The following is a 72089-nucleotide window of genomic DNA, read 5'->3' as shown; positions in this document are numbered from 1 at the left end:
CCATTCCGCTCTTAATACCTTCTTTAATCCTTTCTCCGAGTTTGATGATGTCAAAGAACTTATGATTCTCAATAACCATTAGTCTTTCATAATACTGTGGGTCCTGTGCCCGGACAAAGAACTTGTTTATCTGTTCTTCGTCTAATGCTGGTCTAACCTTGGTTGCTTCCGACCTCCACCAAGTGGCATACTCATGAAAAGTCTCAGTTGGCTTTTTCTTTAGGTTCTGGATATAGAAGACATCCAGTGCATTCTTTGTATTAAACCTGAACCGATAAATAAATTCTGATGCCATGCTCACCCAATTGGCCCATTTCTTAGGATTCTGGCTTATGTACCAGGACAGGGCATTTCAGTAAGACTTCTCATGAAGAGTTTCATTCGAATCCTTTCATCTTTTCCGACCCCTACGAGCTTGTCACAATAAGTTCTTAAATGAACCTTGGGATCACCAGCTCTGTCAAACATTTCTAAATTGGGAGGTTTGTAACCCTCTGGTAGTTCTACATCTGGTTGTATGCATAAATCTACGTAGTTCAGGCCTTCTATCCCTTTACCTCCCTCAACACCCTAAACTCGACTTGTCAATTTCTTGAGTTCTTCAACCATGTTCTTGATGAGCAGGTCCTTCTCAGTGGATTCTGGTATATAGGAGATTGGTTGAGTGGAGTGAGGTACAGTTTCCACGTATATGGGGTTGTTTTGGTGGGTGCCAGGGATTTGGGTGTAGTGGTGATCGTTGGTCGAGTTTTGAGGATCGGGAATAGGTTGTGGTATGTTCTAAGGAGTGTGATAGGTAGTGGTTTATGGGTACTGGGTTGGTTGATGATGGTGTTGTGATGGAGTTAGTACCGGTAGAGGGTTGGGATTTTGAGGTGGTGTGGCGTATTGATGGGGTGCGGGAGATTTTGTGGATGTTGGTTTGGTGTATTTTGAGGAGGTGCAGAGTTTTGAACATTTTATTGGTTAACGTTTGGGACATTTAGGGTGAGGGAGAGGTTTGCCAAGTTGCGGACCTGCTCAACTTCTCCTTGTAACTCCAATATTTTCCGCTCTAATCGCAGGACCAAATCATTCTGGGCCGGAGTACTCCGACCGTATGAAGTTTCGACGTTCTCAGAGTTTTCTTTTCGGATACCACTCAAGTCATCCATCTTAGCTTTTCCTCTGCTTTTCGTATTACTTGGAGGAGGAGGAGGTGGAGGGCCTCTAGATCTGGTGTGATATGCTGATGATGCCAGTATGTGCGAACCAACCTTAGAGGATAGGAATAATAAAAAAAAAGGTAAACAAGTCAGTAAGGATTCTAAAAATATTTGTAGTATTTAAACACATATTGGGGGAATGTAAATTCGCGTCCTAATCTGGGAGCCTCGTTGTGCCCGAGGTAGGCCTAGCGACATGTTGATTTGGAGAATTTCAGTGCCAATAATTGCCTCATTTCATTAATGTAGAAATAGATGAACCCAAAACGACACTAAATAAGATGAGTCACTAATGGCACTTGGCCTTATTACATTTGAAAAGGCAAATAAATCTAATCTACTTGGTCCTAGAAGGACCTTCTCCAGGCTGGATGCTCTTATCAATCAAATTCCCTGGTTCCCGCAGGTTCTACAGTATGTATGTCCTTGCTAAATGTCTTCCTTCTCTTCTTTTTGTGTTCTAACAATCGGTGACTCTCTTACTCATTTTTCTTTCCAATTCCATCAGACTGTACTCCAAATGTCCAACCTTTCGCTAGATTTAATAGCCCTCTCTCTCCATTCATTGATTAGTTCCATATCGGTCTTGTGTCGCTCCAAGTGCTTGGCTCAGACTCGTGAACTCTTTTGCATAGTTTGTTTTACTTCACTTTTGCCACAACAACTTCATCTATGACTCTATTTCCTGGACCAACCCTTGGCTCGAATATTCCTGATATGTTATCTTCCAACCATGATGGGTAAAAGTACACATGACCAGCATGATATCGATCTGGCTCGATGGTATCCTTTTCCACAATAATTTTCAAATGCTACATGTGCTGAGCTTCACATTTGTATGGGACGTTGTCATCCTGAAAATCTGCCCTATAGTGACTCATTTTAGCAACTCGCGGTATGACCTGCTTCCTACCTGCCTGTCTCATAACTCTGATGGGAGCATAAGGGTATATGCCCCTTAACCCGATCAATACCAAGTGTGGAACATCCCCGGATGTCACGATGAATTCATCGGTATGGAACTATTCGAGCATCCATTGAACCTGATCCTCGGTCAAATTGCTGAAAAACTGCACCCATCCTACAACATTCTCAGGTTAAAAAAACCTATCTTGGATATAAGTCATCCTCTTAGGATGATGGAAAGCAATGTGGTCATTCCACGACCTTCGTGGAAGCTCTTGACCATATTGACCCTTTTGGAGATGCTCTAACAACCAAACTTGTAACAACAGATTACAACCTTCGAAGTATTTGTACTCTTTCAGATAGTGCTCTAAGGCCCGGTGTCTGCTATCATCATAGGGACAATGATATATGTTTTCCCCTCGATCCCATCCATCAAGGTTTTGGCTACCATGGCAAGTCTGGTGTGGATTTTATCCCCTTGGATCGGGAACACTAACATAGCCGAGAAATAGACGATGAACATAAAAACCCTACAGTGAATCCATCCCAAGGAAGTGATGGAGAATTCGTCGTAAAAAATACGATAAGATTTGCTGTGACCGTATCGTTCATAGAGGAAGTCGAAGGGTATGTAGGAATTTTTCAGGCACTCCAGGTTATCATTCTTCTTTAATCCTATCATCTTTAGAAACCCCCTAGTATAGCGATTTTTCGGCACCAATAAACTAGGACTATCCCAAGGTAGCCCAGCAAATCCCCCTATTTCTTCCAAGATAGGGGTCATTTCCAAAGTGAAACACGGCTCTTTCTTTGTATTGGAACATTGTGGCAGCTTTGATCAACATGTTGTTCGATTGGAGGCCCAATAGAGAAGGTAAATTTCCCAAGACTCTTTTCACATGATTCTTATCACTTGGTGGAAGATCCTCCCACCAATCTAGCAACAATGGTGGTATGTTATGGGCCATGCCGAACTTGGGGACTTCGTGCCTCATTTTCTGCAAAACAAATATGGTTAGGCCCTTTCCCCCTCCAGATCCGACTATTTAAACAACAATTATTAGCATATTGGCACTTATTTCTCCAAAATTAATGTACATAATCGTGGTTGCGTCCGTTGGGATTATAGAAAACCTGATGGACTTTTGGACGAGGCTTATCTTAAAGGGTTATTATGTGGACAACACATTAACCCAGCTAGGTTTGACCATGATGCATGTACAAATATTCAGAGTAAGGTTTCTAGAGAGGTCTAGACTGGTACCCTCAAGTGGACAACTTGAGGGGGAAAGTCATGGAACCGTCGACTACACCACTGATCGATTAGTTTTACCGCAAATACACCTTTCCGAATTTAAAGGGTGATATATAGGAAGGGCACAAACACTCATCAAGCGTTGTTATAGGATTGATTATGCACGAGTGGAATATGATGTTGAGCATGATTTATGCAACAATAAATAGCATGCTGTCACATATTTGCACGTTAAAAAGAATGATAAATGTGGTATTTAATAATTAAAAGACGTTTAAGAAAGAAAACAAGGAGACAAGTCAGTTTCTGTAATAAAGGAAATCATAAATGCTTGAAAAATAGGCAATTAAATCCAAATAAGGGGGGAAGGGGAAAGGGTGCACATATATTAATAGAATAAAGCATGCTTAAGACCAATTCACAAAAACAAGTTTATTATGGTAAGAGCCTAAAAATATTCCAGCAGAGTCGCCATGTTGTCGCGCCCCTTTTTCCTCACGGAGTCCAGGTTTCAACATTTTAGGGACAAATCCTTTCCTTTTGGGAATTGGGTATGAGATTTGAAGAGTTGCCACCTAACGGATTAAGGTGCGTTAGGGAACCTAGAACAAACAACTCGTGTACTAGTATACATCACCAGAGATTGGGTAAGAGCTCGAAATTACCTTGAGGGAAGGTGTTAGGCACCCCTCAAGGTCCACAACGGTGGGTCCCGGCCAAACTCAATTTAAGTGAATTAGTCATAAAACAACTTAAACAAATAGAGATTATTTTAAAACAAGGAATAAAGGGGGTCCTAGGTTTTTTGGCCTATAGGATCACTTCTGTGCAGTACTTGGTAATCGTCTCCAAATTGGGGTGCTACACATAACATTAACGCACAGGTCATCATTTCCTTTACTACCCGATTACCCTCCCCCCCCCAATCATTGCCTAAGCGTTCTAACAACATCGAATACATATCCTATGCGTGCATTACCCGTCCATTACCTATGGCCCCGGAGGTATTTAGGACCTCTATTTAAAGTGGTTCTTGACTCACCTATGTTGCTTAAAAGGAGAAAATCTAAGAGACAAACAAGAACAAGTAGGACTATCACATAAAGATGCAATTAAGGGGCTCATATTTACCTCCACAAATAGACAAAACAAATGCACGTCATTCAAACAAGCGGTAAGGATATCTAAATGAGTACAAAACAGAATATGTAGCAGCTTTATTAAAAGCGAGGCGGTGAGTACCTATCAATTTGTCTACTAATTTTTATCACTTACTGAATCTGAGCACATTTCAAGCAATAAGGAAATTACAATTTTAAACCCAAGATTTAATTGTCCTACAGGCTTGCCTAAGTGATAACTCGCAGAATCCTATAGACATGGTGTCTAAACATTAATCATACCAATTATAAACTAGTGATTAATTTAACAAGCGGATTTTTTTTATCGTTTAGACCCTACAAGCATGCTTTCTAAATGCTGAAACTGATCACAAGCTTTATTTCATGACACAGAAAATTGATTTTTATACACTTTTTCTATAGACACGATATCTAGTGTTGAAGTTATTTTTACACTTATTTCCTACATGCGTGATGTCTTAGTGTCAAGACTGATTTTTTATATATGTTTCCTATAGGCATGATATCTAAATTATCAAAACTGATTTTAAACATGATTTCCTATGGACATGATATCTAAGTGAGCAGAATGTTATACTTAGTTGATAACTCCAAAAACAAGATCCTATAGGCATGATTTCTAATGCACGTTGAGACTTGAGGATATGCATGAACATGAATTTTGATACAGAAATGAGAAATGCCTTAGAAACGGGATTTCTAGTGATGCAAAGTATGAAAATTCAGGATTTTAAAGAATGAGATAAGTCCTATAGGCATGATTTCTAATGCATATAAGTAAACAATCATCACAACAACCTATAGGCATGATTTCTAATGCATATAGAAAATCACAACAATCCTATAGGCATGATTTCTACTCGATCCCAACAAAAATATAAAAAAATCCCTGCTTTACTAATAACCCATATCTATTTTTTTACAAGAATTATTATTACAGACAAATATAAATGAATTACATAAAAGGAACCTTCATAGGTCCAACATCAGCCTAGAACCAAGCCTTCAAACATAGCACCTCTGAGCATAGTGGTAGCCCATCCATAACACATAAAGCTGGTTCCTGGTGTGTTAAAGATCCTAAGGGCCTCAGGGACCCCGGGCAATGCTTATACCAGAATCAGATGTTCAACAAGGTTCACAAAGGATTGGAAAACCAGCCCCAATGTGTCAGAGTTCAGAGAAGTCTCATGGACCTTCAGCGGTGATCACACTGGGGGTGACAGGACCCTAGACAACTAAGAGTAAGAGTTAGAAAATAGTATACAAGGATAGGGGATAGTTTTAGAAAAACAGTTTATTTTCAGAAGTGAATAAAAATAGGTTGCAAATAGAACAGGACCATGTTTCAACAAATTGATTTAAACTTGGTTACCAGTAGTTAAGCAAAATAGGAACACTGGAATCATAGACAGAACAAAGTCACAAACAAGGTTTCACATTGCTAAAGCTGATTTAGTCTATTAACTACTACCCAAATGGAATCATATAGACATGTATTTAACAGATAGAAACATGCTGAAGTCAAATGGCTAATTAGACAGCCATACAGAAAAGATAATGATAATCTAAAGCATATTATTCTTGAAAGAAGTACACAGAAACCATGAGATGATCAGAAACATGCTAAGGCAGACTATCAGCACATAAAACAGGACAGGAATTGGGGCATGCTAGTTGATAAATGGGTAAATAAGTGTCATAGATCAAACATGAGCATGCTATCATATAGAACAAGACAAGACCTATGTCATGATGGTTAAGAGAAACATAGGGCAGAACAGAAGCATGTTAACCACATAGCCATATGGGTCAAAGAGGTGAAAAGACTAAAGCATACTGATTAAAATAAGCAAGAAACATATAATAAACATGCACAGGTTGAAGTTCAGAGTGAGCTAATCATATAAGTCATAGAGAATAGGAACTGAAGTATAGTAGTTGAGAAAGAGATGGCTAAGAGGCAAGTATCAAAACAGAAGTATACTGAGACACATAACACATAGAAGAGATTATGGTAACAGAAATAGGGGCATACCAGTTAAGAGATAGCCAATAGGAAGGTGAGGGCAAGTTGAATCCAATAGCCTAGCCTTGGTTTTCAGCCGGCTAGACAGTGCAACAAACACAAGTAAAAAAAGAACTACAATAGAAAGTGTGTGTGAATAAGAGTTTGTGTGTGTGTTTCTGTATCTTTTTTCCATGTGTTCGTGTGTTTGAAAGAAGTCAGAATGGGGAATATATAGCACTTAGCAGGGTGAAACAAATAAGGCAAAGAATAATTCAGATTTCACAAATAAGGTATACAAATAAGATCAATCAGTTAATTGGGGCTAAACTAAATCAAATAACTCAACAGAATCCGGGAAAGATCCCTTAAAATAGGGGAAATCAATTAACATCCCAGATTAGAGGTTAAACAAGGCAATAAAATCAATCAAAGACCATCTAGGACTCGGCTAAAGCAATCAAATCTCATAAATCTAGTTAATAAACTAATTAAGGCAAGTAATACCAATTAGGAGTCACAAATAAGGAAAATAGGTAAAAATCACAGAGAAGCATCAATCTTGGCAGGAAAATATAATTTAAACTCTAATAACATCAGTCAATCTCTTCTAATTGACATAGATGAAAAAATAATAGGCAAGTATTGAAATAATCAATGAAATAAGCAGAAACCCTAGGGTTTAGAAGATAGGCATGAGAATCAGTCGAACCAGTAAAGAAGAATTAGATTTAAACACTTAGAAAATTTAAAACCCTTTTGCAGAGAACTTAAAGATGAAACTCTAATTTTAGAAAGACATTAAAATCGGTTAATGATAAGGAAGAAACAGAAGGTTTTGAAAAAAAATACCAGATAATCTTAAATCATTTCAGATCTACAAGGATCTGAACAAACTCAGGTAGAAAGAGATGAGGGTTTTGAAGAAAGGAATGAGGTAAGAAAAATCCGGTTAAGAATCGGAGTTTCAAGCTATAAACATAAAGATAACACTACTCACAGTCACAGCGATGAACACAAGGCAGGTTCATCGAAGAAATAAAGAGTTTAGGTCAACTCTGAGTTGAATCTCTTCGAGATTTCTTCAGATAACAGCAAAATCGAACGACCAGTGATGGTAAGAGGCCGGCTGTTGCCTAAAATCGAAGGGAAACCCCATGAAACGGAGGGTTTTTCGGCAACAACGACTAGGGTTAGGGGAGTGTCTGAGAGAGAAGAAAAGAGGAGGGGATTCAGAGGCGGCGCAAAAGAAAGAATGAGTAGGGTTTTGGGGGGGGGGTTGTGGGTAAATAATATAGGAAGGTGATCCTGCACCGTTGATCTTTTGAGATCAACGGCTAGGATTTGATCTGAGGGGTTGGGCGGGTCAAATAGGAAATTGGGCTAGGGTATTTGGGTTATGATTTTAATTGGACTGAGGTAAAATATGGGCTAGGTCCGAAATTAAAATAAAATTAAAAGAGGCTATTTGTTAAATACCCAATTATTTGATAAAAAATGATTTTTAAAATAGCTAATAAATGATAAAAATGCTATTTATACATGAAAATATTTTAAAATAGTTACTTAATATTATAAAAATACAAAATGTCATTTTCATGTGATAATAAGGTAATTATGCACACATAGGCTATTATTGCAAAGTTATTGCAATTATAACCCTAACATGTGCATATGGCTATTCATGAAATAATCAAAGCTTAGTATAAATAAAAAATAATAAAATTATGCAATAAAATTATCATAAAATTTTTTGTGATGCAATTAGTAATTATTTGGATAATAAAATGCTAGAATAGATTATTTAAAATCCCTTTAAAATTGCAGAAAAAATCATGGGAAAATACTGGTTGATGCTCATGCACTATTTAGAAATTATATATATATTTTGAAATATATGAGGGAAACATTGGGTATCAACACTACTCATACTCATAGTAACAATATCCCAAGTATTTTGCATAGATAAATTACAAAGTAAAGATGAAGGAATGTAGAAATCAATGATTCTTTCTCCCCAACGGGTGTTCTACAAGCTATTCTTGCCTCCGGTCGCAAAACTACTTCAAAAGTGGTGTTTAATGTCTATTTATATATGAAGGAAAAGACATAAACGACATAGACCAAGTCCAAGTCCAACAAGGAGACGAAATAAGCCTTCAAAAATCCGGATCAGGCTCGCTATGGACCGTGCCTCACGAGGTAAAACGCGAGATGAATCTCGCCTCAGACTATGCGGCGCCTGCTTCCACGCGAGCTCACCTCGCCCCACCCCTCGCGTTGCCTACTCCCACTCAAGCTCAAAGGCTCGCCTCGCTAGCTCTAACGCGAGCTTCTGGGCACTCTTCGCCTGGTGCTTCATTTTTCTGTTGCTCACTTCTTTCTTTCTTCTTTCCTAATGTTTTCGAGCACGCTTTATACTTTAAATATTCCTTTTGCTCTAATTTCATCTCCAATGTATCCATACATAAAATAGACTCCATTACACGTAAATAAAGTATAATTTAGCATTAAAGCACCTAAAATATAAGGTAAATAATGTACTAAAATATGAAATTATAGCCAAACATCAATACACTTTTATTCACATAACTATGCCTTCAATATGTCCACCCATATGCTAGCACGAGGAGTTTTTTTTTTCTTATAACGGGTGACGATATGACTCGACCTCAAAACCTTTGCCTGCTTTTATACTATTTTTAATTGTTATTTACTTAATTATGATTTTAACATTATAAGCAGACTATGGTCTATTTGAAAAAAAAGGAGGTACAATGTTTTTGAGGCAAGTAGCAACTCAAATTTATACTTCAGCTCTATAGGCCAAAAAAACAGAGTGCAAATCATACAATGATCTTTTAGGGAAAATGACACTGTATATCCGCTCTCAAAATAATAGCCAGAAAATATAATATATATATATATATATATATATATATATATATATATATATATATATATATATATTATACTTTTTGGCTAACAAATATAAATAATTTCTGGCATGGGTTAAAAATGATAAATAATAATATCCCGATCCCCTTTTATTTTATTGTGTACTTGTAATTAGGGGTGTACAAAAGAAACCGACAAATCGCACCAACCCGATAATCCGAGTCAAATCGAGAAAAAAAATCCGACTATGGTTTGGTTTGATTTGATTTGGTGTTAGAAAAAAAAACCCGACCATAATTGGTTTGGTTTGGTTTTAACTAAAGAAAATAAAACCGAAACCAAACCAACTCGACATTACATATATAGAAATTTTAGATATATTTAATATATAAATATACTTATTGTGATGGAATTTATAAATATTTCTTAAAAAATTTCATAATTTTATCTTTTAAGGTATTATTTCATGGTTGGACTTAGAACTTTTGAATGTTCCAATAAGTTTTATAGCCATTAACATTAGTAAATTAAACGGAAAAGGGCCAAAACTGCCCCTAACGTATTCACTTAAGTTTAAAAATACCCTCCGTCCACCTATTTTGTAAAAATTGCCCTCACCGTTAGAAATCTAGCTCATTCATGCCCTTATTTCAAACGGACATTTGCTGAAACAATAAAATTATTTTATTATATATGACGGCAATTGCAAATTGGTCAAAATTTAAAATCTAATTCTAACCCATATCTTATCCATATATAACCCCAACAATGATCCATCTTAGTCGTTCCAACCCGTTAAACTCTTTTTAGTTCCTCAACCACTCGATTCCATACCCGACTCATGATCCAATCATTATTTACGTTTTATTTGTTAAAATTTCATATTCTTTTTATTAATTTATTATTTGGTCCCTTCCCTGTTCATCTTCCCCAGCTTAATCATCGCCTACAGTTTCCCAACCAAATTAATACCGATGAATTGCGAAGCTAATTTGCTCATATGATTTCAATTAACTCTTAAAAGCTACATGGTGGCACAACAAATATAACGTTGGCAGAAAGATAACTTATTAGACCATAAAATCTTACAATGAAGCATTAATTTAATTTCGAAGTGTACCTGATTTCACTCAGAAAATTGATTTAACAAAAAATGTTAATTTAAAAATTAAACTAAGGCCGAAAAATCTGAGACGGAGAGGGAGATATGTGGGTATTGAAGGGTGAAAATCTGAGACTGAGTAGGCTAATAAGTGGATATGGGGTAAGATTTTAATTAAAGCCAATAGGAAATTAACATATAATAAATAATATTTTTTTTCTTAATTAAAATAGGGGCGTTAGTTTTTAGGGTATGAGTGGGTCGAAAAGTTGACGTTAGGGGCATGAATGGGCCAAATTTTTAACGGTGAGGGCAATTTTTACAAAATAGGTGGACGGAGGGTATTTTTAAACTTAAGCGAATAGTTTAGGGGCAGTTTTGACCCTTTTTCGTAAATTAAATAATTCTAACAAAAGCCCAAACCAAAATCAAATCAATACTAATGCTAACAAAAGACATTCAATTCAATACTATGAACGGAATGTATTGAATATCTATTTTTTGTTTTGCAATAATTTAGATAAAAAATGCATAAACTATTTTTATTTTTTCTTTAGCATTTAATCATGTAATTAATACTCCCTTATTAGTCTACTTATTTTAGCATGACTTAGTACTTTTAGATTATGTTTATTTTTATTATGGCTTTTTAATTAGCAATATTTATATTACATAATTTTATTGTCTTTATTGTTGAATATTTTAAGATAATGCCATGACACATCTCATATTTTTTGTATTATTTTCTTGGAAAATACTTTATATAGTTGTATCTTACTAGGATTAAAGAAATATTTTGAACACAATTTATATGTTTTTTCTATGAAGATTTTACCGGGAAAAAAATCCCGAGAAAATCCGAAATAACCCGAAAATCCGAGAAAATCCAAGAAAAATCGAGAGTGAAAACCCCGAGTTTTATTGGTTCTGTTTTTAGATTTAATAATCCGACACAATTGGTTTGGTTTGGTAATTGTAAAATCCGAACCAACCCGACCTATGTACACCCCTACTTGTAATATGGGGAGAAATTCAAAAATAGCCAGATTTACAACTGGTCGTTCAAAAATAGCCCAATTTCAAAAGTAATCAAAATTTAGTCACTTTTCATGTAAAAATAAATCTGAGCGAAAATACTGTTCAAAATCCGAAAAATACGTTAGTATATTATACTAGAGTTCCAGCGTAAGTATGCTTGAACTCCAGCATATTATACTGGAGTTCCAGGATAAGTATGCTGGAACTCCAGCATAATATGATGGAGTTCCAGCATAAGTACACTAGAACTCCAGCATAATATACTGGAGTTCCAGCAAGTATAATTGTCCAGTATAATATACTGGAGTTTGGAGCACCGGTGCTCCAGTCTCCAGTATATTATACTGGAGTCAGCAAAGTATACCGGTCCAACATAATATGCTGGAGTTCATACACAGGTGCACCGAACTCCGGCATATTATGCTGGACCGGTCTCTATTGCAACAAAATAGTGGTTATTTTTCATTGACTTCGTAAACGCTGGTTATTTTTGAATAACCAGCCCAAAAATTGCCTACACCGTGCTATTTTTAATGTAATACAGGATTCGAGCCCATTTACGTTTAGCTAATTGGGCCATGGACTATAGTATCATTTGGGTTCACAACTTGGGCTACTTTCAATAATCCTAAATGATCAAGAATTGTTCACCAATGCTAACTTTGTAAAAATCTCATAAAAAAGGGCAAATTCAGTGCACAAATCATCCACATTCAAGTAGGGTTCGGGGAAGGACCGTATCAAAGGGGCGTGATGTAGACAACCTACTCTAATGCAAGCATTAATAACTACTTTTAATGGCTCAAACACGTGACCTATTAGTCACACATAAACAACTTTATTGTTGCTCCAAAATTCTCTCTTTTTTTTCTTTTTTCTTTTTTGTAAAAAGATACATTTCTTGATTTATGATACTTCTCTGTCCAAATTATGTATATTCTTTAGATTTTGAGATATTTTAGAATGTTTGTCACTCGTGTTTCTATCAACTTTTACAACTTTCAAGAATTTAAATTCATCTAGATATTCATACTTTAAAAATTATATAATGTTTTCTCTATCAGTGTATAAATTTTTTACACTCTTAAATATTTTCCTTATCAATGTATAGCATTAATCAAACTAACAGTGTAAAAGTTAAACAATGTTAGTTTTCAGACTCTGCTTAATTCTTTCAAAACCACTATTGTGATTGAGATTCAAGAATTCATTTTAGCATGCTTATTACTTAAAAATTGCCCCAAATAATTATGTACCTTAATCAAACACTGTAAAATTCATTAATTGCATCAACTTGATAATATCCTGCAGTATTATGCATCACAACATTGACTTAATATGCTCAAATATCTTTTTTCTTTTTGAGGAATAGAAAGAGTCAGTATGTAATACATAGTAGCTAGTAAAAAAAAGCATCCCGGCGCACTCAGCTCCCGTTATGTACGGGGTCCGGGAAGGGCCAAATCACATGATCTATTATACGCAGCCTTACCCTGCATTTTTTGCAAGAGGTTGTTTCCACGGCTAGAACCTGTGACCAGGAACTTTACCAGCTACGCCAAGACTCACTTCGCATAGTAACTAATGCAATCACTAAATAATAACAAGCAAAAACAATATTTCCAAGAACTTCATTTGAAGAGTCTCACTTTGCTAGATTCAGCTGTTCCAAATTCCTTATTATTTGGAACATTATGTTTACACTTAATATTTTCATAAGGCTCAAATACATATAGGAAAATCTGAACCCCACTTGAAAAATTCAAGAACCAAAATGAAATGTTCTTACATTGTTTGTCTTAGATCTTGAATCCTGCTAGTTGTTGGCAAAGAACACTTTCCATTAGTAGAGAAAGACCTCTTCATATTAATAGGAACTTTTTGTAGTGAACGCCCAAAGGAAGAACTCTTCATTACTTTATACAAACTTGAATTTTTGCTTCCTCTCTTTGACATAATATCTAAATTCCCTTTATTCCTTTCTGCAAGTTGATCATTCGAACTCGAACACCCTTCAATTTTTTCAAGATTCATCTCGAGATGAATCATTTTAGCAGCAGAAGAATCCATTGAGACAGATCTTCGTGCTGGCTGAATATCATCATTCACTTTAACTCTATGCTCAGACAAGTCGCTAAAAACACGAACCCCTTTCTTCCTTTCATCAACAACACGTAGAATTTTCATCGATACGTCCATCGTTCTTCCCTCCTCATTATCAAGATTTTCATGATTTCCTTCTTCACTCGATTCAAGATTCTCGAGTTGATCACTTTGCCTTAAATTCTCAACTTGATCGACTTCATTCGGACCAGAGTCACCACCAATATTCATGATCGATACAACTTCCACAACATTACTCATTTGAGGTACATTATCCATATCAGAAACTATAGGAGCGCGACATAACGGGCAATTCTTGTGTGATCTTAGCCAAGTATCAATACAAGGAATATGAAAAGCATGGCTACATTTTGGCAACAATCTAAGACTCTCATCTTCCTCAAATTCAGTCAAACAAACAGAGCAATCACTTCCTTCAATCAAAGATTCATCTTTTTTGTACTTAAACACTGTAATTGAATCAATTATTTCTTGTGATAGTCCAATTGTACGTATATACCAAATTGGATGATCAACCATTGGTCCAAGATTCTCATCAATAAAATCCTCTCTATTTTCATTCAATTGTTGAAGATTATTTCTCCTTGTCCTAGAATTTGACCTATACCTCTTAAGTGCAAACATATAACAAATAAACACAAAAACAGCCCCAAGAACACAAAGCATTAAAATAAAATAAAAAGGCATGTGATATTTATCATTTGTTACATAAGGTGGAGGAGGAGGGGGAAAATAAGGACCATCACTAGGAACAAATCCATCACATTCATCAGGACAATCATCTGGTGGACAACTCAAACACATAGTATTTTTTTCTGAAAAAAATGGAGGATTTTTTAATGGATTTGGTTTTAATATAGCAACTACTAACATCTTTCTATCAAAAAAAGCCATTAAAAAAAACAGAAACTAAGAAATAGATGAACACAAAAAAAGTACCTTGAAAATAACAAGAAACCAAGAAGATGATGACCCTTTTTCTAGGATTATACAATACCTTGGAATTTTCAACAAACTATGAAAAATTGTATCATTCTTGGATATTATTTAGGGGAAAATAAGAAAATTGTAGTAACTCTTTTCTTGGAATTTTTTCCACTCGCCTAAATCTCAGTGGACATGAGATATAGGATTACTACATGAATTTTACTAAGATTTTCAGTTGGTTTTTTGGTAAGGATGAAAGAAGAAAGAGGAAGTTTACTAGAAATTTCGTTCGTTTTGGCAGATTTGTGAGAAGTCAATGGACTATTCACTATTATGTGCTATACGCGTTAATAAAAATTGTGGGGCCTTACATCATACAAAAATTCAAAGAAGACTATTAGAATTGGACTAAAGTGGAAAAAACAACAAAATTGATTAGTTTTGTTTGTGTATATCCTTATACACTCGAACGTAAGTATCACTTCAATGAACAAACTAATATCCAAATGAAGCTTGTGAATAGTAACATACGCAAGATTTTAAGTAAGCAATGTCAATATATTACATATAATGGGATATTATTATATTTAGTCCATGCCAGAAATTATTTATATTTGGTAGCCAAAAATATATATACAATTTGTATATAAGATACAAATATATATATATATATATATATATATATATATATATATATATATATACAAAAAATATACAAATTTTATACATTTTTCGGTTATTATTTTTATAGCGGTTATATATACAATGTCATTTTTCCTTATATAATTCGATGTACCTGTAAGTTTGATTATGTATATAAAAGACTCGGTCTTTTAATTTGTGTTAAATCTAAATAGTTACGTGTATCAAATAAAATTTTGGACTATGGTAGGTAGGTAAACAACTTTTTTTCCCTTTTAATTTTAGGCATGGATAATAACTAGGCTGAACTTGAAGCGTTCAAAGCTTTCAACCTCCCGATCAGAGGCGAATCTTGAATTTCTAAATATGAGTACATCACTGGAAAAGCGAGAAAAAAGAAATACTAAGTGGGAATTGATCCATATTTCTTTAGATAAATAACTCAACATTCAACTAAGTACATTATTAAATCTTTTTAGAGTATATGTGGGCAAACATATAATATTAAATCAATTTTACGAAATACATATATAAAATATCTAGCTTGACGAAAAGACTATGGGTTCACATAAACCGTAAAAACGACCTAAATCCGTCCCTTCATCCCATTTAAGAATGCATTTATGCTTTCTCAATTTTAGAGATGAAAATAAAGGGGCAAATGGTTGCATAAAATGCTGCTACTAATGCAAGAGCTGCTCAAGATTTGTGGTACGAGGCCAAACTACTTTGCTCCATATTATCTGTCTCTTAAAATGAATAATACTTAGAGTTCAAACTGTGAAAATAGCCTCTTGCATAAATGTAGGGTGACGTTGCGTACATAGACCTTTGTGGTCCGGCTCTTCCCCAAGCCCTGAGCATAACGAGAGCTTAATACACCGGACTGCCCTTTTTAGAGAAAATAACTCCAATAAAAAACGTCATGTTACTTTAAAACTTGGCCTTGGACCATCAAAAATAGTAGACGCGCAAGTCAATTAAGTGCAGAACAAGTGGTTGATTTGGTGAAATGGCTTGTATAAAGTCACCCTCATCACTTAATATAGATCATAAAGCAAGCTTTTGTTCAAGTGAATATTTTTATGTTGCTTTATTACCTGGACTTTGAGGGGTGGACAGTGAACAAGTAGGTCCACTATTCAATTTTTGGAAGCACCCATTAAGCTTCACCATACAAAGAAAATTAAGGAAAATGGCCTTAACTTGTAGCGTCTTATAGCCAATTAAAACATGATAAGTCAAATACTGAGTATTTTAAAAGCATATAATCATGGATCACTACAACTTGAAGTGGAAACGGATTCTATCGGACATCTCAAAATATTTATTTGGCTCAACTTAAAAGAACTTATTGCATGGGCTAAAAATTATCTTAGTTATGTTTAGACCGCATCAGTATTAACAGAGCTTTCAAGGGCTGCCACGTGTCATCAGTATGATTTCAACAAAAGACAAATTCAAGGTCGAAGTGATCTGACAAGAGATGAAGGGCTCGGTCTAGGAGTCAACAGAAATCAAGGTCGAAGACGAGCACTCTCCTTAACGGAGTAATAACGACTAATTTTAGGATAAGGCTTTAAAAAGAATATTCCAGTGAATATTCTCTAGATCTGTACCGTTAGAGTTTTGTGGCACATGTCCCTTTATAAATAGAAAGAGACATAGTTATAGGGGACATTGAATACTCATTTGTAAAAGAACACTTTGGCTTTCTCTAGAGATTTTTGCTTTACTACATACATACAAAAGACACTTTTTTTCTTGAGATCCATGTCTAGTCTTTCTCCCTACGATCCAAGGAGAATCTGAATAGTCAAAGGCTCATTAATCATTTATCATTGTCAGAAGGAACATTACATGATTCCATCCCCTTTTTTGGTCATATCTATTACATCTATTTACATAAATACCATCATACGTCATTTATTGCCATTTAATGCTAGTTATATCATATTTACGCCATAAGCATTGTTCATTATCGTATATTCATCACTATTACCATAGATCTTGTAACATTTTGTCACGACACTAGTTAACTAATTTAGTGGATATTATTATTGGCTAAGATTAATCTTACCTTATTAAGAAAATTTAATTGTTTAAATCAAGATCTAAATTTTGGTCAAACAATTTGGCGTCGTCCGTGGGGATTTATTAGCTAATCTTTTAGTTTTCATTATATCTACAACTCAGTTGACTTGCTAACCTAACGAGCCACAAAGTTTTTCTCCTATCTAAACGTACAGAAATTTCCATGGCAGGTAACTAGGAAAACGGAACTAGGGCGACAAGTGACGTCCCTAGTAACCTCATGAACGCTATCAACGAGATCTATGAAACACTAAGTGAGGATGTGATGCCCACTGCCTCCCCCAGGCGTGAAACTCCCCCTCATTGCAGCATAACGAACCAAATGGGAAAGGAGCTTCCATGTCTACAGGAGAAGGGACGCCACATGCACTGGAAAAGCTCCTCGAAGCATGGCTAATTGATACCCTAGTAAGCGTTCTCAACAAATAAGCTTCATGCATGACCATATAAACTACGAGAGGTGTCACGACCCAAAACCATGTGATCGGCATCCGGCATACTACCCAACTCGAGTGGACCAAACCGTACAAGAATACCCATCTATATGCCTAATAGATGCATGCGTAAGTCTTTTAGAAAACACAATTATTTTAAATAAATTAAGACCATACATGAAACAAAATCTTTAAATCCACCATTTTCTATAATTAAAAATACATAAAGTTGGCAATATTTCTTTCATGCATGCAATATGAATAACTCTCAATTACAATCAAAAGTAATGACAATTGTCTATGGAATCTCTATGACACAAGAATAGAATAAATACTTGGGACAAACCCCAACCAGAAGAAAGTAAGATCAACATGACAGCTACAACGAAATAGAAATAGTACCTCACTATATACCTTTTAGAGAGAGTCACCCTAGCTTCATCCACCCATCATATGCGACATCTCTTCCTGAAACACATGTAAAGAAAGTGGGACCCTGGAGAGGGGACCTTGAGGGCTGAGTACACAACCATGGTACTCAATAAGTGCTATAGACTCTCTCTAACTCGCATTCTTAGGAAAAGGCTTTACAAAAGATATGAAATCAACACTTTATATAAAGCGATAAATGACGAGCGCAAAATACAATACGAAATTGATGCTCGCTAATCAAAAATAGTATAGTATAATATTGTCTCCACAAAGTTTGGATTTAAATAATGTTCGAGTAATTCCTGATTTAATTGCTATTCGGGAGGATCAACACTTGAGTTAAATGATTGTGAACTAAGTTTAACTACTAAATAACACAATTAACAATTGACAGCAAGGAATTGGAGATTCGCAAAGCGGTTTCTTATCAATGTGAGGGATAAGAGTTTGACAGGATAGGTGCAAGATAGCTATTTGGGATTTAACTCTAGTTTAATTCACTCTAATATTCTAATGATTCTCACAAATTCACTCGATGATTAGTTCAAACGTGTAGTCAAGATTCCTCTCTCGATTAAATCTTAACTCTACGAGGTGAACTAATATAAGCACTGTGAAGTATGCAAGCATGCGTTAATGGATTGGTCCTTAGGAAAACGTCTCTCGAATATTCTCCTAACTTGATTCAATCAACAATTCAACAAGCTCTTTCAATTACTTAAGAGAATCAATGAATTAAATCAAACAAAATAATGCAAAGATAATTACCAAGATATTCCTCTTTCGATTAAATAAACTAATGAATAAAGTTCAAGAATTCAAAAGTCCATAAACGAATTCAAGCACGAGCTAGAGTTAAAAATCACAAATATTTATCAAAACACCATATCCGTCAAACCCTAAGGGAAAGTACTCCATAATCATAGAGGAAGACATCACAAATATAATTAAAGAATCAGAAAATATCAATCTAACATTACAATCCAAACTCTCACATTAAATTGATGGAAAGATGATGAAATCATGTGTCTTGTAGCCTCTAATTGTGATGACCCATTTGGGTCATCACATGATTTACGAGTTAATTCTGTATTCCGAGGCCTTAAAAACCTCCTTTTTCCTCACCTAAATTTGCATGTGCGGTCCGGGCGTACATCCGAAATGTTTTTATGTGAAAATATGATGAAAATATTAATTTAGCCTTTAAAATTTAATTTAAGTTGACTTCGCTCAACATTTTAGGTAAACGGACCCGAACTTGTGATTTGATGGTCCCGGAGGATCCGTAAGAAAATATGGGACTTGGGCGTATGCCCGGAATTGAATTCCGACGTCCCAAGCCCAAGAAATGAATTTTTGAAGAAAATTGTTCAACTGAAATTTTAAGAGTTTTTGGAAATTTGAATGTTTTTGAAATTGATGGTATCGGGCACATATCTTGGTTCTGGAGCCCGATACAGGTCTTATATGGCATTTATATTGAGCCTATAAAATTTGGTAAGAAACGGAGGTCATATGACGTGAATCGGACCCTCGGTTGTGAAATTTGAAACTTAAGTGTTCTTGAAAATTTTCTTTGATTTTGATACTAAATTCATTGTTAAAGCTGTTAATTTGGCGATTTGATTGTATGAATAAGTCCATATGATGTTTTTGAGTTAGTATGCATGTTTGGTTTGGAGCCACGAGGGCTCGGGTGAGTTTCGGAAGGTTTTTAAACTTAGAAAAAGTTGCAGGTTTTCAGTTTCTGGTGTTCTGAAGTTTTGTTCTTCGCGTTCGCGGAAGGACTCTCATGAACGCGAAGGGTAAGTCAGACTGAAGGAATTTTCCTTCTACACGAACGCGAGAAACAGGTCGCGAATGCGAAGCTTTGGGAGTGTTACCCTTCGCGAACGCCGAACTGCTAAAGCGAACGCGAAGGCCTTTGGGCTGGGGCTGGGGGAAAGGGGATTTTGTTCTACGCGAACGCAGCCACTAGCCCGCGAACGCGAAGGCTTGAGGAGTCAAAGCTCCATGAACGCGAGCTGCTAAACGTGAAGGCTAATGGTCCTGACCCTTCACTAACGCGACAGGCCCTTCGCGAACGCAAAGAAGGCCTGTCCAGTGAATTAAAAACAGTAGCAAATCAGGATTTAGTTCAAAACTAGAGAGCATTGAGGCGATTTTCAAAGAACAAATTCTTCCTCAAAGCATTGGTATATGATTCTAAACCTTTTTCTTTCGATTTCTCATTGCATTTCATCAATTTTCATCCAAAAATCTAGGGTTTTATGGTAGAAATTAGGAATTTGGGTAGAGTTAGGGCTTTTTGATTAATTGGAATTTAGACCTCATTTTGGGGTCGAATTTCAAAAATAATTGCATATTCGGGCTCGTGGGTGAATGGGTAATCGGGTTTTGGTTCGAACCTCGGGTTTTGACCATGTGGGCCCGTGGGCGATTTTTGTCTTTTTGGGAAAAACTTTAGAAAACCTATTTTCATGCATTAGAATTAATTCATTAAGCATTTATTGATATAGTTAAGTAACTTGTGGCTAGATACGAGCGAATTAGTGGTGGAATCAAGAGGTAAAGCGGTAGTTGAGGCTTGAATTGTGTTTGTGACATCGAGGTAAGTGTTTGGTCTAACCTTAGCTTGGGGGATTAGGAGTCGTGTCTTATTTTCTATGTGTTAATTGTGGAGTACGACGTATAGGCATGGTGACGACTATCTATACGTTGGTGTCAAGCATGCCTGTGAGTCTTGTATTGTAATTGTTGTGACTCCGTTGTGGTTTATTCATGCTTCATATGAGGATTATCATTATTGTTTCCTTGTCGGGATGTTGTTGTGATATTATTGTTCCCTTGCCGGAATGCTGTTGTTATATTAATGTTCCTTTGCTGGGATGTTGTTGTTATATTAGTGTTCCCTTGCTGGGATGTTGTTATTATATTAGTATTCCTTTGCCGGGATGTTTGTTGTTATATTACTGCTCCCTTGTCGGGATTCTTTTATGATTGTTGTTGATAAATGAAAGGGAGCGGGTTGTACGCCTGTAACGGTACTATATGAAATGGGAGCGGGTTGCACACCTCCAACGGTACTATATGAAATGGAAGCGGGTTGCACGCCTGCAACGGTACTATATGAAATGGGAGCGGATTGCATGCCTGCAACGGTATTATATGAAATGGGAGCGAGTTGCACACCTGTAATGGTATTACATGTTTACTTGTTTCTTATTTCCATATCTTTTGCTGGTAATTGATTTATGGTGTTCCTTACATTTCTCTATTGGTATTCTGTTATTATCTGTTACTCCCCGTAGCATGTTTCCCCGCCCAACTTTAGCTGTAATTATCTGCATTTATTTTTGATGTATATGATTTAACTGCACAGGTTTATTTTGATAGTCTGGTCCTAGCCTCGTCACTACTTTGCCGAGGTTAGGCTAGGCACTTACCAGCACATGGGGTCGGTTGTGCTGATACTACACTCTGCATTATGTGCAGATACTGATACCGGAGCGTTTGGACCGCAATGAGGGTGTTGTCTTCAGTCCACACAGGTGACCCGAGGTAGTCCTGCAGACGTCCGCGGGCCTTGGCGTCTCCTTTTATCATTTCTCTTTCTGTTTTTACTTATTCAGAGACAGATTTGTGTATTTCCATTCAGACCTTATTTGTAGTATTCTTAGATAGACTTGTGACACCAAATTCTGGGTAGTATTTCAGATTATGTAATAAATGTTCGGTTAACGATTAAGTTTTCGTCTTCTGCATTTCTGGATTATTTTGTTTATTCCTCTGCTTAAATCACTTATTACTTTGAATTATTGAATATGTTTAATAAAAAGGGTAATGAATTTATAATACTCGGGTTGTCTAGCTTTCGAGTAGGCGCCATCATGACTCCCGAGGGTGGAAAATCCGGGTCGTGACACTAATGCTCTGCCAAAGATTCCAAGGTCAAAAGTTATCTAAAAATCATGTTTTTGATGTATTTATATCATGTAGGAACGGGCCCGGATGAAACTATCCTTTCCAAGCCGAAGTAGGAAAAATACTCTGAGAAAATCACACAAGCGCGCCGCGCCATGCGCCGCCCTATGCGGGGCATTAATGGAGAAGTTCAGAGACCTATTTTTTCCACTCTACAGGCATTTTGCACTAGCGCCCCGCTATGCATGGCGTGGGGCGGCAGTGCAATTTTCTTAGAGTAATTTTGTTTTCTCACTTTTGGTATCCAGACTTTTTTTTGACTCCCGAACGTGATCCCGATTTAATTCCTTGCGCTTTTACTCAAACTTCAAAGCTCCATATTGTTTTCATTAGTTCCAAATTATCTTTTTTACTCGAAATTACTTCATGCAGGGCATAACACACATAATAAGCGCACTACACTAATATTTAAGCTCAAACACAAATAAAATACAGTAATTAGAGTGCAAACTATGACTAAAACACGTGATTCTAGCCTACCATCAATACCCCACACTTAAATCATTGATCGTCCTATAGCAATCAAACTGCACTTCACATATCGACAGCCTTCTTATCAGACAACTTCCCTAACACAGCATGCCAAGAATATTTAAAGCAGACTAAACACCATATGACATCTTAATCTCAAGACTCGACTCAAAAGCACCACAAATTTTTCACAACCTGCTCACTTACCTTACCTTCGCATATCATGTGCCCTCACAGAAACAATAGAGACTAGTTTCACGCATAATAAATTTCAAGAACAATTAGGAACTCAAGATAGAAAGAATTCACTCACTCTCAGAATTATGATTCATATGCAACGAAGACGTACCATAGGCTTGCCCGTAATACACTACTCTACTAATTGAGCTCATTCAGTCGAGGATCAAGTTGGACTTAATTTGGTTGTAGTGTAGATTGTGGAACGGGTAGGATAGATTTGGATATAGTAACTATTCCTCCCTGAGCACTTTAATAGATGTACATTAACAATTTACAACCCACACTTGTGTTGAACCAAACCCCAACCCCAACCATTATACATAATAGCATCAAGCTCCCAATATCTTTAAGCACAGAAAAGCAAGATTTACCACTAGCAAGGAATAATTTTTTTTATAATATATACAAACACTAATTTTTTTCCTTTTTCTGGATTCCAATTTTCTCTTCTTCTTTTTATTTTTCAATTCCCTACAAGTGGCTCTCATAATTTTTTTTCAAACAAGGCACCTTTCTCCTTTTCTATAGTTCTACTCAATAACCCAATCATACCTCTACTTAGTTTTTAACGAGCTCATAACAAATTCAAGTGTTCAAGAGAGGTAGAAGGTTCAAACAAATGGTCAATTCAAATAAAATGAATCAGGCTTGTAGTATGGTTGCCAAAGAAATAGGAATACAGGCTCGACGAGGCTAACTAAGATACACATTAATGTGGGTAAAAGCATATATCTAGTTCAATAAAGAAATGTCTATATCACTTCCTAGACTGAACAAGATTTCTATTTTGCTTTGCAAACACACGGAGAAAGTTCTAGACATCCACCGACATGTACAGAATATCACAAAATCTCATACACATATTGGCACATAACTCACTTAGGACCGGATCTATCCCGACTCTCTAGTCAAAGCAGTTAAGCAAAGTTACAATCAAACAATTTAAGGTACTTATTTAAGTTACAATCAAACAATTTAAGGTACTTATTTAAGTGTCAAGAACTGATCCTAGGCGTCACAAACAAGACACTCACTGCTCTCAAGGCACAACAAAGTCAAGGAAATTCATCTCCATTTAATATCATAGCACAAGACTTCACTACTCCTACTAAAGGAAAAACTAACTACCGATTGTTCAACAAAAACACTTGGAAAAGAACCGCGACACAAAAAAACCAAGAGGGAATTATTTCACTACCTAAGAAAACAAAACACAACTAAGCGGCTAAAGGTTTTTTTTTCTTCGTCTTAAATCTCCCAAGAAGACAGCCGAGGAAATCCATTATCGGGAAAAGTAAAAAAATAACATTTCAATCAAAATAAATAATACTATTACAAATACACATATACATATATACATTCCCCACCCAACATTTTAAATTGTGGAATGTCCTCATGACATACAAATAAAAAGCAAGAGGTAAAGGAAACTTCCATGATTCATCTAGTCGGGGTCTGAATCGAAATCGGGATCTTCTTTGCACGCCCGACCCAGTTCACACATCCATGCTGATAGCTTTCTTTCCACCTTCATTGGGTATACCCCACACTTATCAGCTTTACTCTTTCTAAGTTGCTCTTTTAGGGTCCCTCCCTTTCTCATTCCATTTTGAAGATCAGCCTTTCATTCCCCACTCTGAGCATGAGTTGTCTTTCCTGAATATCCAGAATTGATTAGACCATAGACAAGAAGGGTCTTCCTAAAATCAAAAGGACCTCCCTATTCTCCTCTATGTTCATCACAATGATATCCACAGGGAACACAAATTTGTCTACACGAACTAGCACATCTTCCACTATTCATTTAGGTATGATTGTGGTCTGATCCGCCAGTTGCAAGGACACAGGTATTGACCTGATTTCTCTAATCTCTCCCTCTAATTTTCTGAAAATGGTCAAAGGCATAAGAGTAATAGAAGCACCAGAATCATACAAAGATTTTTGAAATTTAGTACTTCCTAAAGAGCAAGGTATAATAAAACTCTCTGGATCTCCACACTTTTGAGGGAGCTTATTTTGCAAAATGGCACTACAATGCTCTGTTAGCTTGACAACCGATGTCTCTTCCACTTTCCGCTTCTTGGACAATATCTGCTTCATGAATTTGGCATAAGTTGGCATCTGCGAAAGCACCTTTGTGAAAGGTATATTCACACGCACCTACTTGAGCACTTCTAAAAAGGTCTCGAATTGTTTGTCTAACTTCTCTCTTCTTTGCTTCTGGGGAAAGGTAGTGCATGCATGTATTTGCTCTCTTCAGTCTCAGTATTTGTTGAATTATCATTTTTCTTCTTTTTTTGAGCTCTAATCTTCCCCTTCTTCTTCTTCTTCAAATACTCATCTACCATCACTTCACTTTCTTGAATGTTGTTGCTTTTCTGCTCCTCCACAATCTCCACCTGTCTTGCAATCGACTCATCCTTTTGCTTTGCTATGAGATCTTCCATTTTGTGCCCACTCCTCAAAGACACTGCATTTATTATCTCTTTTGAATTTCTTTCAGTATTAACAAGGAGAGTTCCTGAAATCCTCTCAAATAATAGAGTAGCTAGTTGCCCAACATGTCTTTCCAGGTTTAGAAAAGCCGTGCCCAGTTCTTTGATAGCTGTACCATGTTCTCGTATAGCTGAGTCATGACTTTCAAGCCTCTCATATGTCTTGATAATGAAAGCCTTCATTAGATCTTTCATGCTAAAGTGATTAGACTGTGGAGGCTTATATTGCTGCATCTGCTGATTTTGAAAGCCTGTTGCTCCTTGTCCCTAAGGTCTAGAGTTATTTTTCTGCCATGAGTTAAGGCTACCACTTGGTGAATTCCAAGAAAAGCCTAGGTGCCTCTGTCCCATATAATTGAAATTATTACCACTCTAGTAGTTGCCTCTATCAAAGCTTCCCACATCATTTACCACTTCATCTGCAGCTAAGGCCTGACACTCATGCGTTGGATGATCCATTCCACAGAAATCGCAAATTGGTGATGGTTGGCTCTGGACCTTGGCTAAGGTAAACTTTCTTATATCTTTGGCCATGGCTTTGACTTGGGCTTGCACTGCTGTGTTAGAATCCACTCTATGAACCCCAACTAATTTTATTCTATCATTACTTTGAGCAGGTCACTGTTTAGCATCTTCAGAGAGCTCATCAAAAATTGTCACAATCTCCTTAGGAGTCTTCTTCATTAAAGGACCTCCCAATGTAGTGTTCAGAGTTCTTCGTGAGGGAGGTGTCAGTCCATCCCAAAAGTCCTGGAGTTGCATCCACAACTTAATCCCATTATGCTGACACTTCCTCACTATCTCCTTGAATCTTTCCCAAGCCTCGAAAACAGTTTCAGTGTTTTTCTAGCAGAAGTTGTGAATTTTCCTTCTAAATTTCATTGTTTTTGTAGCTTGGAAGTATTTGTCAAGAAACTTTTTAGCCATGTCTTCCCATGCCACGATCGACCCGTTGGTAAGCTACAAATCCAGTATTTCGCGTCATCCTTCAATGAAAAGGGAAATGTCCTTAGATAAACTACATCTTTTGACACTCCATTGTACTGGAAGGTGTTCATGATTTCCTCAAAATCCATCAAATGCGTGTTAGGATCTTCATTAACCTTCCCTTTGAAGACACAAATGTTATGGATAGTTTGAAGCAAGCCTTGCTTCAATTCAAAATTGTTCGCTGCTACTGGTGGAGGCCTGATACTGGATAGTCCCTGACTGTAGACTGGTCTGGCATAATTAGCCAATGCTACCCCAGGCTTAGGTGCAACATTCTCAAATTGGTCTTCAATCAAGGGTCGATTTAGATTGAATCTGCGACCCCTATTATCTTCGACGGTCTCCTCAGCAGCTCTACTAGCTGCCTCAGTTGATATCCTTTGAACTTCTTCTCTAAGTTGTGTTGCCTCTCTTGCAGCTAAATTTACCTCATCTTCGATGTTATTAGCCATGTGTTCTTGGATTGAATGTTGCCCCAAGAACTTTCCGGTGAGTTCTTTCTCTTTCCTCAACTGTCATAGACTCTTTTCTATCTCTGGATTATATAGAATCAATTCCTTTGAAGAAAATTAAGGCATACACTAGAGACGTCAATCTGTTGCCTGCACACAAAAAAGGAAACGTGTGAAGATAAAAAGAAAAATAAAATAAAATAAAATAATTTCCTGAATTAGCACCAAAAACTAATATGAACACTATTGATTGACAATCCCCAACAACGGCGCTAAAATTTGACGAGCGCAAAACATAATACAAAATTGATACTCACTAATTAAAGATAGTATAGTATAATATCGTCTCCGCAAAGATTGCATTTAAACAATGTTCGAGTAATTCCTGGTTTAATTTTTATTCAGTAGGATCAACACTTTAGCTAAATGATTATGAACTAAGTTTAACTACTAAAATAACGCAACTGACAATTAATAGCAAGGAATTGGAGATTTGCAGAGTGGTTTCTTATCAATACGAGAGATAAGGGTTTGACATGATAGGTGCAAGATAGTTATTTGAGATTTAACTCTAGTTTAATTCACTCTAAAGTTCTAAAGATTTTCACGAATTCACTCTATGATTAGTTCAAACGTGTAGTCAAGACTCCTCTCTCGATTAAATCTTAACTCTACGAAGTGAACTAATATAAGCACTGTGAAGTATACAATTAGAGCTCATGGCTTTGTAAAAGAACACTTTGACATTTTCTAGAGATTCTTGCTTTATTACATACATACAAAAGATACCTTTTTTCTTGAGATCTCTGTCTAGTCTTCACCCCACAATCCAAGGAGAATCCGAATATTCAAAGGCCCATCAATCAATTATCATTGTTAGAAGGAACATTACACGATTCCATCCCCTTTTTCGGTCATATCTATTACATCTATTTACTTCAATATCATCATACATCATTTATTGCTATTTATATCATATTTACGCCATTAAGCATTGTTCATTATCATATATTTATCACTATTACCACATATCTAGTAATATTTTGTCACGACACTAGTTAAATAATCTAGTGGATATTATTATTAGCTAATATTAACCATGCCTTGTTAAAAAAATTTAATTGTTTAAACCTAGATCTAAATTTTGGTCAAACACTTATGTGCTCTCGATAGCACAAACCTGATCTATAATTACTCTTATTAATAGTTGAATACATTAGCCAACTTGGCCAAAAATAATAGTAATACTTGATCTAATAAGAAGCTCGATTGTCTGATTAACTGAACCTTGAAATGGTCTCAGCTCAAAGCTAAATAAATAAAAGCATGTAGCAAGTTATTCCTCCCACCAAAACTCAAGGCTTAATGCTTAATTACAGAATGTAACTATTTAAATGTCTTAATAAATCTGTTTAGTTATGACTTTACTCTTCAATTATGGGTTGTATTAATAAAAGAGAAAATATTCGGTTATATAGCAAGTTACATAATTTACTACTTTAGGGAAGTATATCAGCCAATTAATTAACTAAACCTTAATACCTAACTCCAAGAAAGTAACATACTTCAATTTATGTCAAAAGCTTAAGTTATGTTACTCTATACTACTGTATACATATTATACGACTCCATCTGGTCCTTTTTACTTGTCGTTTTAACCAAACAAATTTAGTCCAAAATAATTGTTGCTTTAGAAAACAGAAAGGCATTGATTATCTTTTCTCTAAATTGATCTATCCTTAATCTGATAAAGATTTTTATAATTTTCTAAAAAGTTTGAGAGGTAAAAGGTAATTTAGATAAATTATTATCATTATTGATGCTATTAAATGATTTTTTTTGTGTGATATACACACACACAATTTCTTTTTCTATCGTCTATCAATATAGTATATTACACAATTTCTTTTTCTATTTCTTCTATCAATATAGTATATTTGTGTTTTGTGACTTTCCATATTCTTTTATATTCCGAAAGGTCGTTACCTGATATCTTTAAATAGCCATTTTCTTTCTTCCTCCGACTCTACTTAATCAACAAAAGGATTTTCAATTCTTCGTTCTTTCTTAAATCTTTTATTTAAAGATTATGCTTATTTAGATATATAGCTTAAAATGAACAATGCGTAATTAGAAGCTTACTCGTTTCTTTAGCTGAGGACAAATGGAGGAGCCAGCTTACTCATTTCTAAAGCTTACTCGTTATCACTTTGGGTCTCCGATTAATCCAATCGTGTTGAATAAGACTCATGAAAGGAGGAAGCACTCTCCTACCAAGATTTTTTTCCATTCCCTAGAATCAAACCAGAGGTTTCTAATTAAGAGTGAAGGAATCATATTTATCCCATCACGACCCTTGCGCCTCGGCGAGGGGCTAGCTTTAGAATCTATTGACTCTTTAATATTTGTATATTATCTTTGCTTATACTCAGAGGCAAAGAATTTCTCAACCCCCCCCCCCCCAAACCCCAACCCCAGCCATCCCATCTGTTATTCTTACACGCATCTTACTAAATTATGTTAGAAAACTGAAAAGTTATCCAACCAACAAGATTATGCCTCTTCACCAAAATTTTGGGTCCCACCAATCCTATTATCCAATCAAATCTCTTGATTTTATGGCCTCTCTTTTTCATTTTCTTGATCCCTTTGGCAATCCATCCCCCTATCCAACAACTACCCTCTAGTTCATCCCCCACCCACCCCCTTACCAACTTCCCTCTCTCCCTTTCTTGAGTTATTGCCATATTTCATCAAAAATTTTGCAAGTTTAGCCAAAAACAAGAAGTTGGGATGATGGCAGGTTGGTTGATGAATAACCAAAAGTTAAGTCCTATGGGTTTGATCAAAGATGAAATGGCCATGAATTACATGTTTGGCCAAAAATCTAATCTTGATCTTATGCAAAATTGTGACTTGCCTCCACCTCTCAAGGTATTTTCTGGCCCTGATAAAACAGTGCTATCACCGACGAATAACGTATGGAGGGTGATAGAGGAGGATGATCACAAGGAGGCGAATATAGAGCCTAAACAAGAACTGGGGAGTGACAGGTTCGAGCTGCTAAAGGCTTTGAGACGATCACAAACACGAGCAAGAGAAGCAGAGAGGAAGTGCCAAGCACTGCATAAAGAAAAAGATGCACTATCGAATTTTCTGATAGAAGAATCAGCACGATCGCGAGCTTATAAGAATTGGATCAAAGTTCTTGAGTTACAAATCCTGCAGTTAAAAACACAACAGCAGCAGCAGCTGCAACAGGTTGATAGATTGCACAAGACAAAAGAGGATGAAGATAAGAATGCTGCAAATGGTGTAACATGGTTTATGGCTGTTGCATTATGTTTAGGCATAGCTGCAATTGGCTGCAGATACCTGCTTTAATTTACTGACTCTTTTTTCTGCTTTCTTGCATCCAATTAAAAACCAGGTGTACATAGAAACACTTTGTTTTGCAGTTGAGAAGATTAGCTTTATCAGGTATTGTTATAGTACTATGATGTTGGAAACACAACAACAATAATAATAACAAACTCAGTATAATACCACAAGTGGAGTCTGGGAAGGATAGCGTATACACATACTTTACCCCTGGAGCCTTGAAGGTAGAGAAGTAGTTTCCGAAAAAACCCCAACTCAAGCAAAGATTAAACGAAAGCAGTAGCAACAAGCAGTAACACCAGCAAGATATTAAAAAAACAAGCATAATGAACATGTAGTAATAGAAATTTACCAATAATAGAAAACAAGGCTAACTACTAATCCTACTGGTACGGGAAAGACACACACGACTACCTACTAACCATGCCCTAATTTTTGACTTTCACACCTTCCTATCAAGGATCATGTCCTCGGTGAACTGGAGCAACACCAAATCCAACCTAATCACCTCCCCCGTACTTTTTTGGTCTACCTCTACCTCTCTTCAGACCCACTAAGGCCAACCTCCCACACCTCCTCACTAGGGCATCTGTGCTTCTCCTTTTCACATGCCCAAACCATCTTAGTCTCGCTTCCCGAATCTTGTCCTCCACTGGGGCTACTCCTACCCCGCTCCGAATATGATGTTGGAAAAGCAGAATTAACCAAATGCTACAAATTAGACAAACTGTATTCTTGTAATAACGCCATTTAACTTTTCACAGGCTACATCAAAGGTTCTGAACACACAAATATATGCATGTGGGTGTTTGTATACATATAGGAGCAAATAGTACTGTCTCACAAGAGGGGGATTTACTACATAAACATAGATATATATATTTACATAAAAAGCTCTGGGTTACATAGACAGGCAAAGATTTACATGAATGCTTCATAAACTATGGTACCCTAGTTATCACGTAATGGAAAGGTGAATATTCCTCAAATGGCCATAGCAATTCTCACTGCTGTCGAAGAACTCCAAGCAAACCCAGCAAACATGTTTCCCGCACCTACACTCGATATGATTGCAGCCGTCTATCTTCTCAATTGTAAAGCTGCAAACTGGACATTTCTTGACATTCTCTTTCCCCTTGGACCATTCCTTTAGAGAGGAATCGGGATCGTTTTTAAACTCCTGGTACATCTCACATGAAAGGTATGGATGATACTCGAGGTGGCATCTAGTACACGTCTCCACAAAGCATGCACCACAGACAAAAGGTTCACCAACCATACCAGGATCCGCAACACGATAAATTGAAGGGCAATCGGGTGAGGGGCAAAAGCGGTAGGTACCCCCATTGGCTGCCACAAAAGCCCCCAATGAAGCCCTGAAAAGTTCCTCCAACTTGTCACTCGACAATAGCGACTTCAAATCAGCAAGCAAAATGGGTTCCCTACAACCTTGACGCATACAGCAGACGGGGAAACCTTCCCGGCTTTTGATCGCGGACTCACATTGCTCTAGCAAGCATGACCGACAGAATAAATGAGCACAAGCTTCAAGTCTATAAGGATCCTCCAGTTCACACAAGCAAACAGGACAGTCAGCCTCATCTCCCGTCGTTTGAGTTGGTAGACCGCTTCTTTGAGAAATTTCACAGATTAAGTCCTCAACTTTTTGCTTCAAGTCTTTACTACCATTGATACAGATGCAATGGCGCTTTGTGTTCAGAGAGAATTCTGCCCCAGGCACCTTTTCTTTAAGGCCATTAAGATCTGGTCCAAACGTCTGAACAACTCTTTTCATCAGGTCAGGAGGTAAATGTTGTCCACGAAGATGAACTTCAAGTTGCTTGCTTTCATGTAGCTCCAGAAGGGAATCTATTAATCTCTGCTGCGCCCTATCAACATTATCTGAAGAGCCAAAGATTCGTACAAGTAGGTTATGCTTGTCAAAAAGAATATAGGTTCCTGTCTCCCGCTGAATCCTGTTCATAATGTTAGTTCCTTCGCGAGAGAAGAGAAGTTGAACAACTGTTGGAGTAATGTCCATGTGATCTACAATCTTGCCTTTCATAAGTTGCTCCAATGGCCTTCTCATCTCTGCCACAACTTTTGTAGCAATGGCAGATATCTTAACTCTATAGGAACCGTTATCATTTCTCACGAGGTTGCATTCCACACCTGCAAAACAATCAAAATTTCTTCTCACCAACCAGTTAAATAAATCCAGGATTATCTTAAATTATGATACAAATAACATTCATAACAGGTTGCACAATAAGCCCCCACTCTCTGCATTCCCTAGTTTTCTCCTATCCACAATCAAACACAAAAATGGAGAGGGGATCTGCAAGCCCCTTCTTGTGGAGGAGGTCTCGACATAAAAGACAACAAAGTTTCATATCAACCAATAATCAGTGCCACTAAGAAAATTTAGAAGAGTGCAACAGGAATGTCAACAACAATATAAAAAGCAGTAACACTTGAAGGCATGAAACCGGACACTTCAGCTTAAATTTTAAACCAAAATCAGCCACTTTACGTAAGTAACCCAGTTTGACATAGACATAACCAGCAGATCTCAAGACTTCATTTCTACTATCACCACTTTTACACTGACATGGAAACAGAAAATATTTCTAACAAGGGCCAATTTTTCAAGCAAAATTATATAGTGAGCTTCATAGTCAAAAGAATCCAGCAAATGATAAATTAAATTAACATGTAGTTTGTTAGTAAGAAATATGAAGGAAACACAGTAGCAGGGCATACCATTTCTTCGTCGGAGGCTAGCAAGTAAGGAATCCAGCTGGTTCCTGATAACATGATAAACTGGCGCAGGACAGGAAACAGAGCTGTGAAACAGTTGCTGACATATTATTTTCTGCCAGGAAAGGCATCCAGGCAATACCTTGCCATCAATTTGCTCCAAAGCCTTGGCTGCTTCAAGATGAAGACTTCCGTCAAAAGTGATAGCTGCTCTTGTGTAAGCATCCTTTGGTTCCGGCTGGAAGACCTGGACACGAACAGAGTTAACATATGGAATCCTATTAGGCATGAAGGGAGATATTACTTTCCTAAGTGCTTCTTCACAAGTAGCTACTGGAGGATCTTCTACAGCAGTTCCTCTCACCAAGAACAAATCCAGAATTCTCCTATTTGTTGATGCCCTCAACACCTCAAGTATCTCTGCCTCAGAAATCTCCTTATCAATTCCAGAAATGACCAAGTTGTCAGGATACTTATTGCTTGGCTCACAACGGATAATTCTTTCACCAATCATCAGGTCAGAGAAGTCATTTATCATAAATGCAACATCACTTGGGTCGCATTTTAAAAAGGCTAATCCTCTACTGTATTTACGAGGCCATTGGACTTTAGCTCTGAGAGCTGACCGGAACATCTTTTGATCACTGCCATGCATGCTGCTCCTAGACGGAACTACTTTCAGAAAGCCACCATTGAATTCCACTTGATCTAAGAATGCAGCTTGTTTTGCAGCATCAGGGGTAAGAAATGTCACCCTGCCCCACTTGTTCTCCTCACTGTCCTGGCCCATCCCAGAGGACTTATACACCGCACAAATACTACCAGACGTGGATCTCTCCAGAAACATCAGCAGTTCCTTATCATCGATCGCATTTCCATTTGAATGAAATATGTCCACAGTCAAACATCTCTTCTCAAGCTCCAAATGCTTTATCATAGCACCAGCTCCAAAGAGGGCAATAGAGGCTGAAGCTGCCGAACCTCCACTGAATAGGCATTTCTCTAAACATTCGTTCTGCAACAACTTACTTTCATACTCTAGGGCATCATTTACGCAGCAGGTAACACTCTTCATGTGTCTTGAAGAAGCATATAAAAGAACCTCATTGTCATCAACATTGACTTGAATGCCTATCCTGTCATCCACATAAGTAGTTCTGATGCTAGTGACAAGATTATTAATGTTACAGTTAGATTTTCCACAGAATCTTTTGAGTAGCATGACTCCGAAGCCTGTCAAAACCTTCTTTTCTAGCTTTTGGGCATCCATCTTCAGAAAATCAAACAAAGGAGCAGGATTGAGGCTATGAAGAGAACTGAACTCAAATGAAGTAACACAGACCAGATATTCATAAGTTGCTGCAAGGACTTCCCCAAAAACTACCCAACGTGGCCGTTGGGCAAAATTCAGAAGCGAACAAGCAGGATGTAGTTGGACACACTTCCCAGTTAGTGCAACCTCATAACCAAGCTGATCATAACCTGAGTACATAGCAACATTTTCCGCAAGGGAAGAAAGAATTATACTCTGCAAAACTTCGTCATGCTTGGTATGAACTTGAGGATCCCATTGCCAGTAACTGGCAATGATCATATTTAGTTCGTTTTGAAGACAGGCTTCCAGTTCCTGCACAGTCTCCTGGCATCTTCTCATGGATTTGGCATTGATACTATTATCCCAGCACCAGCTATTCTTCTTTTCCCTAGACACAGCCTCCCATTCCCTGTAAACAGATAATAAAGTAAAGAGGTCACCATTTGGATGGCAAAATTGCACCTTAAGGCGATCAGATTTTAGCTTGTCTCCTTCGGAGCCAACCCTACAGAAAATGCTGCTGGAATTTGCCATGACAGCAGCAAGCACAACACCTTCTCTACCCATACGTTGATCAAAGCAACCGAGGATCATTTTGCCCAACCTAGGTTCAATACCCAACTTGACCAGTTTTCGTCCTTCTGCAGTTAATACATATGTATCATCATCTCTCTGTGTAACAGCTCCGAGTTGAACCAGATTTCGGGTGGCCATCTCGATAGCTTTGGGGCTAGGTGCATCAACAAAATCAAAATCCTGGACATTCTTGATACCTAATGCAAGAATCCTCAGCACTGCAACACCAAGATGAACTTTGCAAATTTCAGGTTCCTGATGACAAGGCATTCCCTCAAAATCACTTTGAGAGTATAGCCTGTAACACTTTCCAGGTTCAGTTCTCCCTGCACGACCAGCTCTCTGGTTAGCGGAACTTTGGCTCACGCTACATATCCTGAGAACATTCATGCCGGTGCCAGGTTCAAACCTGCTTTCTTTAACCACACCAGAATCAACAACATATTTGACACCGGGAATTGTCAGTGATGTCTCGGCAAGATTTGTGGTGAATATTACCTTTCTCCTCCCTGGATAGGAGAGAAACACTCGGTTTTGGTCATCATAAGATAATTTGCCATGTAAAGGTAAAACAATGGCCAGAGGTGCTTGAAACTTGTCACAAGCCCACTCAACTTCACTCTGAGATGTCAAGAATGCTAGAATAGCTCCCTCTCCCTCCGTTCTATGTATCTCAGTCACCATCTTGATAACATCGTGGACATAAGGGGCAATTGCACCTACAGCAGGATGGACATCAGATTCACAGGGGACATACTTAATATCAACCGGGAAAGTTCTACCCGCCACATGGAAAGTTCCACAACCAAAGAAGTAATCTGCAAGCTGGTCTGCATTAACGGTGGCAGACATAATAATAAGCCTCAGATCAAACCTCTGATGAAGTAGGTTCTTTATCAATGCTAAAAGAAGATCAGTGTTTAGGCTTCTTTCATGTGCCTCATCGACTATGATGCATGAAATCTTGGACAAAGTCTTGTCACCCATATAGTGCTGTAGTAGGCAGTGATCTGTCATAAACATTATCTTTGAATCAAACTGTTGACAAGACGAATATGATGGATTGCAGGTAACTGAATTATCATCATAACACCCCTGGCTTTCCTCTCTAACCCTCCTTGATAAAGAGTTGGCAGCAAGTTTCCGAGGCTGAGTGCAAATCATAGAACCATTGCCAGCTATTCCTGAATCAGCAAGGAACTGCACTAATTGTGTACTCTTTCCTGATCCAGTCTCTCCAACCAAAACCGTCACCTAGAACATAACCATCAAAAAATAACGCAACGCATCGCGCCCAAAAATAAAAACTAAAGCCACCAAAAAAAAAACTCATCTCATTCAGATCACTCCATGATCCTTCTGTTTGTATGCATCTTAGGCGATATGAATAAAAGGGCAGCACGGGTCGCTTGTGGTCCGTCCCTTCCCCTCCCCTGACCCCGCGGATAGCGGGAGCTTAGTGCACCGGGTTGCCCTTTTATTTAAATCACCTAAGATGCATACAAACAGACCTAAAAGCTTATTCCTTGATAAAAACCACTGTTGAAAAGTCAAAAATGAATAATACATCTTATAAGTTATAATCAAATGACAAAATTGAGAACAACAATACAAGGTAAAAATTATCTTTAGCACCTGCAAACAACAAGATAAAATCATTAAACACAATTTAAGCTCCTCTTAATCAGTAAAAGCAATTTATAACTCTTTCACCAAAATGTTCTAGCCAAATTCCTACAAAATAAAAAAATAGTTGCAAGTCTATTTTTTTATTTTTGGTTAAATAACAATAGTTGCAATTTCAATTGGCATATGTTAAAAAGAGCATAATTGTTATTTTTCTGCAAATGTTGTAGCAAAGATTCGCAGAAAAGCCCCTTAAGTTCATAAATCTGCAGATAAAATATAAGCTCGTTACTCTTTTACCAAGATGGATCACATGTTCTAGTTGCAGTCATCTCGTACCCATGCGTACATCTCAGTATGCTTATCTTGATGTCGATATGCATCGTACATGCTTAAAAGCCTTGACTTAAGGGTAAATTTGCTCCCGTGGCGCAATGGATTTATGGCCGGAAAACAACCTTTTTTAAACAGTAAAAGATCACTTCATTCAAATTTATGTGGCCCTATTTCCTTTTTCGTCTATTCCAAAGATCTCTTTATAAAGTTGGAAACAATTTCACTAAAATTTCCCATTTTACCCTCAACGAGAAATTTTTAAAGCATGTTATAGCATGTCATTGTTTAAGACAACAAGTTAGAAACACAAAAATATTACATGTTTCGTACCCATGCGTACATCTCAGTATGCTTATCTTGATGTCGATATGCATCGTACATGCTTAAAAGCCTTGACTTAAGGGTAAATTTGCTCCCGTGGCGCGATGGATTTATGGAGGGAAAACAACCTTTTTTAAACAGTAAAAGATCACTTCATTCAAATTTATGTGGCCCTATTTCCTTTTTCGTCTATTCCAAAGATCTCTTTATAAAGTTGGAAACAATTTCACTAAAATTTCCCATTTTACCCTCAACGAGAAATTTTTAAAGCATGTTATAGCATGTCATTGTTTAAGACAACAAGTTAGAAACACAAAAATATTACATGTTTAAACCGCGAGTTTCAAAAATCATCCTTCCTTTCTTATCTTAGTAGCTAATCAAATAGGTTCACACAAATTAAAATGGACGGAGTAACAAAAATCTAACAGATAGTTACCTGTTGGCAATGAATTTGCTTAAGAATCTGCTGCCTGAAAGCAAAAATAGGCAAGCCATCATCAAGCCTTCTACATTCTCTCATCATCAAACAATGAATTCTATCCCAATCAAATTCTTCCCCGCCAAATTTTAACACCCTAAATCCCTCCTCGTTCTCAACAAATCCCTTTTCCTCCTCCTCTAAATATTGAATAATACATTTAATCCCATTCTTAAACTCATCAATCCTTAATTTAATCAAATCCCTCTCAGCTTCAAGACCCTTCTTTTTCTTACACAAATCACTATAAACTCCAATCCTATTATGTTTCCTTAACAAACTTGAAACCCCATCAATTTCATTCATTAAAAAACCCAACTTTTGCTCCCATTTTTGCACTAAAACCCCATCAAGAATCCCATACAAATGGTCTAAAAAAACACCCTTTAAACTATTATTCAACTCCTCTTTATCAGATGAAACCTCAATATTTTCTTTAACAAACGGGATATAAAAATGCTCACTTTTTAACTTTAGCTTCCATAATTCAACCGTCACGTCTAACGCCTGGTTCCACTGCTCGTACAGTAGGGTTCCGACGACGAAACCGGAGGAAAACACAAAGGAGTTTTGAGGAGTGAATGGTAATTTTGAAATTAGAGAGTTTAGTTGTGGCCTGGTGAGAACCCTGTGAGTTGAACAGAGTTGGACTATGAAATTGGGCGGTTTTTGTATCGGTTTTTCCGGTGGCCGGTCGAACCGGTAACGCATAGGCTGATTCCGGTGAAACCCATATCGGGGTTGGGTCACCGCCGGTGAAGGCGAAATTCGTCTTTGCATTGGTAAAAACAAAAAGGGTTTTCCCGAAAAAAGTCAGCAAAAACAGAGTGATAAAAACTGCTCGACTCTGTGTGTGTGTGTGTGTGTTTTGGGGGTTCGGAAGAAAGCGACGGCAAGTAGTTCTGTATATATGGGAACAGAGTCAGAGGTATCAAACAACAGAGAGAAATAGTAACAGCGAAAGAAGCTGTTTAGGATTTTTTTGGAAGAAGAAAGAGGGTTTTAAATGGTGGAATTGGAAAAGGAAAAGTATGAGTAAAGGGAGAAGGTTCTTTTTTATATTTTACACATGTTTGGATTTTATTTATTTTATTTTTTCCAAAATACATGTTTGGATTTTGGAATTATTGCTTTTTTTTTTCTTTCTTGTTTTTCTTTTTTTCTTTTTTCTTTTTTAAGAAAATGAGACAGTTTTTGTTTGAAAGCCTAATATTATGAATTAGTATCTGTTGATTTAGGAACTGATAAAGATATTTGAAAATTGTTGTTACAGATTAGTATCTCGTGATCCGTTGATGAGCCTGAACAAATTGTTTTTATAGTCATTATAAAATGAAAAGAACATGTGTTATCTTAGCGGTATATTTGTGGATAAGGTAAGTAGGTAATTAACGGTCAAGATCTGAAATGAAACGACTTAACGAACTAATATTTTGTCTTATATAAAAATAGCGATGAATCATAGATGATATTTGAAAGTTGTTATTATGGATTAGTATCTCAAGATCTATTGATCGATATGATTTTTTTATAGCCGTAATAAAATATGTAGGATAAATGTTAGATTCGTCGTATATCTGCTGATAAGGGTAAGTAGATAATTAATGGTTGAGATCGGAAGTGAGAAGACTTTATATTTTTGTACGAAGTAGAAAATTTAAAATTAAAAGATTTATGAAATCTACTAAAATGGTAGTTGTTAAAAGAATCTGATTTTAGTTGAATATATTACTTGAAATAACCAAATTTCTTATTAGCAAAAAAAAAAAACAAATTTCTTAGTGGGACCTCATTTGAGAAGGAGATATTATGGATTTGAGCGGTACTTTAAGCAGTTGCTTGGAAATCAAGTTTTATATTATATAATTTGCGTAAAAATTTATTCTATAGAATATTTAAACAATTATTTTAAAGTGCTTGTTATGCATTAGTATTTCGAGATCCTTCAATACTAACTTAAAAATCGTAGTATCAAGTATTGCTAAAAACAAATAGTCTTGCAAGCTAAGTAATTATACCATTAACCAAAAAAATAGAATAAACGTCTTATTCGAGAATTGCGACAAATCAACTAGTTCATCGACAAATATATTTGTTAAAAATTCAAAAATTAAGTAATGAGAGACTTGTGAAATCTTATTAAGATTTAGTGAATAGAAGAATTGTAAATAAGTTGAATATATTCCTAAATAGTCATATTTCTTTTTGTAGGATAATTAAAATGGTAGGGAATTTAGGGGTAATTTAATTTATTACTTAAAGAGAAAGTTTTAGGGGATACTGTGTGGAGCAAGGGTGACACATTAATAAATTAAAGAATTATTTCACAATTTTAGAAAAACATAATTTTGTCTTGAAATAGTAAATGATTCGTCAACTGACTAGCTGTAAATTTTGGAAGTTGGCAAGTATAATATTTAATAGTGGGTAGAAAATATGTTACTCGTGAATGACATTTTTCAAAATATTTTAAATTATTTTTCATCAAAGATAATATTATGACTTACTTTTCTGGTTATTTTGTCCTATTTGGTAATTGAAAGTATATTTTGTCCTCCATATGATAAACGTTTGTTTCTACCTGCCAAATATGAGTAATTATTAGTATAACTGTTACTTGAGGATAAGTTGGGAATAATATATTTTATGGACCAGCTGTACACCAATTTAGAATATAAGAATATATTACACTAGTCATTAAAGTAAACATATTTTAAATTAAATAATATATCTTTAAGTACGATGAATCAAGTATATCCTATAATAATCCAAGTAATTACTACAATAACAACAACCACCCTGTGTAATCCTACTAGTGGGTCGGAAAGGGTAGAGTGTAGGCAGACCTTACCCTACTTTTAAGAAGGCAGAGAGACTTGTAGACCTTTGGCTCAAGAAAGATAAAAGAAGGACAACAACCAAGCATACCAATTGAAAAATCGAAACGAAAACACAAAACTAACCGTAGGTACTTAATCAAAAAGCCGAAACGAAAACAACAACAAGTAATAACAGAAGTTAAGGGATACAACAAAACACAGACTGGACAACGCTTGGCTACCCATCCTAACTATTTACCTTTATTCTCAATATCCATATATTCCTATCCATGACTGGAACAACGTCATATCTTGCATAATGACCTTTCTCCAATGCTTATCCGGCATACCTCTACCTCTCCTCCGGCCCTTCAGGGCCAACCTCTCGCACTCCAAGTAATTACTAGGAGTATTATATACTAGAGTGTAAATTCATTTTTATAATTTATGTATCTTTTGTATGCCATTTTATAATAATCCCAATTGTCAAACATCGTCAAGTCTTTGAATATGATAAACTCGAGTCTTTGAATATGACAAAACAATACAGACTTTTCAATTGACTAATCAATTTCGCCAAATTTTTTTTAATATGATAACTGACCTCGAAGTAGAGCCAACTCATATGTTGCAGTGTTGAGAAAATATAGTACTATAAAAGTCTGTTTTTAGTATGTTATCTTCACTTTACACAACAAATGTTTTATTTAACTCGACGGATATTTAGACTTAAGATTTTCATTTTATTAACCAAAAAATACCCGCGTTAATTAAATCCTGGTCCACCTTTACCTAACAAAATTCTGATTTATACAGTAGGACTAAAGAGATAATGAACAAATGGCTCTATTAATTTTAGGCATAATACATAGTTTATCCATCAACCTTACAGCGAAATCCCTGTTACACACTTATCTTTTACGGGAAACTTTTTACCCATTCAATCTTTCAAAAATGTGTCTAAGACACATCACTTTTGTGCTTGGCCAATTTTTTAGATAACGTGAAAGTCACGCTCTAATAGGGTCGTGACACGTGTCATTAACTTTAAAAAGGAAAAAAATATTAGAAATTAAAATTAAAACTCATCTTCCTCATCTTTCCATTTTCTATCTTAAACATCATTGTTGCTACCACCATGGTTGTTTGTGGGAAAATTTCCAACAACACCAAAATTTAACCACACTACCTAAACAACTAGCCGAAAATAATCGAGCAACAAATTGAGTTCAATAACCCAATAATTAAGAAGATCCAATTGAATTTTCAAGCTTTTTTTGATATCCCAATAATGATGGATTCTAGATTATTTTCACCAAACCTTCAATACTACTATTAAAGCATTTAAATCTATCACAAATTGTTGGAAGTGTTGGAATCGAAAACCTTACTCCAGACAAAGAGGAATTGAAGACGAAGATACAAAGTATATCGGATATATCGAAGAGTACAAAACCCAAATATTTTATGATAAAGTCTGTCGGGTCAAATAAATTAATGGGCCAATATACAAAGTTTGATATCCAGGCCTAATGTAGAAAGAAGAATGGACTGCCTAATATAAGAAGGTTATTCGATCCACTTCAATATAGGATTCTTGACACAGCTGGAACTTTACTCAATGCTTCCAGAATGTTCAATAATCCAGTTGTAGATATTATCTAGTATTGTGCATATCTGACCTTTTTACATAGGACAAAAGGTTGTTAGGACATAGCCTCTTAGAATAAGACAAGTGTAAATACATAGTTGTATTTACCTTTTATTCTTTTCTACACATACTTGTATATAAAGGAACAATGTACAGATTCAAATGATAAAAAATGAAAAAGAGAATTTCCATATCAGAGCAAGGAACAACTTGCTGAATTTTCTTCTCTTTCAAGTTTTCTTCTTCTTCAATCTTTCTTTCTTTACTGTTTTCTTTGAGCTACATCCAATGGCACCTTCATCAGATGATGGAAGCACTACTGTTGACAGAGGAAACACTTTTACTCGAACTGGTAACACAGTTCTTACTGATTCTTCACATCCTTTTTATCTCCATCCTTCAGATTCTCCTGGAATAGTTTTTGTTAACTCTATTTTTGGTAGAAAAAGCTATGGAGATTGGAGAAGAGCCATAGTGATTGCTCTTTCAGCTATAAACAAAATAGGTTTCATTGATGGAAGCATCAAAGAACCAGATTCAAACTCTCCTTCTTTCAAGGCATGGAATAGGTGTAATGACATGGTCATTTCCTCGCTCCTTAACTCTCTTTCAAAAGACATAGTAGATAGTGTATTATACTCAAAGACTGCTATGGATATCTGGACTGAGCTGGAAGCAAGGTTTGGTCAATGTAATGGTGCACAATTGTATCGGTTGCAGAAAGAGTTAAGTGAGATGATTCAAGGAAGTTCTGACATGGCTAGCTACTACACAAAGATGAAAAAGATCTGGGATGAGCTGGACACAACATGTGTACACTACTCTTGTGATTGCACTTGTGGTGGTAAGGCAAAAACTTTGAAACCTCTTCAGGATGGTAGGCTTATCCAATTCTTGATAGGGCTCAATGAGACATATGGTGCACTAAGAAGTAGCATTCTGATGTTGTCTTCCCTTCCAACTGTAAATCAGGCCTACTCCCTTTTGATTCAAGATGAAACACAAAGGGAGATCTATATTGGGGTGCATTCTGTAGAATCTGCTTTTATGGCATCACAACAACAGTTTCACAGTCAGAAAAATAGAGAAGGAAAGTTCAAAGGAACTCTCAATGCAAATAAGTCTAATATGTTTTTCAACTATTGCAAAAAATTAGGGCATACAATTGATAAGTGTTACAGAATTGTTGGCTTCCCCCCAGATTTTAAATTCACTAAGTCTAAAAAATATTAAGGAGTTGCTCATACTAATGCTGCAATTGGAACAGGAAGTGCAGTCCAAACAGTCCATAGGGGAGAGGAAAATTCAGCAGGAAATACCATACACAAGAATAATTTTCTCAGCTCTATCATTTGCTCCAACAGGTAAAAGTTGGACAACAAGGTGAGCAAATGACTGAGGCTGTTGCTTCTGCTAATTGTGCAGGTATACTACTGCCCTCTTCAAACCCTTCACTTTATGCACTCTCTTATTTCTCTTTCGTTTATCCTAAGAGCTGGATCAATGATTCAGGGGCTCCTGAACATATGACCTCTAATTTCTCTGCTCTAATCAATATTACTACCCTACCTTTTCCCTTATATGTTAAACTAATTCTCATAAAGTACAGGTTAGTCAAATAGGAAGTGTACACATTCTGCCAGATTTAACTATTAAAAATGTTCTTTATGTGCCTGATTTCAATTTCAATCTAATCTCTGTTCATAAACTCGCAAAACACTTAAATTATCTCATGTTATTCATTTCTTTTGGTGCTATTTTGCAGGGCCCTTCAACGAAGAGGCCAGTGGTAAATGGTAAAATTCTTGAAGGTCTTTATCTACTCAATTCAAAGTCCGTCTCTACTAGTTTCAAGATTAATCACCAGCCTGTTTATCCTTCTGTCTCAGCTTGTAATAGTTTTAGTCAAAAGAATGTTTCTACTTCAATTTCATATTCAGTTCAATTACCTAGCAATGTAAGCCTATGGCACAAATGTTTGGGGTATATGCCACTTTCTAGTATGCAACATTTATCTAAGTTTCAGTCTCATTCCTTATCCAGATTTGATCTACCATGTGATGTGTGTCCTAAAGCAAGGCAGACCAAATTGCCATTTCATTCTAGTACTATTTCCACTACTTTCATTTTTTATCTTATTTACATTGACACATGGGGACTTTATAAGGTTCCAACTCTTGATTGTTATAAATATTTTCTTACCATAGTTGATGATTTTAGTAGATGGACCTGGACTTACCTATTTAAAACAAAAAGTAATGCCTTTCTTTCCATAATTGAGAGACAATTCAACAGAAAAGTAAAAATTGTGAGATCAGACAATGCCATGGAGTTTGGTAGCAGTAACTCTACATCAGAATATTTTTCTTCCAAAGGGATTTTACATCAAACCACTTGCATTGCCACGCCCCAATAAAATAGTATTGTAGAGCGTAAACACAAACACTTATTGGAAACAAGTAGAGCTTTACTTTTTAAGTATCATATTCCTATCACCTATTGGGGTAAGTGTTTGTTCACTGCCACTTTTCTTATAAATAGATTTCCGTCCAAGTTTTGAATTCTAAATCACCTTATGTACTTCTTTTTGGAAAGAAACTTTTCTTAGAATTTTTAAGATCTTTTGGTTGCCTTTGTTATGCTTCAACTTTGTCTTTACACAGATCCAAATTTGATCCAAGAGCTGTAAAATGCTTTTTTATGGGACACCCCTTTGGGAAGAAGGGTTACAAGCTTTTAGATCTATCTTCTATGAAGTTGTTTGTTTCAAGGGATGTCAAATTTTATGAAAGTGTTTTTCCTTTCTCAAAATCCTCACTTATTCAGACAACTTTTCCAGTTCCTGATCAAATGTATACTCTACCTTCTTTTTCCTCCAATCCTACAAATAATTTAATCTACTCTACTAGTTCTTCTTCACACAGCCAATCACCTGTTTTACATTCATCTAGTAGTCTTGGTTCACCTACTACTTGCCATACATCTACCAATTCTTCTTCTTCCCTTTCTAAACACACATTTATTCCAGATTCTTCTTCAGCAAGATACTCTACATTGTCTCCCATTCCTTTCATTATCAAATCATCGAGCAATCAGGAAATCACTTAGAGAACATAAAACACCAACTTATTTGGCAGATTATGCGTGTAATTCAGTTTATTTGACTAACCTAACCTCTAGTTGTTTTTTCAGCATCTCTTGAATTTTTGTTTTGTCTTTTTCAGCACAAATCAACACCTTTTAAAATCAGTCTCCCATATTTCAGAACCTACAACTTATTCCCAGGTAGTTTTACATCCTGCATGGCAGGAAGCAATGACTAAAGAATTTGAAGCATTGAAGGCTAACAAAACCTGGGAGCTTGTGAAGTTACCTAAGGGAATGAAGGTTTTGCCTTCCAAATAGGTTTATAAGGTAAAATATAAGTCTGATGAAAGTGTCGAGAGATTCAAAGCTAGACTAGTAATAAGGGGTGACATACAAAGAGAGGGAATTGATTTTACAGAGACTTTTTTCCCTGTAGTTAAGATGACTACAGTCAGATGGCTCATGGCTATTGCAGTTAAAAAGGGATGGCCTTTGTTTCAATTAGATGTAAATAATGCTTTCCTTCACAGTGATTTACAAGAAACTTCCCAGCCGGTATGTCTAGTCCTAGTTCTAACCTTGTGTGCAGGTTAAAAAAATCTTTATATGGATTGAAACATGCTTCACGGCATGGTACGCCAAACTTGTAGCAGCTCTCAATTTTAAAGAATACACTAATTCACTCAACGACTATTCTTTATTTTTCAAAAAGGCAGATTCAAAGGTCACCTTAGTTGCAGTATATGTTGATGGTGGAGATGACATAACATTTTTCAAAATATTTTAAATTAATTTTCATCAAAGATAATAATATGACTTACTTTTCTGGTTATTTTGTCCTATTTGGTAATTGGAAGTATATTTTGTCCTCCATGATAAACGTTTGTTTCTACCTGCCAAATATGACTAATTATTAGTATAACTGTTACTTGAGGATAAGTTGGGAATAATATATTTATGGGCCAGCTGTACATCAATTAGAATATAAGAATATATTACACTAGTAATTATTGTAAACCATATTTTAAATTGAATAACATATCTTTAGTACGATGAATCAAGTATATCCCATAATAATCCAAGTAATTATTACCACAACAACAACAATAGTAACAATTCAGTGTAATTTTATTAGTGGGGTCCAGGAAGGATAGAGTATACGCAGACCTTACCCCTACCTTCAAGAAAGCGGAGAAGTTATTTCCGGTAGACCCCCGACTTGGGAAAGGTAAAAGAAGGACAACAACAAGCATACCAATCGGAAAATTGAAGCAAAAAAAAAACCAATAGTAGTACTGTAATCAGAAAATTGAAATGAAAGCAACAACAAGTAATAACAGAAGTTAAGGGATACGACAATACACAAACAAGACAACGCTCGGCTACCTATCATAACGTTTTACCTTTATTCTCAACCTCCATACCTTCTTATCCATGATCATGTCATCAGTAAGCTGAAACAATGTTATATCCGGCCTAATCACATCTCCCCAATACTTATTCTGCCTGTCTCTACCTCTCTCCTCAGGTCCCCCGGGGCCAATCTCTCGTACTCCAAGTAATTACTAGGAGTATTATATAATAGTGTGTCAATTCATTTTTATAATTTATGTGCCTTTTGTATGCCATTTTTATGATCGATTTGGGATGATCAATGATCAAGCAGTTAATAGCCTGTTTGGCCAAGCTTATTTTTGGCCAAAAATGCTTTTTTTTGGTCAAAAGTGCTTTTTTTTGGCCAAAAGCAGTTTTGGCCAAAAATTGAGGTGTTTGGCCAAGTTTCTGGAAGGAAAAAAGTGCTTTTGAGGAGAAGCAGAAGCAAAAAAAAGTAGCTTCTCTCCAAAAGCACTCTTTTGAGAAGTACTTTTGAGAAAATACACTTAGAAGCAGTTTTTTAAAGCTTGGCCAAACACTAATTGCTGCTCAGAAGTGCTTTTCAAACTAATTAGTCAAACACAAACTGTTTCTCACCAAAAGTACTTTTGAGAAAAGCACTTTTGAAAAAAAGCACTTCTCAAAATAAGCTGATTTTTGCAGCTTGACCAAACGGTCTATATTCTGGAATATGATAAACTCGAGTCTTTGAATATGTCCAAAAACAATACGGACTTTTCAATTGACTAATCAGTTCCGCCAATTTGTTTTTTAAGGGTGTTTGGCTAAGCTTATAAGCTGGTCAAACTGGCTTATAAGCATTTTTTGGCTTATCTACGTGTTTGGTAAAATTAAAATTGCTTATAAGTTAAGTGCTTATAAGCTAAAAATAGGCCAAAAGCCATAAGTTGGTCTCCCACAACTTATCAAATTTAAGTTTATAAGCACTTTATGTTTGACCAGAATATTTACTATTATATCCCTAAAATACTTTTTTTTTAAAACAAAACTCTTCGTATACCCAGTTCTCCAGCTGCATATTATTAATTCCAGCACTTTTATTCAAATACGTAATTACTTATTTTTAAATCAGCTTCAGCACTTGAAAGTGCTTTTCAGCCCCTAATGCTTATCAGCTACTCTAAATCAGCTAAGCCCAACGGGCTCTTAGTATGAAAACTGACCTCGAAAGTAGAGCTAACTCACATGTTGCAGTGTTGAGAAAATATACTATAAAAGTCTGTTTTTAGTATATTATCTTCACTTTACACAACAAATGTTTTATTTAACTCGAAGGATATATAGATTTAAGATTTTCATATTAACCAAAAAATACCCGCGATAATTAATAAATCCTGGTCTATTTACCTAACAAAACTCTGATTTATATAGTTGGACTAAAGAGATAATGAACAAATGGCTCTATTAATTTTACTTTACTCGGGTTAGTTTGCTTTGCCTAACTAGGAGGCTGTTTTTAAGATTTTGCGTCCACAACAACCGCCTAGACCCTGGTAAAAATTGTCTATTCGTGTAAAAAATTGATAGGGCACATTAGGATGGATAAGATTAGAAATAAAGATATTTGGGAGAAGGTAGATGTGGCTCATATGAATGACAAGATGCGAGAAGCGAGTCTCAGAAGATTCGGGCACGTACGGAGGAGAAGCCCAGATACCCCAGTAAGGAGGTGTGAGCGGTTGACTATAACGAGTATGAGAAGAGATAGAAGGTAACCTAAGAAGTATTGGGGAGGTGATCAGACAACATGACTATTTGGTAGGTGAATGAAATATATTTCTCGAGAAAAATATATACTAAAGATTAATAATATTAGCACATTGAATAGTGTTTGGTGAATTTATTGAGCAATAAATATTAGCAATAATGTACAAGTGTTAGTTGGAGCAAGTGACATGAAGATAAAAGTGTTTGTCCATAAAATGGTACAGTTGAATTTATACGTAGTTTCTAGACAAGTGAATTAATTCGATCTTGAAATAATAAAAGAATTGAAGAAATATGCAATACTTAGCATTGAGATGAAGATGAAATAGCAAAATCGGGGATTCTGGGAGCAAGGCTTCCGGGCACAACAATAATGAAATTGAAAAGTGTTATGCCCTGCAATATTACATCGATATTACGTCTCGCAGTATTATATTGCGATAATGTTATGTCCTACAGTATTATATTACGATGATGTTACGCCTTGCAGTATTACATTACGATGATGTTATGCTTCACAGTATTAAATTACGACGATGTTGCACCCTGTAGTATTGTACATTGAATTTGTCGTAAGGTAATTGACATCAGTCCAAGAAAAATACTATTTGGAGATTATAAGGGTTATGCTATTTCAAACAAGTGATGGGTAAATTCGTGAAGGTGAGAGGGGAAGCAAGTCAAAGAAAATGAATTTTCGTCCAAGTTTGACATGTGGGATAAAATACGATCCGAGCTATAATACCCGGTATTTATGAACTAGTGTCATACAAGGTACTATATAACCATGATAATAAGATATACAAAGTGTGTTAAAAGTGAATAGTATTTTATGTACTTTGAGATAATTCTTAATTATATGAATAATTGATTAATTATTAGATTAGTGGGAAATTACCAAATTAATTAAGAAGCTAGATGGATAATTATGGATAAGAACTAACTCCCCCTGTGGCAGCAAGTAAGGAAAGAGTTACATGACTCTTGCCTTTGGACAATATAATTAATAGGCACTTGGACATCATTCCTTAGCCATTTTACACGTAAAAGGTAGAAAATGTGAGTCATCTCTATATCATCTTCAAGAAAGATCAAAATTCACTTTGACAAAGGTTAAACAATACTACAAAGGCATAGAATTTAAGCCGCAAAATTACACAAGGACGTTAATGGTGTAATTGTTCAATACGCAAAATACATATGTCTACTAAATTTGAAGATCAAGAAAAGGCTGTAGAATTTCTATTAGGAAAATATGATATAGCATACAGAAAGACAAAGCAAGGAACGAAGGCGAGGGAGTTTTGAAATTCGTGCGAAATTGCACTGCGTAATAACATCGGGATTTTGCAATTTTAAGGGAATACAGTGTAATCCTTCTCAAGAATAATCATACGAATTTTTCCCTACTCCAGATATGTTAAGGCTATCTCTTCTTTCTTTTGGCATGATCTATACGACACAAATGAAACGAGCAAATGCGCAATTTCCATAAATGACTATATTCATAGAAATGCGAGAGATGCTTATGTTCTTGATTCTCCATGTGTCATATTATTCTATCATCTGTTCATGGGTCTCAGAAAAATACGTAAGTTGAAAAAAGTTTACTTCATGATATTACTCAAAGGCATTCTTATGACATTCCAGGAGATTTTATTGACGTACTTCTCATGCATTGCATTCGTGTACATTGATCCATGACCATATAGCATTATATACACGTATATATATATATATATGTATGTATGTATGTATGTATGTATGTATGTATGTATGTATATGAGATATTTGAAAAAGGTTACGGTGTTATATACGCACCACCACCTAATCAACTAGTATATGTTGATGATTTGCTCACAGTGGCCGAGATGATATGATGGGATGCCCTCAGAGCCTTGATGATGTTATGAACACATATACCCATGCATGGTCTAACATTTATACACATATGCATGACATTATAAAAAATGAAATGATTCACAGAGTTATGCAAATGCACATGTCGAGTCTTTTACTCCATGTTTTTCTCATGTCTATTATTTATTGATTTTCATTCCTTACATATTCGGTACATTATTTGTACTGACGTCCCTTTCGCCCAGGGATGCTGCGTTTCATGTCTGCAGGTCCTGATAGACAGGTCGAGAGCCCTCCAAGTAGGCTATCAGCTCAGCGGAAGATGTTGGTGCGCTTCATTTGCTTCGGAGTTGCTTGTTTGGTTAGTATGATTTATATGTATATTGTTTGGTATGGCGGGACTTTGTCCCGACATTTATGAAAATTATGTATTCTTAGAGGCTTGTAGACAGATGTCATGTACATAAAAGATTGTTGGCCTTATCGGCCTATGTTCAGTGTACGAGTGGTTATTTTGGCCTTATAGGCTCGTATGTCTTATGCATAAGTTGGTATCACATGTAGTATTCTTCTTATCTCATTGCAGCCTTCCGGCTCAGTTGTCTATGATAGTGTGACATGAAAGATATGTTATGTTGGTACTCGATTGAGTAAGGTACCGGGTGTCCATCGCGGCTCATCGATTTGGGTCGTGACAAAAAGTAAGAAGGTAAGATTGTATAAAGTTTTGAGTAGATTATAACATAAGTTTGCCAGAAAATTCCTTCTCTTACAATGATAACAGAGCTCACTGTTTAAAGTTTCACCTAGGAAATAAAGTCCTAGGATCATGCCCTTCTTTAATGTTAATTATGAGGGTCATTGAAGAACGTATGATGGTGGGCATGAGTGGAAAATTCTTTGTAATGGGTAGTGTATTAAATGCTGTAAAATATTCTCCATTAAATGCTACCGGGTGGTAGGCATTTATTGTATCTTTATGAGCATCATTCCTTCCGGTAATAAATGGAACAGTTGTCTTCGGCCTTCGCTATCCTCTGCCTTCGGTTTCACGTGTCACTCTCTTATGCAATTACTTAGCATAACATATTTTATCTATATAGATAGTCCCCCTACTTTCTGGTGACATAACTTTGTGTCACCGGGAAGTTGGTAGAAACGTTTCTTTTGGCGGGAATTTCACTGACCTCCTTTGAGAACCTTCTGACAGTTGATTAGATACATGTCTATCCATATTTAATGCTCCAAACACGCGTCATCCCATGATTCAATATAACTTTTCCCGGCTATCGAGGTGATTATGGCCACGAGTTTAGCCCAAACCTTTACTTATACGCATCAACTTTTTTAATTTACACTTCATAATACTCCGAATTTTCTAATACTTTCTTTACACGACTCATCTTTCGACTTCAACCTTTCTTCAACTTCCTTTTTTAAGAAAAAACCTTTTCTGAGAAATGGCCTCTTCTTCAAGAAAGCACGGTTCTTCAAAGAACAAAGGCAAAGCTGACGATGCCGCTCCCCCTACAGTGAGCACCATTGTCCTAAAGAGCCTGGTTACCACCAAAGACTTCGATGAGAAGTTTACTTCTACTAACCCTCGTATGTGGGCCATTGACAGATACCCTTCTTTTATATGTCATTCCAGTATTTCTGCTGTGAAGGAAGATTGCCGCTACCAAGATTTGGACATTATTGCTCCTGATCTAATAGAGCGAGTAACCCTACTCAAGCAGGGTTTTACATATTTTTTACATGTATCTCTTTACTTTGGGAGCATTTTCTTTGAGTGGGGAGCTTGACTCCGTTATTGCGGAGTTCTGCTTCTGCTACCAGGTGTGTTTGGCGCAAGTAAGTCCTTCTGTGTGGAGGACGATTGCTTGTCTTCGATGGTTGTTCCAGGAGACGGGAGATGAGCTATCCTTAGCTTATGTGATGAACCTATATTCCCCCAAAATCTTCCGTGGGGGAATGATAAATTTCAGCAAATGCGGCTATCATTCTCTTCTATCTAGCATGGATGATGATAACGACCGTGGGAGAGTGGAACGGTTCGTTGCAGTTTTCACCGATGATATCAGTCCAACAATGACCACATCTTTCCTGGGATCATGGAACCGCACTCGTAAGCTCCTTGTTTAATATTTCCTTTATTAGAAATTTCCTCATATCCGTATTGATCCTCCTTCCTTTGTCTGTTTCATCAACTCAATGGGTTCCACCTAGGGTTGAAGGTTTGGACCAGTAGGTCCAAAGATTTTTAGACGTCACTATGCCTGACACCCCCATATGGAAAGAACTGGCCCTCAAATACGGGTGGAAAGCCAAAAATCATGGTAACTTAGACTCATCTCATGTTTTCTTTCTATTTGAGGAGAAGATTGATTAATTTTCCCCTTTTTACTGAATTAAGGTCTACCCCTGGGCTAGGTTGTCATCCCCGAGGAGGATGTTTTGGATGATTCTACTGATGCAGTAGGGCTGCTTCAGAAGGTGCTTACTCGAATAGGTGTCTCCGGGCCTACTTCGGGTACAAGTGTTTCTTCACTGAGTCCCTGGCCGGAGAACAAGCAACCAAAAAGAAGGCGTTCCTCCGCAACCGGGGGAAAGAATAAGAGGGCGAAGAATGTCGTCCCCAAGTTGTCTCTGAAAGTCATTGTGACGAGCCCTCTGCCTGGGCTGACCATATACATTGTGATGATCGACGGTGATGGAGAAGCTAGTTCTGAGGGAGTTTCTCTACATAGAAGACGACGATCCTTATCAACTCAACAAAATGCTCAACCTACTGTGTTCGTTACACCAACCGAGGGCGATGTCTCGGCACTTTGGGGGGAGTTTGAAATGGTAGAAAATGCCAACTCTCGTTGCTTGATCCCAGTCGCTGCGCCTGATACCGTGAGGTTGAGTACCGGGCCTCTGCCGTCTTCGGTTGATGAGCAACTAGTAACCAACACTGCATTTGCCACAACTTTTTCTCACCCTTCAATGCCATCAGCTTCATCATATTTTTCACCCGTTCTTCTACCAGCAACCGCTACATCATCTCCATCGGCCGCATCTGTCCGGAAGAAGATGTTCCTCTTCCCCAGTCCCAGTTCATAGAAATTTGGGGCAAAATTATGATGCCCCCTCAGAAAATCAGCAAAGGAGGAGGAGTGTCACTCTCTAGGTCTCTACCAAATGCAATCTGCTGTCCTAGCCGGTGGAACTTGCAAACTATCTAAAGCTGGCTTCAGAAAAAGATAGGAAAAAGATACAGGCTCTCTCAGGAGAGTGTCTGTTGAACAATGCTATGTACAACGCCGCAACGGTATATTCTTCATTTCCTTTGTCATTTATCCTATCTTTGATTTAATATTATTTTTGATTTTGCCTTTCTTGTTTCGCAGGCCAATTTCCTTGCTTCTGAGGGCCTCCAAAGGTTGATTCGGGAAAAGAAGGAACTAACCTCTGAGTGGGATCAACTTTTGGCCAAGCAGAATCAAACTATTGCTTGCCTCTCAGAACTGGAAGCCAAAGCCGCTGAGGCTGTTGAGTTGGAGGCTCATTAGTAGCAAAGTGAGCGAGAAGTAGAGACCCTTAATCACCTCGTTGATAGTTCAATTTGAAGAGGCTAAGGCTAAATGGGCTAAAGTCCATAGTGTTGTTCTTGCTGCATCCGATTGTGAGGCTGCCTCCACTGAAAGGTTAAATAATTTGGAGGCGGCCTTGAACTCCACAACTGAAGAGCTTGCTACTGCCTAGGAGAAATATGCCTAGTTGGAGGAGAAGTATAAGAGGACCAACGAGCATAACAAACTTTTCAGCTCTATTGTATGTGCTCTCGATGTTAGCCTCCGATCCGTAAGGTCCATGTGAGAGAATCCTTCTGCCGAGGTTGACCAACTTAAAGAAAAACTGCAGCGTCGAGCGACTTCCCTCATTGTTGAAAAAACACATTCCATGTATAGTATGAGGAGAAAACCCTTGGAAGAGGCCAAAGCAGGTGTCATATATTTTGACGCCAAAATTGCTAAGGCCCTTGAGTTGGAGTTTAGCCGCAAAAAGAGGCCTTTCGGCCATGCCTGATGCGACCAATTCTTTTGGTTCCGATTCTGAGTTCTTGGGAACTGGAGAGGAACCGGAAGGTGATGATGTTGAGAGCCAAAATGATGAAGGCCAAGATATCGAACCGGCTGCGGATCTACCCACTTCCTCTGGGGGCGCAGACTTTACTCTTCCTACGGGTTACAGAGATGCAACAGTTTAGCTTTTTATTTCTTTTTCTAACTTTTGTACCTGTGCCATTTTGGAACTTTTATTGTGAATAAAAATATTTTTTGCTCAAGTATTGAATGAGTCTTTCTGCATTCTTTTGTTTGAACCTTTATGCAAGTTTTCATCTTTATGTTCTTTCTTGCTTAAGTGTTTTGCGCAAGTTTGATTTTTGTGTCTTTTTTCATTTAAGTATTTTGCGCAAATTTGCTTTTTGTGTCTTTTTGTGCAGGGCCTCGGGTGTATTTTTCCCCGAAGGCATTTGGATTCCAGGCATAAGTTCTTCCAAAATCAACCCTTTAACGTGAGGGTTTTCATAAGAGAGGACCCTTTTATGTCTATTGTGCTCTTGAAGAGGATGTATCTTGTTCATTACGGCACTAGCATTTGAAGTACTTGTTTAACTTACAAATGGCAAAATTAATTCATCGCTCAGACAAGAACAAGATAGAAATAAAAGGATTTTACTTTATTCCTTGCACTTTTAAAAAGTACATAAGCATTCGTTGTGCTAAAGAGAAATTGCCATTTCTTGTGGCTAACTTGTACAACTTGTTTCTACGGGGCTAGCTGCATATCCGCGGTTCCAGTGATAGAACTATGTTTCCGATTTTCGTTTTTCGTTCGACGTGGCAATCATTGTTGTTGTATCCTCCTATAATTCCCCCAGTGTTCAAATGCGAATTGGAACACTAGAAGTTTAACATCTTTGATGATTTCACCAATGAATTGCTAGACAGTCTTCAGTTCAGTAACACACTTCACTTCCCCTTAGGATTTATGCTATCGAGCCAAAGACTATCTAACAATTCCCTAGTGGCTTGCACTTGTGAACGGTCAGGTAACCTTTGTTCGATAGCAAACTTAACTTTCCAGTAGGAATTTTGCTATCGAGCCAAAGATTACCTAACTACTCTGGAGTGGATCTTTGCTTGTGTACCTTGCTATTAAAGGTCTTATTGCTGCTGTTGAGATCTTCTTTGTAGTATGTTTTCCGTTGCTGCCTCGTTAAAAAACCTTGCTAGAAAAATACAATTGGGACAAAAACTGGACGAAGGGAAAAATAGTGCAACACATACTTTTAGTATAGGTGATGTTTATCAGAAATAATATCTCTTGAGCGAGCCACATTCCAGCTGCTTGGCAACTTTTCTCCATCCCGATTTTCCAACTCGTATGAACCTTTCCCAGTGATAGCTGAAACCCGGTATGGGCCTTCCTATGTTGGACCTAGCTTCCCTGTGTTGAGGTCCCGAGTGTTTTGAGTTACTTTCCATATAACCAAGTCTCCCACTTTGAAGTAACGGAGTTTGGCCCTTTAGTTATAATATCTTTCTATTCTCTACTTTTGAGCTGCCATTCTTATATGCGCCAAGTCCATGTGCTCATCAAGTAGCTCCAAGTTGACTAACATTGCTTCATTGTTTGTCTCTTCACTTGCCAGGAAATACCTCAAGGTAGGCTCCCTACTTCTATTGGGATTAAGGCTTCTGCTCCGTACACAAGGGAAATAGGAGTTTCTCCTGTGCTCGATTTAGCCGTTGTTCTGTACACCTATAGCACTCCAGGAAGCTCCTCAAGCCATTTGCCTTTAGCTATTTCCAACCTTTTTTGAGGTTTTGTATAATCACTTTGTTTGTTAATTCTGCTTGACCATTTGCGCTCGGATGATTCGGCAAAATGTGATTCTTTTGATTTTCAAGTTCTCAAAGAACTTTGTGATATTTGTGCCTATAAATTGTGGTCCGTTATCGTAGGCTATCTCTTTTGGTATTCCAAATCTGCAAATTATGTTTTCCCATAAGAAATCCACCACCTCACGTTCGCCAATCTTCTGATAAGTACATGCTTCAACCCACTTAGAAAAATAGTCAGTTAAAATTAAAAAAAATCTTTACCTTACCAAGGGCCGACGATAGCCATTCCCCACTTCGTGAACGGCCATGGAGACAGAATTGAGTGCAATGGTTCTGCTGGTCGATGTACCAGTTCTGTGTAGGGTTGGTACTTATCGTATTTTTGTACGAAAGCTTTGGCGTCTTGTTCCATTCGGAGCCAATAGTATCATACCCTTACCAGTTTTAGTACCAAGGAATCTGCGCCCGAATGATTTCTACATATACCTTCGTGGACTTCTCGCATAACATAATAAGCTTCAAAGGCTCCCAAGCATTGGACCAACAGGACTTGGAAAGATTTCATGTAAAGTTGGCCTCTTTTGAAGCTATATCATGCTGCTTTGGTGCGTAGCGCCCGGTATGCCTTGGAGTCTTCGACAACTTCCCATGTTTGAGATAATCAATGATCTTATTCCTCCACTCACAGACCAAATTTTTTGCATTCACCTTATAGTAGCTATCTGCATCCACAATCGAGTGCATGAGCTGTACTACCATCCCAGAATCTGATCCTTTTATTTCTATTGATGAACCGAGGTTGGCTAATGCATCTGCTTCTGCATTTTCTTCCCTCGGGATATGTGTAATTTACCACTCTCGGAATCGAGCAAGCAGAGCCTAAACTTTTACTACGTATTGTTGCATGCCCTCTTTTTTGGTTTAGAAGATCCTGTAGACTTGATTTACCACCAGCTGGTAGTCGCATTTGACTTTTACAACCTCAGAATCTTGTCCCCAGGCCAATTCGAGTCCTGTAATCAAAGCTTCAGACTTTGCTTCGGTGTTAGTCAAAGGGACCGTTCTTATGGCTTGCCTTTAATATGCCAAGCCCGGACCCCTTTAATTGGAAGCTCTATCCGTAAATAAGGTGCAAACTCCTTATGCTGATTCTGACACCATCACTGCTTCTCTAGTTGCCGGAGGCATCAATCCCAGACTGAAATCGGCCATGAAGTCGGCCAAAACTTGTGACTTAATTGCAGTCCTAGGTTTATATTCTATGTCTAATTCGCTCATTTCGATGGCCCATTTGGCCAATCTACTTGAGAGTTCGGGTTTGTGAAGGATATTCGCAAGGGAAAGGTAGTCACCACAGCTATCGGGTGATGCTGAAAATAAGGCCTCAACTTCCGAGCGGCGACTACGAGAGCTAAGGCCAGCTTTTCCAAATGTCGGTAGCAGTTTTTGCTCATGTTAAAATTCTACTAACGTAATAAATATGATATTGCATACCTTCGTCCTCACGAACTAAAACGACGTTTACTGCTACCTCCGAGACTGCTAGGTAGATCAGCAGTGTTTCACCTTCCTCCGGCTTTGATAGTAAATAAGGGCTTGATAAATACCTCTTCAAATCCCTTAAAGCCTCCTGGCACTCCGGGGTCTATTCAAAGTTTTTTTTCTTTTTGAGCAGTGTGAAGAAACAGTGACTTTCTATGATGATTGTGAAATGAACCTACTCAAAGCGACCAATCTCCTTGCGAGCCTTTGGACTTCTTTCACGCTTGATAGATGGTCCGGGATGTCTTCGATGGATTTGATTTTGTAAGGATTAGCCTCAACTCCTCTTTTTGATACCAAAAATCATAGGAACTTGCCGGAGCTGACCCCGAATGTGCATTTCTCGGGGTTAAGCTTCATGTTATGCTCCCTTAGGATATCAAAGGTTTCTTGCAAGTACTTAAGGTGATCCCCTGCATTTAAAGACTTAACAAGTATATCGTCTATATAAACTTCCATGGTTTTACCTATCAGTTTTTCAAACATCTTGTTTACGAGCCGTTGATAAGTGGCTCCAACATTCTTTAGCCCGAAGGGAATCACATTATAGCAATATGTGCCAAAATTTGTTATGAATGAAATTTTTTCCTGATCCTCCGGGTTCATCTTGATTTGGTTGTACCCATAGTAAGCATCGACGAAACTCACTAATGCGTGCCCAGCCGTTGCATCAATCATTTGATCGATGTTTGGTAGTGGGAATGAGTCCTTTGGGAGCGCCTTATTAAGTATTTATAGTCTAAATACATACAAAATTTATTGTTCTTCTTAGGAACTACTACTACATTAGCTAGCTAGTTTGGATACTTTACCTCTCGGATCAAACAGATATCAAGTAGGCGAGTTACAAATTTATTCCCGGCCTCTGCAATAGGATGTTTCATTTGTCTTACCAAAGGGATGCTGGGATCCAAGCTTAACTTGTGTACGACCACTTCTGTAGGGATACCTGTCATATCCGCATGCGACTATGCAAAACAAAAGGCATTATATTTAAGAAATTCAATAAATCCAGACTTGAGCTTGCGGGGTGTAGTCCGGTCCCCAAGTGGAATTTCCTTTCCAAGAACTTTTCAAACAATGAAACTTGTTTAAGCTCTTCCGTTGTGGACTTCATTGCGTCCGCCTCTTCTGGTACCTAGAAATATCTCGGTACCTGATAAGATTTTGACGCTTCTTCCCCCTAGATAACTTCACTTGATTCAAGAGCAGGCACTGATTCTTGTAATTTCTATTCCGCAAACTCTTTCCCTTTGCTACTAGAGACCGAAATCACATTCATCTCCCTTGCTGCCGGTTGGTCACCTTTTATCTGTTTGATCCCTTCGGGAGTTGGGAATTTCAGCAACTGATGATATGTTGATGGTACAACTCTCATCTCATGCAACCATGGTTTTCCTAGAATAATGTTATAACCCATATCACCGTCCACAACCTCAAAAAGGGTTGTCTTCATCACCCCCTAGGCATTTGTGGCAGCAGGATCTCTTCTCGGGTTGTTACGCTTGTTAGATTGAACCCGACGAGGAGTTTTGTGGCCGGAATGATGCTTTTGGTAAGTTTGGCTTGCTCCAATACCCTCCATTGTATGATATTGGCCGAACTTCCTGGATCCACCAGAACACGTTTGATCTTAAAATCTAATACTTTTAAAGAATTTACCAATATTGTACGGTAGCAACAATCCATTTGTGTCCTCCTCCGTGAAAGTGATATCATCTTCAGCAAATTCCCGGAGTCTGTTGCTATGGCTTACTGATACCTTTATCTTTCTTGCTGCCGAGAAGGTAACCCCGTTAATCTTGTTTTTCCCGAATATCATGTTGATTGTCTGGCGCGGGGGATCTTCCCTATTTTTGAGGGCTCCGTATTATCATGGTTGCGACCGTAATTGCTCTTGACCCAGTCACTTAAGAATTCCCTGAGATGGCCATTTTTAGTAATGTCGTCACCTCTTCACACAGATGCCGGCAGTCCCCAGTCCGATGGCCATTTATCCCATGGTACTCACACAAAAAATTAGGGTCCCTTTAGCTATAATTAGACCTCATAGGATTTGGGAACCGTGCTTCTTTAATGATCCTCACAGCTAATACCAATTCTACCACACAAACGTTGAAGTTGTATTCTAATATCCTGGGATAGGAAGGATCCCGAGAATCTGACATTTCTTTGTGCGACAATGATCTGTTGCTCCAACCACGATCAATACTTCTGTCAGTAACGAACCTATCTTCTGACCGAAAACCTCTACCGCATCCTTCAGGCCGTTTATAGGGCAAAAATCGGCCCCTCGAAGACCGCCTATTTGTGTCGAAATCATCTTTTGATTTTTCTTTATTCTTCTTCTGACCTTTTGCCGACACCGGGAAGCCAATTTGATCATCATCAATCCTTATCTTGGACTCGTACCTATTGTGAACCTCTGCCCAAGTTGTTGCTTTGGAACTTAAACAAGTTTTCCTTCAATTTTAGGAAGCACCATAACATCTCGGATTCAGGCCCTTGGTGAATGCTTCAGCCGCCCATTCATCCAGAACAGCTGGGAGAAATATTTATTCCTTTTGGAATCGGGTGACAAATTCTCGCAGCAACTCGGACTCTCCTTGTGCAATTCTGAATATGTCGGCCTTCCGGGCCTGCATCTTTCTGGCTCTGGCATGATCCTTAATAAAAGAATCTGCGAGCATTCAAAGGAGTCTATGAAATGCTCGAGCAACAGTGAATACCATGCCATTGCTCCCCTTGTGAGAGTCTCTCCGAATTTCTTTAGCAAAATAGATTTGATCTCGTGGGTAGATAAATCATTCATTTTCACCGCTGTTGTATATGCGACAATATGCTTCTGAGAGTTTGAAGTCCCATCATATTTTGGCATGTCGGGAATTTTAACCCGCTTCGGGATCAATTCTGGTGCAACACTTGGTTTATATGGCAACTGAGTGTACTTCTTTGAGTCCGGCCCTTTCAACACTGGTGGTGCGCCCGGGATTTGGTCCATGCGAGCATTCACTTACCTCATAAACTATAAGTGTTTGCTTTTAAAAGGATCGCTCTCATTGTTATCATCGGAACTGCTCCCCCCAACCTCATCAAAACTGACTTCGTCCATCGGGGTGTTGTTGTCGACCCTTTGCATTGTTTGATTGGCTGGAGCACCGGGAGGAACTGGACCTAATCCATTCGCATTATTGGAAGCGCCTGCTTTAGTTCTGTCATAACCTTATCCTGCCGTGTGAGGTGGCCTAGAATGGCCTCTTGTTGCTCCTTCATGACCCTTACCGCTTCAACAACATGCTCCTTTTTAGCATCATTAGGGGTCACCTCTCGAATAGGACGCGGGTACCATCTACCATGGATCGGCGTGGCATCACTCCCCTTGTTGTGAGTATCGCTGATTGAATCCTCGCGCTGAGGCTGGTCTCCTTGGACCTCATGATTGTGTGTGTTTTTAACACTATAATCTGCTATTTTCTGTGATTTTTGCTAAGAACGGATAATCAAAACACGTTAATAAAAGAGGCAAGAATCAACTTAATTATACAACTGTCTAGGACCTACAGTGGACGCCAAACTATTTATTCATAAAAGGGTACAATTTAATTTATATGTGGTTTCTAGACAAGTAAATTAATTCGATCCTGAAATAATAAAAGAATTGAAGAAATATACAATACTTAGACTTAAGCTAAAAATAAAATAGCAAAAATAGTGGTTCCGGGAGCAAGGCTTCTGTGCACAACAATAACGAAATCGAAAAGTAAGAAGACAAAATTTTATAAACCTTTGAGTAGATTATAACATAAGTTTGCTAGAAAATTCCTCCTCTTGCAATGATAACAGAGCTCACTATTTATAGATGCACTTAGGGAACAAGGTCGTAGGATCATGCCTTTCTTTAATGTCAATTATGAAGGCTATTGAAGAATGTATAACAGTGAGCGTGAATAAATTTTTTTTGTAGTGGGTAGTGTATTAAATGTTGTAGAATATTTTTCATTAAATTCTACCAGGTGGCAGGCATTCATTGCATATTTATGAGCATCATTCCTTCCGGTAACAAATGGAACAGTTGTCTTCGGCCTTAGCTATCCTCTGCCTTCATTGCCTCGTGTCATTCTCTTATACAATTACTTAGCCTAATATATTTTACCCTATACAAAAAATTTAGATAGTTGTAAGAAGAATGAATTCTGCCGATAAGTGAGATCAAAATATTTTCGCCTTCGAATAGAAAATGTTTTCCTTAATGACTTCATCATACCAAATATAAGAAAATGACTTCCTTATACCGATAAAAAAATTCCTAAAAAATGACTTCTTTCATAACAAACACTCCCTAATTAATTACATGAAATAAGAACTAATCTCAAGTTAAAATGAGAGCAACGTCGAACCACTTAATGCATTGTTCACAACTTGATAAAATAGTCTCTTACCTTTTCCTATTTCCACTTGAATACTAAAAAAGCTCACTCTAGAATTTGTCATGATATGCACTTAAGTCATACATCACATGATGTACTCTTACAACTGAAGCAAATTCTGGAACACTAGAGTGAGCTCTTTCTAAACCCCATTATACTGTATATATAGATAATTTCTTTTAGGAAAAAAGGATAACCATTTAAGTTGTTAACCCCATCTTAAACATTCCCCTTATAAAACACGAGTCTCACTCACATTGTATAATTTCTTATATGTGACAGAAGTTAATACATCAACTACGCCTCTGTAATGACCCGAACGGTGATTTTGGGCATTTGCATTTCGTTCAACTATTTGAAGTCTCGAGTAGCTTCATATAATATATTATGACTATGTGAATCTTTGGTTTTGGTTTTCAGGTGATTCAAAGTTGATTTGGAAGAATAATTCTCAACTTGAAAGCTTTAAGTTTGAAGAGTTGATCAAGTTTGACTTTTGTGTCTTTGACCACAGATCGAATTTTTAATGATTCCGTTAGGTCTCGTATTTTGGATTAAGGCGTATGCCCAGATTTACGTTTAAATGTTCTTGAAGGTTTTGGCGTTAATTGGCAAAAGTTGGCAATTTGAAGGTTTGGAAAGTTTATAAGTTTAATCGGGAGTTGACTTTGAAGATATCTGTAACGACCCGACCGGTCGTTTTAAGTTCTAGCACGTCATCGGCCTTTTGAGGCCTTGAGTAGCTTCTTTTTATGCATTATGACTTGTACGCATAGTAGGAATTGAATTTCGGGAAGTTCAGAGTTGAATTGAAAGGAAAATTCTCAATTTGGAAGCTTTAAGTTGGAAAACTTAGCTAACGTTTTACTTTTGAGTAAACGATCTCAAATTGATATTTGAAGGTATCAATAGGTTTGTATGATGATTTCAGACTTCTGCGTATGTTCGAGTTGAGTATCAGGTCACCCGGGAGCCTTTCGACGCTTATAGTGGAAAGTTGGCTTTTTGATAGTTTTTGAAATTCCTAAGTTTGACTTGAAGTGGACTTTGGTGTTATCCATGTCCATTTGGGATTCCGAGTATTGGAATAGGTTCGTATTGTGATTTATGACTTACACATAAAGTTTGGCATCATTCCGAGATGTTTTAGTATAATTTGGACGTGTTCGGCGAAGTTTAAAAGTTTACAGAAAGGTTTAGATTGACAATTCATATATTTGATATTGTTTGATGTGATTTTAGGCCTCGATCAGGTTCACGTTATGTTATGGAACTTGTTGGTTAGTTAGGACGGGGTCCCGGAGGCCCCGAGTGTTTTTCGGATGAGTAGCGGATCATTTTGGAACCTTGTTTTATTACTGAAGGGCCTGAGTACTGATGCCATTGCACTTGCGGATAAAGGACCACAAATGCAACACCGAAGAAACGGCCAAGAAAATGCAGGTGCGAATTTCGTTGGGAAGGACTGTGATCGCAGATGCAGTCATGTTGCCGCAGAAGCGAAACCGCAACTGCGGATGCGGTGACATAGAAGAGTGAGCGTAGAAGTGCTACTGGGACCGCAGATGCGGTCGGCGACTTGGGCTAGGTTCTCACAGGTGTGAGCTTTATGCCGCAGAAATGACCATGGAACTGCCGAAGCAGGATTTTATGAGTAGATTTGGATTTAAGACGAGATTTGGCTCTTTTTCTTTCATTTTTCACTTGGGTTGGCCGAATTTGGGGAGCTATTTTGAGGACATTTTCAACGAGCAACATGAGGTAAGTGATTCTCACTTATTGCAAGTTAAATACATGAGTTATATACAGATTTAAACATGAAAATTTATGGAAATTATGGGTTTTTTGAAGAAAAACCTAGAAATTGATACTTACGGATTTTGGCCACAAAATTGGACGTGGAATTCAGAATAAATTACATATTTGAGTCCCTGGTGTCATGGGTAATGATTATCTTCGAATATTTTCGGAATTCGGGCATGTAGAACCGGGGTTGACTTTGTTGACTTCTCAAACGGAGTTAGAAATTATTATAAATTGATTAATTATGGGTATTAAGTATATTTTTATTGGTTTGCATGTTGTTTGATTAGTTTCGGATTGATAGTCATCGGTTTGAGGAGTTAGAAAGGCATTGGAGCCGGTTATTAGATTTTGGAGCGAGGTAAGTCTCATGTCTAACCTTGTGAGAGGAAAATTACCATGTAGGTGTTAAAAAATTGTTATGTGCTACTAGTTGTGAGTGCTACGTATGCACGAGTTGATGAGCGTACGTACGTAATTAGACCATATTTATGTCCGGTAGACCTAGGACTCTATCGTGTAATATTTAAATTATTTGAACTAAATTTGCTAGTTTAATTAATTGAATTTATAATTAAAATTGATTTAGGAATATATTAGGCCGAACTATATCACCTTGGTTTGTTTGTCTAGATATTTGATAAACAGTAAAAGTTATATTCACCTTATGTTCCTTTACCTGTGTTGTGAGCACATGACTCGTGATTGGATAAGTTTCTTCCTTTCTTGTGGATCGAGCCGAATGCCTCGGCAGTATATTGAGATGCATCTCTAGTTCACGCCGGTCGACCCTCGGCAGTGTACACACCATTCTGGATCGGGTCGTACGACCTCGACATAATTGTGCGTAATACCGCTAGGAGTTCGAATTTCGTAAGATGCTCCTTTTATTGAGACCAGGCATATGTATGGTATTCCTTATCCAGTTGAGATTATGTTTTCATATTTCTGACCTATTGCGAAAGCTTATGACATTAGAGAGGTTTATAATGTCAAAAGAAAAAATGGGAAATTATGTGAGTTATAGTTTTTATCTCATGGTTACTGTTGTGTTTCATACCTGTTTATAATATATTATATTATTTTATTGGACCACTAGTAAGTGTCGATGTAGATCCCTCGTCACTACTTCTCCGGGGTTAGGCTAGATACATACTAGGTACGCATGGATTTATGTACTCATGCTATACTTCTGCACTAAATGTGCAGGATCTGACAGGTTCATTGGTGGCCATCTTGGCGCGTAGGCGCAACTGCTGAAGGGACTTTATGGTGAGGTGCTTCCTATGTTATACACCGCAACCCACTGAGTCTCCATCTTATTTATTTAATCTTGCCTATTTTATATTCCAGATAGATGTTGTATTATTATTGCACTCTTTAGTAGACACTCATGCACTTGTGACATCAGGTTTTGGGATATTCTATTTGATGTACATGGATTTGCATATTATTATCACCTTTTATTTTATGCCTTACTAATTATGTATGCACCCATGATTTTATGTGTAAAGTTCTTTACTTAATAAAATTTATGATTTCGAAAGTAACAAAAATGAGCAATCACATGATAGTTCACCGTTGGCTTGCCTAATGGCGACGTTAGCCGCCATAATGGCCTATAGTGCGTTTTGGGTTGTAACAACTTGATATCAAAGCACTAGGTCCACTTATGTCTCACGAGTCATGAGCAAGTCTAGTAGATCTTGCTGATCGGTACGGAGATGTCTATACTTATCTTCGAGAGGCTACATGGTTGTTAGGAGAACTTCCCTTAGTTGATTCCTCATCATGCGATATGATTTTGGTGAAGTTTAAGCCTTCTGTTCCTTCCTACTCATTCGTACGCGACGTCAGGCACTTTTTATCAGTTGGGCACCAACGAGTTGTGAAAATGCTACAAATACGGTATAGGATGTTTTTCCTTGAGTATCCAGGCGGACTACTATCATCGCTTTGTGGAAGAGTGTTCTGTCATTTCAGCCCAGTATTGATGTTTCCTACGGTTTCGAGACTATGCATAATGTATTGTAATGTTCATGCATTGTTATCGCATATTGCCAGTGTGAATTGTAGGGTGCTTATTTATGTGTCGAGGCAGTGAATGACTCGAAAGGAGGATTTTTTGGTGCTTGGTTTAGAGGTTCGACATTTAATTCTAGAGGAGGAAAAACAATTGGGTTATGGATGTTCAGGACTTGGTTGACAAAGTAACGAGACCAGATATTTTCGAACTCGATGGAAATTCTCATTTTTGATGTGGTGTCATCGTCCCTGTTTGAACGCATTAAGGCTCGTCGATGTCACGGTATTCTTTGATTTATCTTCGAGGCAGGGTGTTGTGAAATGGTGCCTAAGAAGCGGTTGTCAATGATGGCGGTGTTTAGCCATTTCATAGTTTAATCAGTGTTTCTAATATTGGTGGTTCGAGAGGGATGATCTTTATGGAAGCTCAAAGTTGGTGGAAATTTATTAGTTCGGGTGCTACAGAGATGGATTATGATTTGAGGCAGTATTTGGACAGCAAAAGATGAGGAAGGACATGGTGGGAGGTGTCTCGTGGAGGTTGAATTTCTAGAGGTCGAGAAGTTCGCTTTGAAAGATGGTTAGCTCTGAGTGAGAATGTTAGCATATCTTATGGATTTCGTGGTAGGATGGCCACATGCTTCTAGAAAGCTTGGAGTGATTATGGTCATGTTAAACAAGGGACTAAATCTATATATTTCGTTCGAGCTGACGGTTTTGTGCTTCAAAAGTTGAATATGACGGAAAGTAGTTTGCTTGGAATGTAGAGCGGTGTAAGAGCTTGATTATCGTTATGGAATGCGACGAGAAGGGCTTGATTGGAATGTAGGAAAATGTGAGTATTCGATCATTGTTTTGGATGCAATATGGCTTCGAGTTTCAAACCTAATGTGGGGGCCTTCAGGTAGTTTTAAAGAATGAAAGGATTCTATGGCCGGTGGATCAATGTGGACCCAAGGAGATTAATTGATTTCAGGATGGATGTAACTATAACAATGACGTTGGAGAAGGTCGATATAAGGAAAGCTTGCTTGAGTTCTACTTTTTGCCCAACATAGGATGCATGTATTGTGATGTGAGCTCGGATCGCTTGAAGAAGATGGTATGACCTTTAGGAGGTTGAGCGTGCGATGGTGGCTGATAATTCGGGATGTGTATGGTTGGTGCAATAAGAGCTCGTAAAAAGCTGGCCGAGTAACGATGTAGGATCATGGTAACTGGGAAGAATAAGTCGTAATGAGGTTTGGATCTATGTGATTGTAGTGTAAAGCTAAGTGAGGGAGCCCATTGTTTACGATTGGGTCACGTGGTTATGTGCTTGTGCAGTTTCTGGTTGTCAGTGCATTGGTAGATTAATTATGACTAAGAAAAGGAAACATTAGGGGTAATTCGGAGAAAGGACTTGAGGAATGTGTGCTACATCTCGCCTTATCAATTCATGTGCAGGTGTTGCGATGACTTAGAGTTTATGCTTCTGGTGGATGTGATGTACAAGGAAAAGAATTCATCCGATTGCTTCTTTAAAAGTGTCCATGTGACAATGGAGCACAAATGTTTGGTTATGTACTCCGGGCCAAGTCAGTGTAGGTGACTCTTAACAATGGTTCTAGTGGGTTCAAGAAGTAAAGTGCGGTGCCTAAGGATTTTCGAGTTTGTCATGTGGCTATGGAATTTGTTTTGCAGCGAAGTGTGAAAGAGACTTGGATTATTTCTATGAATGTCACCGAATCTGCGGTGCGATGTTCGAGAGATGGAAGAAACAACTTCGAATTTGCAGGAGGTCTTTCAAAACGAGTGTATCAATTGGAAACACTATTGAGTTCATGAGGAGGGTATGAGATGGCTTATGGGAACTGAGACGATGAGGTCTTGTGATTTGGGTAAGTCGAGATGAGTGTTGTTTGAGGCCTGTTATGTGTTTGAAAATAACTATTATTCCAAGGGTAACTCAAGAGTAAATTGGAGGAATTTGAGTCAATTAGTAACGGTTTGAATCAACATGGTTTTGGAAATAATCAATTTTTCGGTGTGTTAAGTTATACAGGTGATTCGTGGCTGTATGTGCGGGTTTGACAGTCATTGTAATTTGATTTATTTGGGAGGTCTTTGATTCTAATGTCCTTGCTATGTGTAAATGGATCCTAGAAGAGTTATGGCAATTTAGACTACGACATGAGGTTTGGATCTTCTGTGGTTATGAGAATTCAGTTGCGTGTTGCAATTGTTCTTCTAAAACACGTGGAGTGAAAGGGGTTCTATTGGTGGTTCAAGGTTTATGATCAAATTCTTGTACTCCGGCATGGCGACATGGTAGGTGTGGCGAGAAGTATGAAGATTAGAAGTTGAGGATCAAGGTTACAATTCGGTTTTGTTAGGGATGTCACGAGCTCAGTGGAGTAGGGGAGGATTTGTAGAAGTTCAGAGTATGCTGGCACTATTTTCGGGCAGCCTGCGGATGGTCTACTTTGTGGTAGGATTGTTGGGTATTGAAATGTGGATGCATGGCTAGTATTATAGAAATAGCAGGGCCGATGGCCATTAATATTAAGATTTTACTACCTGGTGCGGAAGGTTGTGGGAGTATATCCCACGTGAAAGATCGTATAAGTGTGATGTGTTAGTCATTTGATTTTTAGAGATTTAAATCAGGTATGGAGATTTTGGTACTGTCACCAATAAGAGAGGTTATGACAGAGAGGTGCTATATTCCTTGTGTTGTGGAATGTGGTAGTTTATTTTAAATTTGACGGCTGATCGTATATGTCATGAATAGGGCCATCGTGGATCCTTGAAAGGTTATTGTCCCAATATGGGATGATCGGAATTAGTTTGAGGTTCGTTAGTAGATCTAATGTAAAGGTATGCTCTACATCAGGTCGGGTGTGTTAATTCAGCAAAGCATTGCTTATGCAGGAGTTTTTGGGTGTTGGATGCTATTCTTGTCGTCAACAATTCTATGTAATACTCTATTATGCTTGGTGGATCATGAGCAGGCTTGAGTATTCGCATGTGCGTTGTGATCCCATGTATCTTGTGGTGCCATATGATCAAGATGGCTCTCGAGATGTAGGTCGTATATTGCACCTTGGTCGTGCTTGAGTTTTGTAGCGCATGGAGCTAGTCGTCTTCCCAAGGTTGTACTCATGCACTTGGCGTACTCATAGTCGATATTCGGGCATTTAGTAAGTATAAGCATTATGGCTTGATGAGTGTTTCCTTATTGATTGTTATGTGTGGATTGGGTGGCACAACTCTACGGGTATATTGTTTGGATCGGGTGGCACGCTGCCACCAGTATATTGTATGGGTCAGGTTGTGTACCGCAACGATTTCATGTTTGGATCAGATTGCACGCCGCAACAGTGTCATGTATAGATCGGGTTGCATGCCGCAACATTGAATGTTGAGTACGGTTCCTTATACTTAATTGTGTGCCTTGTTCTCTCATTTCTGAGATAGGTTCATAGCATCTGTTCGACCATTTTATTCGTTATGCGGGTTGGGTAATTCCTTGCCAGAGTTCGTTTTTCCTTATGGGTCATATTCGAGTTGTAGCTTGTTGACGGATTGATGGCGTCATATAATATTTTAGATGGTGTTTGAGGTGGCCTATTGCCCGAGCAGATTGTCCTGGTGAGACGAGTTTATTGGACCTGAAATCAGTGCAGTCAGATTCATGTAATGTATATCAAAGAGAAAATGTCACTACTCAGTTCACAATGAGGTAATGGTTCTTGTCAAGCCAAGAGACTCCCTGATTTATTGAATGGACAGGTGGTATGAGCTTTTATGCATCGCTTTCATCGATGCAGTAGTACGAGAGTTGGAACAGAGCTTATATGTGTTATGAGGTGTATTACGGGCATCAGATTCATGAAATTGTAGCTATTATGGTTGGAGGATGTTACTATGGGCATACAAATTATGTAGTGTGTGGTGTGGTTTCACCATGGGTGCCTGATCATATTGGTACAATAAGTTGAGGTTGACACAGTGTTCACATGTTAGAATCAGATCACATAGAGAATTTCGGATGTTGGAATTTGGCTTTAAGGCTTGTGGGCTAAGGTAGTAGGAAATCTTCAGTCAAGCTCGAGCTAATGTTCTCACATGGGTTGTGGTGGCACGGGTAGGTGCATTAAGTGTTAAACAGTGATTTTGGTCGACTCTGGGATGGTTTTTGGCACGTTCGAGGATGAACGTATGTTTAAGTGGGGGAGAATGTAACGATCCGATCGGTCGTTTTAAGTTCAAGCGCGTCGTCGTCGGTTTGAGGCCTTGAGTAGCTTCTCTTTATGTATTATGACGTGTACGCATAGTCAAAATTGAATTTCGGGAAGTTCGGAGTTGATTTGGAAGGAAATTCTCAATTCAGAAACTTTAAGTTGGAAGACTTTGCTAAGGTTTCACTTTTGAGTAAACAATATCGGAATCAAGATTTGAAGATTCCAATAGGTTTGTATGATGATTTCAGACTTCGGAGTATGTTCGGGTTGAGTATCGGGTCGCCCGGGAGCCTTTCAGTGCTTATTGTGGAAAGTTAGCCTTTTGAAAGTTTTAGAAATTCCTAAGTTTGACTTGAAGTGGACTTTGGTGTTATCAATGTCCGTTTGGGATTCAGAGCCTTGGAATAGGTTCGTATTTTGATTTATGACTCGCATGTAAAGTTTGGCGTCATTCCTGGATGATTTAGTATAATTTGGACGCTTTCGGCGAAGTTTAAATGTTTGAAAGTTTAAAGAAAGGTTTAGATCGTCGATTCAAGATTTGATATTTTTTTATGTGATTTGAGGCCTCGAGCAGGTTCGCATTATAAAACTTTTTGGTACGTTCGAATGGGGTCCTGGGGACCCCGAGTGTGTTTCAGACGAGTGACTTGGGCTGGGTTCTTGCAGGTGTGAGCTTTATGCCGCAGAAGCGACCATGGAATCTCCGAAGCGGGATTTTCTGGGCAGATTTGGATTTAAGACTGGATTTGGCAATTTTGAGGAGATTCTTATTGAGAAACACAAGGTAAGTGATTCTCACTTATTGCAAGTTAAATACATCAGTTATATACGGATTCAAACATGAAAATTTATGGAAATTGTGGGATTGTTTTGAAGAAAAACCTAGAAATTAGTACTTTTGGATTTTGACCACGAAATTGGAGGTGGAATTCGGAATAAATTACATATTTGATTCCATGGTGTCATGGGTAATGATTATCTTCGAATATTTTCAAAATTCAGGCACGTGAGCCCTAAATAGCGGTCCAATGCTTCCTGGACCATAGGTATGGGATGAGTAGTGCACGCATAGAGCACGACTTAGAATTGAATTAGAATGCTTTTAGGTAAACAACTTCAACATAGTAATCGGGTAGCAGGAAATGATAGTCTGTGTCCGCTGAATAATATGAGTAACTCCCTGTCTCAAGGGAGTTGCGAAGTATTATTTATATTGCACGGGGTGATCCTTTAGGCTAAAAAACTTACAACCCCCCCAACTCCTTTATATGTTGTTGTAAGCACGTGATTTTTGACCCTCCCCGAGAATTTTCACATTTTAGTGTGAATATGTGAAATTGGGTCTAGTATAGCTATTTTAACTATTTTTACTTTATTTCGTTGCAAAAAGAAAAATTACAAAAAAAAAAGTATAAATATAATTCTATTAATGTTTTGTAGTCGTTTTAATTTTGGAAAAATACAAAAAAAATATATTACTTTATATTTTGTCTTTATTAAAAACGAAAATTACAAAAAAATAGTTTTATTAATATTCTATAGTCATTTTAACTTTGAAAAATACAAAAAAACATTACTTCATATTTTATCTTAATATTTAAAAAACGAAAATTACAAAAATAGTTTTATTAATATTTTGTAGCTATTTTAAATCTTGAAAAAATATTTAAAAAATATATAGTTTTGTTTGAATACTAGTCTTATTTTTGGTAGTTATTTTGCTTACATAGGACTAGTTAAGCAACGTGTTCCTATTTCTCGGGTCCGGGCAAAAGAATAATATTCGGGTTCAAACTACCCGGTTTTAGGCCTAATTTTCGGACCTAGCCCATAATAAACCGTGTCCAGGACACATGGGGAACCCCACCACGCGTGGGGGACATATGCCTCGAACCCCACCACGCGTGGGGCTCATTTTCATGGGCATTGCATTACAAAAACACGAGAAAGCCAACAGGAACGGGAGGGACTGGGAAAAATTTTGAAAACAAAAAACTACTGTTGCTCTT

At 37.5% G+C, this 72089-nt stretch overlaps 5 protein-coding genes across 5 annotated transcripts; 2 read left to right on the top strand and 3 right to left on the bottom strand.

Annotated features, from left to right (window-relative positions):
• Positions 1 to 13155: 13155 nt before the first annotated feature.
• On the bottom strand, positions 13156 to 14914 carry LOC104220890 (RING-H2 finger protein ATL52-like). The gene has a single exon (XM_009771857.2). The coding sequence runs from the start codon at positions 14573 to 14575 to the stop codon at positions 13343 to 13345; it is 1233 nt and encodes a 410-aa protein (XP_009770159.1). The 5' UTR covers positions 14576 to 14914; the 3' UTR covers positions 13156 to 13342.
• Positions 14915 to 24705: 9791 nt separating this feature from the next.
• Positions 24706 to 25026, bottom strand: LOC104220892 (uncharacterized). The gene has a single exon (XM_009771860.1). The coding sequence runs from the start codon at positions 25024 to 25026 to the stop codon at positions 24706 to 24708; it is 321 nt and encodes a 106-aa protein (XP_009770162.1).
• Positions 25027 to 29638: 4612 nt separating this feature from the next.
• LOC104220891 (uncharacterized) lies at positions 29639 to 30226 on the top strand. Its single transcript, XM_009771859.1, has one exon. It carries the CDS (start codon positions 29639 to 29641, stop codon positions 30224 to 30226), a length of 588 nt encoding a protein of 195 aa, XP_009770161.1.
• Positions 30227 to 30923: 697 nt separating this feature from the next.
• LOC104220889 (ATP-dependent RNA helicase DEAH11, chloroplastic-like) lies at positions 30924 to 38668 on the bottom strand. Its single transcript, XM_009771856.2, has 3 exons — positions 37597 to 38668; positions 32987 to 36128; positions 30924 to 32395 (listed from the first exon to the last, which is right to left on the bottom strand). The coding sequence occupies exons 1-3, from the start codon at positions 38416 to 38418 to the stop codon at positions 31182 to 31184; spliced, it is 5178 nt and encodes a 1725-aa protein (XP_009770158.1). The 5' UTR covers positions 38419 to 38668; the 3' UTR covers positions 30924 to 31181.
• Positions 38669 to 42396: 3728 nt separating this feature from the next.
• LOC104220888 (uncharacterized) lies at positions 42397 to 45513 on the top strand. The gene is made up of 6 exons (XM_070147305.1): positions 42397 to 43293; positions 43376 to 43472; positions 43534 to 43691; positions 43874 to 44091; positions 44772 to 45164; positions 45333 to 45513. The coding sequence occupies exons 1-6, from the start codon at positions 42397 to 42399 to the stop codon at positions 45511 to 45513; spliced, it is 1944 nt and encodes a 647-aa protein (XP_070003406.1).
• The last annotated feature ends 26576 nt before the right edge of the window (positions 45514 to 72089 follow it).

This window comes from Nicotiana sylvestris, chromosome 5 (assembly GCF_000393655.2).
Source record: "Nicotiana sylvestris chromosome 5, ASM39365v2, whole genome shotgun sequence".
NCBI classification, from domain to species: domain Eukaryota; kingdom Viridiplantae; phylum Streptophyta; class Magnoliopsida; order Solanales; family Solanaceae; genus Nicotiana; species Nicotiana sylvestris.
This window is presented reverse-complemented; position numbering and strand designations above follow the sequence as displayed.

What these genes read in the sequence shown, in the direction of transcription:
- LOC104220890 (XM_009771857.2), bottom strand. Translation starts at nt 14,575, where the DNA reads ATGGCTTTTTTTGATAGAAAGATGTTAGTAGTTGCTATATTAAAACCA.
- LOC104220892 (XM_009771860.1), bottom strand. Translation starts at nt 25,026, where the DNA reads ATGCCAACTTATGCCAAATTCATGAAGCAGATATTGTCCAAGAAGCGG.
- LOC104220891 (XM_009771859.1), top strand. Translation starts at nt 29,639, where the DNA reads ATGGCAGGTTGGTTGATGAATAACCAAAAGTTAAGTCCTATGGGTTTG.
- LOC104220889 (XM_009771856.2), bottom strand. Translation starts at nt 38,418, where the DNA reads ATGCAAAGACGAATTTCGCCTTCACCGGCGGTGACCCAACCCCGATAT. An exon ending in AGCAAATTCATTGCCAACAG is followed by an intron (nt 36,129 to 37,596) that starts GTAACTATCTGT and finishes GTTATGTTCTAG; the next exon opens with GTGACGGTTTTGGTTGGAGA. An exon ending in TAGCCTCCGACGAAGAAATG is followed by an intron (nt 32,396 to 32,986) that starts GTATGCCCTGCT and finishes ATTGTTTTGCAG; the next exon opens with GTGTGGAATGCAACCTCGTG.
- LOC104220888 (XM_070147305.1), top strand. Translation starts at nt 42,397, where the DNA reads ATGGCACCTTCATCAGATGATGGAAGCACTACTGTTGACAGAGGAAAC. An exon ending in TTGATAAGTGTTACAGAATT is followed by an intron (nt 43,294 to 43,375) that starts GTTGGCTTCCCC and finishes CAATTGGAACAG; the next exon opens with GAAGTGCAGTCCAAACAGTC. An exon ending in TCTATCATTTGCTCCAACAG is followed by an intron (nt 43,473 to 43,533) that starts GTAAAAGTTGGA and finishes CTAATTGTGCAG; the next exon opens with GTATACTACTGCCCTCTTCA.